Raw genomic sequence first — 72,089 nt, 5'->3', positions numbered from 1 at the left:
AGGCTATGGTTAATGACGGCCATGAGGTGCATGCAATACACCGTAAAAACAGCAAGTCAGGCACATGGAGAGGCAATAGCAGGCCGAACGAAAGCCCGAAAACACAAAACAAAGCCTGTGGTGCATGCGGGGGACACCATGACAAGCTAACCGAATGTCCAGCAAAAGGAAAGCAGTGCTTAAAGTGCCTAAAATTTAACCACTTCGCAAGAGCATGCAGATCAAAGTCCCATACACCAAACAAAGCAAAACACGGAGATGTTCACGCCATTGAGAGACAAGATGAGGATTTTGGCTCAGAGCTGTTTGTGGACACTGTTACAGCAGAGAGTGACGATGAGGAAAGTGCTTATGCAGACATTGAACTGGAATCACAGAATGAAAAGTTGACATTCAAACTGGACACTGGAGCTCAAACCAGCATGATACCAGTAAGAGACTTTGCCACACTCATGCCCAGCACACCACTACTAACTGCTAAACGCAAGCTATTTGGCTATGGAGGGCATCCGCTGAAAGTAAAGGGTTGCTGCAACCTGGAAGTGAGATACAAAAACAAGTCAACTCCTGAAACGTTTCACATCGTAGACTGCAACGGCCCACCCATTCTTGGCTACAAACCATGTAAAAAGCTGGGACTCATCAAGGCAGTTTATGCAGTCATGGACACCAAAGAGGAAAAGTGCAACGCTCAGCCAGCTGATATACTGAGTGAGTACGCAGATGTTTTCAAAGGCATTGGTGAATTCAAAGGGGAATGCACCTTCAAGGATCGACCCCGGTGTTGCACCTGTAGTTTGTCCACCATGGAGGGTACCATTCACCCTAAAAGACCGTTTAAAAGCAGAACTGGACAATATGGAGAAGGATGGTATAATCTGCAAGGTGACTGAGCCCACCCAGTGGGTCAACGCCATGGTAACGTGTGAAAAACCAAAAACACACAAGCTCAGAGTATGCCTGGATCCACGGCCTTGAACAAAGCAATATTGAGGCCACATTACCCCCTGCCCACACTGGAAGATGTGACGTCCAAACTGACCGGCGCAGGATACTTCAGCATCCTAGATGCAAGATCAGGATACTGGGCTATCAAGCTCAGTGAGGAGTCATCTCTGCTCACCACGTTTAACACCACATTTGGCAGATATCGTTTTCTCAGACTCCCCTTTGGTATTGTGTCTACCCAGGACGAGTTCCAGAGGAGGACGGATGAGACATACGAGGGCCTTGAAGGAGTGGCCTGCATCGTAGACGATATTATAGTGTTCAGAAAGACAAAGAAGGAGCACAACAACAATCTCAGAGCCATGCTCAGCCGAACCAGAGGAAAAGGATTGAGGCTGAACCCAGACAAATGCCGCATTTGTGTATCGGAAGTGAGCTACTTTGGCCATGTACTCACAGCCAATGGCCTGAAACCAGACCCCTTTAAGATAAAAGCCATCAGAGACATGCCACCACCAGAAGATGAGGCAGAGCTAGAGACCTTCCTTGGCATGGTGAATTATCTTGCCAGATTCGCCCCCAACCTGGCTGAGGTAACTGCACCACTCAGACACTTGCTGAGACGCGACACAGAATTCAAATGGGATACAGTGCATGAAAAGGCGTTCCACCAGGTTAAAGAGACTATCACAGCTGAGCCGGGGCCAGTGTTGGCCTACTTTGACCCTGAAAAGGAAGTGACACTTCAAGTTGACTCATCCAAAAATGGCCTGGGTGCAACCGTCATGCAGGAGGGCCGACTAGTTGCATACGCATCAAAGCTGCTCAGCGACACCGAAAAGAACTATGCCTAGATCGAGAAGGAGCTTTATGCAGTCCTATATGGGTGTAAAAGATTCCACGAATACATCTACGGGCGACACATAACTGTGGAATCAGACCACAAGCCACTAGAGACTATACTCCGCAAACCACTAGCTGCTGCACCACCCCGTTTACAGCGCATGATGCTCGCTCTGCAGAAATACAGCATCACTCTCATCCACAGACCAGGAGAAGAGATCCCTGTAGCTGACACACTGTCGCGAAAATCTCTGAATGATGAGGACAGTTCCCTATCTGAGGCTATGGAGACTCAGGTACACACCATCATCAGCGCAGCCCCAGTGAGTGCAGACAGGCTAGATGACATCAAGGCAGCCACAGCTCAGGACGAGCAGCTGTCCACCCTCAGACAAGTCATACGGTCAGGCTGGCCAGAAAAAAGAAAACAATGCCACCCACACACAAGTGAATACTGGAACCACCGTGACGAGATCACAGAGGCGGATGGACTCCTTCTGAAAGGTGAGAAGATAATCATTTCAGAAAGTCTCAGAGCATACATGCTACAGTGCATACACGCAGGAGACTTTGGGGTGGAGAAGAGCAAACATAGAGCCAGGGACATAATGTTTTGGCCAGGCATGAGTCGACAAATAGAGGAAACTGTAATGAAATGTGACATATGCCAAACACATCGCAGCGCCAACACAAAAGAACCCATGCTCTCACAGACTATCCCAGAGCACCCATGGCAAACTGTAGCAACAGATTTATTCTCGTGGAACTCAGAGAACTACATCGTCATCTGTGACTACCTCAGCAGGTATTTTGAAATCGCACGCCTGCACAACATTACCACAACTACTGTCATCCACAAAATGAAGGAAGTGTTTGCTAGGCATGGCATACCGAAGAAAGTGATCAGCGACAATGGGCCATGCTACAACTCTCATGAATTTCAGCAGTTTGCAAAGTCATGGGGTTTCCTGCACATCACTTCAAGTCCGCATTACCCACAGAGCAACGGTCTGGCTGAAAGAACTGTCCAGACAGCAAAGCGGATCCTCACCAAGGCCAGAGAGGACAAAAAATACCCATATCTCAGCCTGCTAGAGTATAGGAACACACCAGTTGATGGTTTCAAATCTCCAGCACAAATCCTGATGAGCCGCAGATTGCGCTCCATCTTACCCACCACAACACTGCAGTTAAAACCTCAGGTAACCTCTCAGAGCACAGTGCAAGCAAGGAGAGAAAAATGTCAGCAGCGCCAAAGACAGCACTACGACAGGTCTGCTAAACCCTTGCCAGTGCTGCACATCAGAGCACCCATCCATTTACAGCAGGATGATGGCAAGTGGAAACCTGCAACTGTCATCAGACCCGCAGAGATTCCACGAAGCTACCACATCGAAACCAGCAACGGACAGATCTTCAGGCGTAACCGTCGGCACCTGCTCAGCACCTGTGCTGACCAGCACACACCCACCACACACCAGCCTGAAATCAGTGAGGACAATCTCAGTTCTGAAAGAGAGGAACAGCAACCTTCCCAGAGTTCAGAGTGTGAACCGGACAATTCTGAGCCTTGTCTCCGCACAAGGTATGGCCGCACTATCAAGCAGAGGCGAGTCATGGACTTATAACTGAGATGTAAGTATGCATAAAGAATGTAAAAAAATACAAAAACAACAACAACAACAACAACTTGTAATTGTTGCATTTACCTGTTTTCTGGTTTATGCTGACTGGATATGAGGCATTCACACAAGCTAGTGTTATGTGGAAACATATAGAGGGAAATATATACATTTTGTTTGTTTAACACTTCAGATGCCAAAAGAAGAAGAAGAAAAAAAAAACAAACAAGTTAGAACGTTTGTACCAGAAGGGAAACTTTCGAATCACACTGTTGTTTTGTCTTGCACTATGAGATAATGTTCAGTTATTGTGTTTTGCATACTTAGTCACTGCATGTCTGTGGTCTGACACAGAGTACTCAGTAAGTCCCTTTTACATGTGTGGTCGTTGCCTTGCTGTATTTTTGTTAAAGGGAGATGTAATGTTTTATACTGTTTTATTTTGAAATGCTCAGACACCAGAAATGATATAGCTGCAGAAAGTAACTTGACATGCTAGAAAACGGTAATAAAGAGCAGACCCGAGATCCCTGGAACTGTGTGTACCTTACATTTATTTGGGATTAGACAGACAGTCACAACACTGGGCTAGTGTGGTTACACGTGGTCTATGGTTGTGAGGCTGGTTGGATGTACTGCCAAATTCTCTGAAACGCCATTGGAGACGGCTTATGGTAGAGAAATGAACATTCAATATACCAGCAACAGCTCTGGTTGACATTCCTGCTGTCAGCATGCCAATTGCACACTCCCTCAAATCTTGCCACATCTGTGGCATTGTGCTGTGTGATAAAACTGCACATTTCAGAGTGTCCTTTTATTGTGGGCAGTCTAAGGCACACCTGTGCACTAATCATGGTGTCTCATCAGCATCTTGATATGGCACACCTGTGAGGTGGGATGGATTATCTTAGCAAAGGAGAAGTGCTCACTGTCACAGATTTAGACAAATTTGTGAACAATATTTGAGAGAAATGTGATATTGTGTATGTGGAAAAACTTTTAGATCTTTGAGTTCATCTCATAAAAAATGGGAGCAAAAACAAAAGTGGTGCGTTTATATTTTTGTTGAGTGTATTTGGACATATCTGTCAGTGGCTTAAAAAGTTAATTTCACTTCCTGGCACACAAGTGTTCACACACACGCTCACAGCTTGTCACGTCAATTGACAAGAACAGCACTGAGAGAGCACAGTCCTCCACCAAGACTGTTTATTACCTGACCTTGTGCTGAACACGGTGTGTGTTCTGCATGTGTACAGTACATACCGAATCGCGTTACCTGAATATGTAGCAGGTGACGGGAATTGATGGGAACAGAAACACCCCCACAATTTAATCAACTGTTCTATGTGTCATTTACGATATGTCCACAGTGGTAGATTTGTTGTAGGATCACAATCATGTGATCGTCAGCAGGCCTCTGAGGTAGCGTTCACTTGTTGCCATGGTTACCGTGCCGCTATCAGACACCATGCCGCTATGAATCCTTAACAAATCTGTGGATCCAAACTTTAAGCCATATCACTGCCTAAGTCTAAAAGCTGGAAAAATCTACCAAATTTCAAGAATTTTCAATGAAATCTGCCCTAAATTGATGCCTTAAATGACCATTTTCAAAATTTGAAGGCAGTTGTTACACTTAGAGACATCTAGAAGTCTTTATACTGCAAAGTATGTGTATATTAGAAGTACTACTTACAATATCGATACATACGTGTTAACATCAATTGCCCAAGGTCCACACAGGGGAACTTAGACCTTCTTCAGTAAAATTTGATCTGTGAGAGTTGCCATAAGCCAGATTTTCTGACACTTGTATTTTTCAACACCTGACATCCTATTCTTTCAGAAAATATATACTTTCCCATATCTGGCTTATGGCAAGTGAAAATATTCTGGGTGGTACATGAAAATAGTCTCAGAAAAAAAAGTGAAAATTTACTATATTTTTTTCAAACTTTGCAGAAATCTTCTAAATTTAAGCAATTAAGAAAATTTGGAGCAGGTAAACCTGAATATTGTTAAAATCTCAGGTAAAAATTATTAATTTCTCAAAAAGAAATAGAAAGAAAAGCTAATTGGATGCCTGTGGAATGTGTCATTTCCTGAGATTCAAACTGGCCTAACTTTTTAAAGAATAGACCGTTTGACTTGATTTTTTTTTTTTTGTTGAACTGGATTTTTATTCTACTATAAGAAAAACAAAAATAAAAGCAATTTGGAGGGGGTCAAATTTTCTAGATTTCCAGGTCCCAGCCCACTGTGAGCTGATTGGTGGAACTCACGGGAGGCAGGCCAAAATTGCAGGAATGTTGCGGTGATTGGACAAAATTGCAAGGTCGTGCAAAATTCGCAGAGATTGGTTGATTTCACGTGAATTCGCGCGATCGCAACATCGCGAATTCCTGGAGGGACTGATCTTGGTACAGAAACAGCAGTGGTGAAAGTCACCAATGATCTTTTTATAGCCTCAGACAGTGGACTAGTTTCTGTACTTGTATGCTGGATCTCAGTGTTGCATTTGATGCAGTTGATCACAGTATTTATTACAGAGATTGAAATGTGTTCTTGGTCTTTTAAAAAAAACTGCACTGAACTGGTTTAAATTATTTTCATCAGACACATTCCAGTTTGTTCCAATTAGTGAAAATTCTTCTGCTCACAGAGTTAGTTATGGAGTTCTACAGAGTTCTGTGTTAGGACCAATATTATTTACTTCCTACATGTTCCACTTAAGTAGTATTATTAAGAAACACTGCTTAAATTTTCATTGTTATGCATATGACACCCAGCTATATTTGTCTACGAAGCCAAAAGGAATCTATTAGTTAGTCAAACTCCAGGTCTGAAGGACATAAAAACCTGGATGACTTGCAACTTTCTTCATTTCAATTCAAACAAACAAAAAAAAAAAAATCAAACAAAACTGAGGTGATTGTATTTTACCCTAAGGACCTCAGAAACACACTATCTAACCAGATAGTTACTCTAGATGGCATTGTCTTGGTCTCCAGTTCTACTGTAAAGAACCTTGGAGTTATTTTTAACAGGATGTGTCATTCATCATACATCTGAAGTCTGTAGAACGGCTTTCTTTCATATACATAATATTGTAAAAATCAGGAACATCATGTCTGAAAATGATGTTGAAAACTAATTCATGCATTTATAACTTCTAAGCTGGACAATTGTAATCCCTTATTATCAGAATGTCCCAAAAAAAATGTAAAACCCTCCAGTTGACACAAAATGCTGCAGCCAGTTTTGACAGGAACCAGTAAGAGAGATCATTTCTCCTGTATTAGCTTCTCTTCACTGGCTCCCTGTAAAATCCAGAGTTGAATTTAAAATCTTGCTTCTGACATATAAAACTCTTGATGAGCAGCTCCACTTATCTTAAAGACCTTGTTCTACCATATCATCCTAACAGAACACTTCACTCTCAGACTGCAGATTTACTTGTGGTTCCCAGAGTTTCCAGAAGCAGAAAGGAAGGCAGAACCTTCAGTGATCAGCTCCTCTGCTGTGGAATCAGCTTCCAGTGTGGGTTGAGGAGGTAGATATTCTCTCTAGTTTCTCTAACCCAACCCCATCACCCTCACATCTTTTTCTTCAAAACCGTCCCTGACCACTTGCTCATAGAGAAACCAAACACAACTTTGAATCATTGGGTTCTCTTCTCTTTCTCTGAAATTTGTAAGGTTTTCATCTTTATATGTTAAGCGCATATAAAGACAACACATTGCATATGTTGCGAACTGGTGGTTTGTAAATAGAATTGAATTGAAACTGAATGTTCACCGGGACACACACGGTGATGGGAATGGCTGAGGCCGGGTCTTTCTTGAGGTCAACAATCATCTCCACTGTCTTTAGAGCACTGAACTCCAAGTTGTTCTACATGCACCATGTCACCAGATGGTCAGTCCCACATCTGTAGGCAGACCCAACCCTACCAGAGATGAGTCTGTTTTTGAAGTACCATGTATATCTGAGAACACGAGCATATACATAAAATAATGACAAAAATAATACTTTTGAAGCATATGGGATAAAAGCCATTCTTTGGTTTTTATGAATGTGACAGAGAGAAGGGCAGTGTTTGGGTGTCTGTTGTGAGTGTATGTGTGGACCCTCAGATTCCATGGTGTTTTCTTTGATGTTTACAATGCATCTTGGATTATTGAGTCAAATTTGGGACATCACTCTTGTGATATTAGAGCTCCTACATTTTTACTTTTAAAACTGTAATTAATTTTATTTGTATACATGTTGTAATTCTTAGGTGGTGAAGTGGGTCAGGAGGTTGCCACAAAGGATGCCTTGCCTTCTTCGCTCAAGAGGTGTTGATAGTCTTAGAACTGATAGTCTAACATCTTTGTCAGTTTCTTTGGAAGGTAGTCTCCAAGTGGGCAGTAAATTTTCTCTTCACTGTAAACATCTGACAGGTTTGCTGCCTGGTGCAGATGTTTTGGCTGAACTGAAGTCTTAAGTGCCTTCTCAAATGGTCTGGAATTACGTGCTTGGTTCTGAGGTGCTTCATAAAATAAACCCGTACTTCAACATTGGTGGACCAAGTGTATTGAAATTAAAATGCTACAAAACTACATTGAAAGATATTGCCAGAACAATTCGTCTCCTGTGACCTTTTTTGGTCAGGCTGAGAACTTTTGAAAGCACCATCGCAGGTCCCTTGGAGCCCCATTGATAAGCATCTGTTTGCAATTACATCCCTGTAACCACTAGTGACACAGAGGTGCCCTGGCACAGAATCACTGCCAGCTAGTGCCTCTACCTTAATGTTTACACCCCTTCACAGCTCTCAGCCCCAACCCCTGTGCCGAAAATAGTTTAATGAGGAGCTTTTTAATGCTCTTATAATGGCAGAAACTGGCACCATATACCAAAGCCTTATGCCAAGGCAATCCCACTTTAACTTTCTAACTAACCGCCAGAGGTAATGTGGTGTGACTGCCCTGCCCTTAGAATTTGGGAACTTTTAAAGCTTGTGTTGTCATTTTCATTTTAATATGCCAATCCTTAACAACACACTCCTACAGGCACCCACCCTCATTTATCTTGTTTGCACACAAAAAAACACGCACACTTACATATACAGCTGTGCAATCAAGCAACCTCGGGGGCAGTGATTTACTACCTGGGACTATTTTATTAATTTAATTACACATTTACAATCATTCTTCTCAGAGGAAAACAGGGAGAAAAGTGCTGCCTGTGTGCTTTTTTGCAGAGGCAGCCAATCTTGTTTTATTTTATGGGCAAGAGAGAAAGATGTTGTTTTATTTTACAAGTGGCCTTGAGTTTTCCTTAATGTGTTAGGAACACAAAGCCTGTGTCCTATCAAACAGGCATTCTTAATGCTGTTTTTTGTTTGTTTGGTTTCTACTCTTTAAATTTCCTTCAGCCCAATGAGGAAAACAATCACACTGTGTAAAACAAATAGGGAAGCATTTTTTTTTTCTATTTATTGTTCTAAACTCAAGCTGTCTGTCTTCATGGTGAACTAGTTGAGGATCTGCTTTTTGTACATTTTCCCCCTTTCTGTCATTTTTTTTTAAACTAGATCGAACTGGACCATTAGTTTGTGTCACACAGCTTCCCACATGACAGGGAAAAATGGGTTTGGGTCACAGCAGGCTGAGAGATGAAACTTGCAAGTTTCATCCCTGAAGGGAAAAATGTGTCTGAGCATTTTCACCAGACTAGGATGTGAACAGCAAGACAAACAATGAAATAACACAGCAACACAGACGAGCTGTTTACCAATGCAACCATAGTAACTTTGGGGAAATTTCTCACATAAAATATTTACTTAGTCTTCTGTATCATTTTGTAATTAATCATCCTCCTAAATAGTATTAACAGGAAAATTAGAATGCTGCAGGTTCAGAAGATGCTGAAAGTCAACCTGAAATATGCGAAAGTCAGAATCTTAATGATAAATCGAAAACTGGGGAAAAGTTTGTGTAAGAGGTTTCAAAATCCAGCCATTTTTCTTCAATTTATAATTTTCAGAAACACTACTGTACTCTCTCAAACCTTTTAACTTTTCATTTCTTTCTACTTATACACCATTCCAAATCACTCATGGCACATTAACGTATTTTAATATCAAACCTGGGTTTGGCAAACTGACATTGTTGGAGAAGTTCAGACACGAAACTCATATATATACAAAAAGAGGAATAAGGAAAATAAAATGTGTTGATAAATTTGCGGTACATGTTGCCTGTCCTACAGATGTAGTCTCACAATACCAGATCAAATAGATTCTTCTCAGCTACAGGTCATGACCTGTAGCTGAGAAGTAAGTGGTCGTATCATGCCAATCATCTCATCACCTTTCTCTGTAGAGGCCATGCAGATGTATCGGCATTTGCATGCATGGATATGTTCTTTAGCATGCGGCCATCAGCTCTCAGGGAGGTTTGTCTGTGGTGGAAAACATCAGTTGGCCGCCAGCGTCTGACAGAGCTCATTATTCACGTTACCGGCTGATGATGGCAAGGAGCCTTGGCTTCAAGTCAAGACATCCAGCATTGCCTGTTATTTGGGCCCTTTAAGTGATGGGGCAGAACACACACAGACAGAGCTAAACACAGCCAGCGTAGCCACCAGGAATGTGCTTTTGTCTTATTTCTGTTGATGTGTAAGGGAAGCAGGGGAGACGCATCTGTCTTCGTTTTCCTTGAAACTCTATATATGCAGAACAAGCCTTAATGCTGTCATTACATGTACTGTCTTATTGCAGCAAATCAAATCCATGGTCACAGAACTGGTAATAGATATGGCTGAAAATCACTGTGTGCCTATGTGCGTGCTTGAAGAGGTGTATGTAATCTTCCAAAGGATCAGAGGCAAAAATGGAGATGGGGCACCTCTTTACACTAAGCATACCTTCACTCAGGGTGAAGGTATGCTTAGTGTAAAGATTCATTTTTCCTCTAAGGTTGTACAAGAGTGCCACAAGTGAGGATCAGAAGAATGTGAGGGGATGACTCAGCGGGACTTTGGATAAAGATATGGACAGTTGGTCAGACCAATAAGAGTGGCATTTGAGGACACTTCATCAAAGTTTGGGTCACATTAGCATCCTTCTATTTGGCTACATTAGTGGCCCATATAGAGAAAAGAAGGGCATGTGGGATATCTGAAGAGAAACTTGGACCAAGGGAAATTTTGGCCAACCACAATGGCATGTATTCATGTCGTACATGCGAGGGGCATTTAGTTCCATCCAAGAGGCACGAGAGCAACTACAGTATGCAGACAGACTGGGATTATTCAGAAGGGCACTGGGCAAGTCTTATGGGTATTTGGTCCACCCAGATTGAATACAGGTGCATTTGTTCCAATCATGTGATCAAATGGACTGATATTTGGGACAAATGAAACACTTAGAAGGAAGTTTCGCTTAGCTATGATACTAGGGACACAAAAAAGTCCCATTAGAGTAAAGACATATCATGGCTTATTAAACATAAAGCAGTTTTCCAAAGTGCTTCTTCAGCAAACAAGCTATGATCGGAATATTGCTACCCTTAACATAGAAAAACAAATACATATGCACACAAATCACAAATACAGGCACAGAAGGCCTCTGCAAAGTCTTCTATGATGAAAATAATGATTACACCAAACTATGACACCTGTTAACGTTCATGTCTGTTCTGTGTGCACATGGCCTGAATTGTGGTAGAAAAACAAAATATTCCCACCATCACTGCCTCCATCGCTGGGCTTTGTGCAATAAGTTGACTAACTTCTGGCCTGCAGAAGGCAGATTGTTACAAGAATTTAGCTTAATAAAAACAGACACACACACATTAAGCCATCACATAAGGAATGACTTGAAAAGGAGATTACAGCATCCTCCATGAGTCAAATGTGTGACTTGCTTTATGAGGACAAGAGAAAATAAAAACATATGGACCCACTTTGATTTTGGAAATTGAGACTCTGTTGACTTAATGGTGTCCAAGGTCATGACACACACATGCACGCACGCACGCACGCACACACGCACGCACGCATGCACACACACACAACACAAACACAAACATGCACTCTACACATGCACTCTACACATACACCAACTGTGAACTTAAAGTTAGATCAGAGTCTCATTTTCAGAGTCAAATATTTGGGTCGAAACAATTGCACACAAAGACATTTTCAGTATGAGAAAAGTGCAGGCAAGTGTGTGTCTGTGTGTGTGTCTGTGCATGTATTTTGAGGGTGAATGTGCTTGGTCATGGGGAGGGTTCCAAATTGCTTGTAATTGAAAATAAATCCACATTGTAGTTTCTGGGATTAATATTGAGGTTCAGTCTCAATTTGCTTCCTTTGCTTTGTCAGTCAGAGTGAGAAATCATGTGAGACGGAGACATGCAAGTCGCTGCCCTAAGCGTTGGCTGGTTTGCTGTCATGGGATAAAGCCAGCATCACACCTCATCCATCCATTTAACTGCTGGACCACTGCCACAAGTACACACACAAACATCTACAAATTCACCTATAAGAATGCTGTCATGCACAGGCCTGGCCCAAGCTATCTAGGGAATATGTCCACTCGACACCAAATCTGCAAAAATATTTAAAACCACAGGAAATTTGTACCTTTAAGATACGGTTCCTTGTCTTGTTTCTACAGAATTAATATATTTTGGCATTGCAAAAATTGTTATTCATGATGTACACCCAAATTTATTTTAGCACCCCTGAATCTCAAATTTAATTTTTTGTTATAGTTACCAAATGTGATCCCAAGTTTCATTACGGTACCTCCAAATTTGTTGACACATATTCAACTGAAGTGCTCCGGAAATCCCAAAAATGGTATTTGTTGTAATATTGCTAAAATCCCCAATCCTTAAACCTTTTCAGCTTCTTTGAGCACCTTGATGGCATGTTCTTCTTTTATCCAGGCCAACTCTGCTGTTGCACAAGTACGTACACGAAGTACCTGTATGTATATAGACTAACTAACTTGTACTCTTCATGAGTGGATTTAGCTTGATGCGCCTGAACAGAATGCATTGTTGTTTGTGCACATTTGAACATGTATGTGTGTGTGCACTGTCTGTTAGTCTAAGTCAAACCATAGCACCACTGGAGGGGAGCTGTTCCTTGCCACGTCTCAGCTGTGGTGGTGGATCTTCAGTTGTGTGATATTAAATCCTGACTTGGTTCATTATCATGAGAAACCTACAATGTCTGGCAACCTTGTAAAGCAGTGCCCCCTTATTTTAACAGAACAAAAGCTTTGAGCTGTCAAAAAGCACCCATCTGGAGCCAAAGAAAGAGGCTTCATTGTTCTCCCTCCCTCCACCACGACCCCATCTTCCTGCTGTGTTGGCTTGGCGGCGGGAAGTGGATTTTTATTTTGGTTTCTCTGCTGGAGGTCAAAGTTCCCTGGGATGTGGAATCAGAGGAGATGTTGCCATGTTTCCCCCTCATTCATTTTTCAACCTTCCCAGCAGCCCCTCTGGGATAGCAAGCAGCACATTTCATCTTCCATGAGAAACAGCAGTAAGCTGCTCAGTTGAGGCAATGCTGATCTGCGTGATTGCACAGCTTTCAGACGTCTGTACGAGCATGCAATCCCATGTAAGATGTATATATGAGCATGTGAGGGAGCATATGTGCTTCTGCAGATGATTTCACACACATCTATTTGGTAATTCTAGCTACTACATCTATTGGTTATGGAAGCATTTTATTCATCAGCTTCAGAACAAAGAAACAAGAATGCTTTATCAACAAGTTTGAGCCTGCAGGGGAATGCCAGGAACAAGACTAATTTGATCAATGGCAGCTTTAGCCCTGTTATTGGAACAAGCTGACTTCATTAGATGCTTGTTAGGACGACTTTGCAAAATCATTGTCCATTACAGTTGAGCACTGCATTTCTAGACCATGATAAATAGCACTAACTTACGTGTACATGTTATTCTGATGATGTGGCACAGCACTATGAATTCTCTAAAGCTGTGTTCATGTGACTGTACAATTAAAATTGCTGTGTAAAATGCCATCATAACCACTAAGAATAAAATTTAGAACAACAGAAAAGAACTGTAAAAAGAGTCTCTGGGTGTGTGATGGAGCTCTTTGAGGGCCCAGACCAATTACCTCATTATCTTTGTCTAAGCTGACTGAGGAGAGGCCTTTAGACCTTTCACCTAAATATAATTTGACAAACAGGAAAAGTCCCCTTTCTGCACTCTTTCCACTTCTTTTTCTACTGTCTTTACTTCTTGGCTCACAGCAGAGATATTTTGATGACACAACTCCATATGATGCCAGGTAAACATCTGACACAGTCGTGAGTTGGCTGCAGATGTGTCTATGAGCAGAAACAGTGGCAGCTGAAGCCACAGTGTTCTTGTGTTTCTGGCCGACAATCAGACAGCAGAGATGACTCTCCCTAATTGCTGGGCAGCAGAATGATGAGTCATTATGTGTTTTTAGGAGTCTTTTTTAGATGTCTGCTTTCCTCCCTGCCCTCCCGCCTGCCTGGTTCAAGCTGACTGTTCATTGCAAGTTAGGGGGGTTTAATATTTTCCATGCAGTGTGTCCAGGACATTTACAGTTGGCGTCAGGGTACGCTGTTGGTCTGAAGGGAGGCACTTTGAAGTGTTTGCGGTTTCACCACATCTGCAGGCAAGATGTGCATTTGGGGCTGGGGGTATGGGGGATGGAGGTGGGTGTAAAGAGGAGGCGGGGAGTTTCTATCAGCGCACTTAATGTCATGTGACAATGAACAACATCCATTAACTCTTTCCCAGGATCACTTGGTAGATCAGAGTAGCCTGTCATGGTGCAGTTGTTAAATTCTCATTTCTCATTGGGTAATGTGTAAACTGTACATGTTTTCTATTGGGAATCAATGTGGCAGGCATTATGTGTTTGTGTACACATACAGACAGCAATCCTGTCCTCAGGAAGAGGAGGATTATGAGGCTGAACGGAGAGAGGGACTTTCCCAACATGTGCTTTTTATGTTGGGAGGGGAGGTGTCTCTGCTATAATGTTGATTAATGCCCCACATTACGACAGCAGTTATGCTCCAAACAAAAGAACAAGCTGACTTCATTAGATGCTTGTTAGGACGACTTTGCAAAATCATTATTTTTACTTTGTTTCGCAATTTCTAAATATAGTCAAAAAAGTTATTAAAACAAAATCCAAACATCAACAATGTGGTTGTAAAACTCAATTCACAGTTCCGGAGTGAAGACAGGGTGGTGCCACAATGCCCCATTAAACTGCACCATTGCGCCGATTCAACCTCTTGTCACACACTGGTTGACTCAGTTGGATCGTCCTCTTCAAGGCTTCACTCTGTAAGCCACTAAAGGAAAGTGGAGCTTCTATACACCAATATAGGGACACTGATTTAATCATCAGTTTATGGAGCTGTATTTTGCTGAGCCCATGGTTGCCGCACCCACAAGTATTTTCACATTTCATTAGTTCAGAGGCTTTGCCAGGGTTGCGGCAGAAACAGAGGGAGGTGGCGGTGAGCTGGTGTTGATCCCAGTGTAGGAATTTTGACTTCTTTATTTTCCACACTATTATTCCTGCCATATCCTTCTACTTTCCAAGCCCCCAGACGCCGGTGCAGCCATTTGCAACCATTATTAAAGTCATATTTCACAGCTTAGTTCATAAAATTACCCAACATGCTTCAAATTAGTAGGATTGCTCTGCTGCCACCCCCACCTTCACTCCACCTCCACCCTCTGTTACCTCTTGGCTCCCACTGCAGAAATCAGAGAGAATGATGGGTTAGTTGTGGATTTCTCACAGTTTTTGAACTGAGTTGCCATCTCAGGTCAGGATCGTTCAACTCACATCAGGTTCAGGTGTAAGTCTAACTCTTGTACACATGGCAGCAAATTTCCTCACACCATAAATACTGTGATGATTGAGACTGTAAGCATAACAGAGTCTCTGCCCGCACAGATACAGACCTACAGTCCAAGGTTTTACTAACCTGCCCCAAGCTTGAAAATGTATCCGCATGATTTTCACATGCATGTTGAGTCATTTTTACTGAACATGTTATATGTGAGATGACTGAAAAGTTGAGGAAAGAGCATTGCTGCAGACCTTTGACCAACTTGATTTCCTACTCTTCATTGAAGCCTCTAGGAATTTCCGTACAAGGATAAACACTTTTGCTTTAAAGTAAAATGATGTCAGCACACTAGAAAATAAGCAACCTATTTATTGGAACAAATGTATCAAATAAATTGGCTTTTAACATTGCCCTGATATTTTTGGACATTTTCACCATCATTGTTGCATCATGAGTATAAGCTGTACACAATCAGACTGACATTCAAATCAGACTGATTACTCAGATCAGTTACACATTTTAGCCTCTGAGCCTTTAATCTGCTTTATTAAAAATGTTGACTGGTTTATTATATTATTCATTATCATTAGGATCAGCATTTTAGTTTGCTAAATTAAAGCAATGATAGTAAGACAGTGCTCCTTTGTAGTATTTAACAGTGGGCTAAAGTGGCCAAAGCCAGAGGAAGATGTTTGGGTGATATGCAGTCCAGTCTTTTGGCTGTAGCAAGTGCTGTTCTCACATAAAAGCAATATGCACAACCAAACTCTCAGATTAACTTAGGTGGATGGGTTGTATTTTCCAGTAGTGTTATTCACAGCACTGTAAAAACCTGTAATTGCAAATAAATTATTTTCCCTACAGTTTGTTGGCAATGATAGTTGGGATGGACCAGTACAAGATATTTTATGGCCAATGCGCTGACATTCTGCAGTATGTATTGTTTATTATGCAAATGGCAATATTTAGGAGCAATTTGACGCTATAGTCCTTTTAATATATCAGCAGGTGACTTTGTTCACCTTTTCTGGGCTTTGGCCTGGCAGTGAAAAAACCTTATCAAAATGGAAGAACTCTTACCTGTGGAAAGTTCCTGGATAATACATCTAACAAATTAGCCTTTCTGGAACCCACAGAGAACACAGCAGTGTGATAGTTAACACTGCCGCTACACAGAAAGAAGGCTCTGGGCTCGCTTTTGTTAATTGGTTATTTAAAGTGGCTGTAGGTGTGTGTGTGTGCGCATATGTGGCTATCTTCTTCAGGGTGTACCCTGCCTCTTTCCCAGTGTCAGTGGGGATAACTTCAAGCCCTCTGCCACTCTTTACAGTATCAAGCAAGTGTAACTAATGGATAGATGGATACACTTCTCCTCAACTTACCTAATTCTTGCTGCTCTCATAGATATTGTTTTCAGAAGCAACAGGCTGATATTTTCATCAAACTAAATGACTTGCCATCTTAACAGATGAGGTAACTAACTTCTTTTGAAGGTGCTTCATCCCTCATCCAAGAGACTTCCTCAGTTCTAACTGACAGGTTGGGAGTCTCAGGTATATATTCTCACCCAAAACTACCATAGTTCAAGCTTGTTAACGACCTGAGACCCACAGGACTCAAGGTGTGAACAGTGGTGAAACGGCCTGGGGAGGGATGACTCAAGGTGTTAATGGTGCCGAAACTGACTGGGGAGGGATAATGAGTACCTGATAAATGTAGTTGAAAACATCTTCCCCTATTTATAGATACCTAGAAATGTGTTTTACTTTTTAAAATATGTTATGATCTTATCACAGACTGGCAATTAAAAAGTGATTTGTAATTGTCTTCACATTTTTACACATATTGCCTTTAAGGTGAAACAGATTTGTCATCAACAAATTAGGTGCAACTGCAGTTCTGCGCTACCTGTAGGTAATCAATATTGACAAATTCATCTTTTTGTTGAGTTTTTAAATATGCCTTCTTAGGTGTAGTTCTTCCATGTTTTGTATGTCTATATTTATTACCACTTAATGTTTCATGAGGCGGTTATGATTCTCATTCACATTCATTTCACAACAATGGAATTTTTAAAAAGTGAGGGGTTTAAGGAGTATACATGCTGAATGCTAAAGAAAGGCTTTCTGTCATCATCAATCAAAATAGTTAATGTTAACTGTGAAGCAAGCATGTTTTTCCTTACTCATTAGCTTCACAATTAGTGCTGCTAATATCTTAGTTATACTTAAATTACTTCTTAACTATCCTCCATCCCTGGAACATTTTTCCCGTAAAGGGGCAATTTATTATTAGGTTTGACTAAAAATGCAGCCCATATGAGTCCAATAAATTTCCCTCTCACATCTTAATTGCTGGGGTGTTTCAATGTTCACCATGTATACAAGGCAAGGAACATGCCTGAACAATGTGCCCCTCCATCATAAACTGTTTTAGTGTGGTCTTTAAAGTTCACATCCTGTTTTCCTCAAAATAAAAACACTCTGGCTGAGTTTGAAAAGGGAATAAAAGCACACAAGAAACAAAAAGATCCTGCTCCCCTTTCCTGTGTGGTAGGAAGAGTCTTTTGCTCAGTCCCTTGAGTAACTGATTACTTTAGGAACATCAACACTGTTGTCACCAAAAAAACAACAGCACTACTCATGACCTAACAACCAGTGTTTATGTTTATCTGACAAGCGTCCCCTTGTGGCCATATGAATTATAACCTCAGTATAGAACGAAGTAGTGTGATGTCACTTTAACCGACTACTGCTCATGTTTCTTTACTAGCAACTCTGAAGATAGTTATGATAACCTTAATTAAAAGGGTTTTTAGCGATGACAAGAAAGATCCCTTACCCATGTAGCTCATGTATACCTCGCCATACTTCAGCTACCTTCACCATAAAGGTGCCAGATCAGCAATAGTTATATGAATCATGTCTAGCAAAGGTAAAAGGGTGATTCACAATGGTGTCATGAAAATAGAAGCATCATTATTTTGGTCATTTGAGATAAAATAGTCAAATGCCTATCCAAATGTAAAATGAAAATTCAACTGAATATTCACAAAATTGGCAAATGAAAACATGCATCAATAAGCTTTTCTAACCACTACTATTATCCAAATATTGGAAGTTTCAAAGCTAATTATTTACTTAGGTACCATGAAGCCCTTGCACAACAAGGTAACATTATTCATGCATCATGATTCAATGTTCAGACCAAACAAAACAATGCAAAAATCATGGTGGAATTATGACATATCTGTTTGTTTTATGCATTAATCTGAAGAAAGCCACAGTCTCCTCATTTCTCAGAAATGATGCTTTTGCTTGCTTGATTGAATTACATTGGTGCTAATACAACAAGAGACTGTTCATTTATGTATTTGGAAAAGTGGTAGAAATGTTGAAGCTGAATTTTATTGCAGTACAATATTCACTCATGACAACAGCATTATTAAACTTTGTATGGTTTTGTTTAGACACCAGCAACACTTGCTTAAAATGAGAAACAGATACGAAGAAAAAAAGGCAACAATTTTGATGAAGTTGTAGAATGATATACATACCTCAGTTCTTGTAGACATGGTTGTCAGAGGAGCAGAAGCTTCAGTGGTTTCTCATTTATTTGCTAAGTCTGTTTCTAATTGACATTCTGCTTTATTTGATAGGCCACTATTTTCTAATGTTTCCACTTAGTCTTTTTCAAATGCAAATTCCAAATATGCATAAAAACAGGTCGATGGAAACTCAGGCTTCACTGACTGGCTTTTTTCCCTGTAACTTTCAACTATATTAAATCACAACTACGTCTTTAGAAATCCACAAATGAAGAGTTTTAAACTGCAATCTCCAATTTCCATAACAAACTTCTGAGCCAATATGAAGTCCTAGAGATTAACTCATAGCAGCTAGTGCTTACCTGCCAACGGATCCATCTCCATGACAGAACCACCTTCTTCCTGTGAAACAGTTGAAGGCTCCAGAATAAATAACATTACTGAGTGGACAAAAGGCATCAAATTGCTTTGTTACTGCTATTATCCTATGAAATGCACTGTTGCAGATCAAGCCATCCAAGAGTACATTAAGTATTAAAAATGGCTAGTTCACCCAGAGTTATGCAGTTCTTCAGATATACTGATTTCTACCTCCACCCCAATTAAATTGTTATGGTCAATGCTTGGGTGGCAGGGTGTGTTGTCCACAAATTGCTGTCAGTTAGATCCTCAGCCCCTCCTCATGCCAAAGTATCCTTGGGCAACATATTGAACCTGAGGTTGCTCCTGATTGCATGCAAGTTCCTTTCATCCCATCTCTGCCGCCATTGGCGTGTGAATGGGTGAATGAAAAACACATTGTAAAGCGCTTGTAGAACCTTTGTAGAACCTAGCTAAGGTTAAAAGTCACAAATAAGTGAGGACCTTTTGCCATTTAGGCGAGCAATATTTTTTGAGACTCAAAGGCAACACTCATACAAGCTTAAGCAACATTAAGAAAAACAGTTTTTTGTCGAAAGGCAGATTGATTGGATGAGGACAGGATTAATGGAGCGGAAGCATGGTATGTGAGGTTAGGTGTGCAAGGATATAGCAAGGCAGGTGACTAGAATACAAGTAGAAGTGAAGCATAGTTGTAAGGACGGGTAGGCAGTGTGGCGTGATTGGCCAGGAGAGCAGAGAGAAGGCTCAGATGTGTGGAGGGTAGCCAGTAGTGGTGACTCTGAATGGTGCATGCTGACAGGTACCCACAAGCAGGTAAGGATCCTTGGCACAGCAAAACACAGAATTAAGCAATGCTGAGGAATCACAAGCAATAACAGATAGCTTTATTGTAAACAGTCATATGTTTAATCCTACTTCAGACAGCCCTTCTGAATTGGCCAGATGTTATTAACATCAGAGAAGACTTTCTCATGGTGGTCCCTTACCGGCTTTCACAATACTGTTTTAGTATTCGTTACATGTTACATGGTGTGTATTTGTGATAATAAAGGAAACTGAACCAAACAGCTCGTCTTGGATCCATTATTGCAACAGCAGATGAGCATAGGTCTTGTAATGCTTGACAGTGATCATTTGTGTGTAATTCTGAAGTTAAAAGTGAGGACAAGACATAGATCATTGTTACCTTGGAATTACAGAGTAAGAACAAGAGAACAGTGTATACATGCACGCATCCTTAACAGCGCCTTGTAAGTACAGGATAAGATATGCAGAACAGGATGGGTTTTTTATGAGTGTCATCAAAAATCGTATTGTTTTAGTGTGATTAAAGAATGGAAATAAATACTATGTTTCTCTGCAGTTATTTAACTTTAAGTTTTGCTATCTTGGTCCACCACAGGGCATTATCAGACTGCTGTGTTCTGTTAGTTTTTTGAGTTGCTGGTGGGTGAACAAAGGACCATTTGCCACATTGGATCATGTGCACCAGCTGAATGACTGTGTTTTCAAAGTGTTCAGTAAAGAAAAAAAATGTTTTACTTGTCGTTATTCCATATCATAGCTTGAAGTGGAAGACAGGTAAATCCCTGGTGAGTGGGTGTAGCTTGTCAGCCAAAGGTCCAACCTGTCAAAAATGATTATCACAGCTGACATAATACGATAATAATAATAATATAACAATATTTTTAGACAATATAAGACAAGAGAATTTGTTATATTGTTTAATTTCACTTTGGCTATTAAACTACAACTGAAAAATTCATTATAGAATAATTACTTATGAGCTACAGCTAGATATCGTGATCAGCTGTTCACCTCCATTTACTTGTGCTATGACCTATAGGTACTACTCTTATTGCTTGTTGTTGTGCACCGTCCAGTGGAAGCTATTATATTTTCATCATGCCATGTATGATGACAATAAAACCATTCTATTCTATTCTAGTCCAGTCAGGACTCAGAGTATAATTTTCATCACCTTATCTTTAAAATACCACGGTTATTCCCTTATTTCACTCGACCAATGTTTAAATACCAGATGGGTCAAGTAAATGTTTTATATGAACTGATTCATACAATGTAATGCCATGTGTTTAGAGGAATGCACAGGAAAAGCCGAGAAAACACATTATTAACTGATGGATTGGTAGAGTACTGAGGAGCAGAACAATCCAGAGCAACACACAGAGAATCCAGAGACCCTTTCTCAGAGCTGAAAATTTAGTAATAAACCATTTCAGAAGATAGCTAACTCAAAACTCACATACAATGGAGCATCTGCTGATCAAATGTTTACTTCAAAATGACCACTCATGGTTCTCTTGGAGACAACAGGACGTGTCTTACCTCCACCAGAATCTGATAAGGGTCATAAAGTGAGGAAAACCACACCTCTGGAGAAGAGGATTTGCATCCTTCATGGTGACTTTCTGAAAATCCTGCCTAACACAAAGAACTTGCTATGCAGGAATGAATTCAGCAGCTTAAATTACAACATCAGTGAAATGCAGCATCACCGGAGTAATGATTTTTACTCAGACTCTGATATCAGATTGATCAGGACCAGTATGGAAGAAGAACACCTCAAACCTGAAGAAGAATGAATGATACCAACAGCCCTTCTCTCTGTCACAGACCACAGTCATAAGGGCAGAGAGACAGTTTTTACTCTAAGCACATATACTTCCTAGGTCTTATTTTTCTTCTTTTTGAGTGTATATGCTTGTGTTTCAGCTAGTCATAAATTTACTTTTATGTAACTTAAAGTTTACAATCTGTAAGTTTATTCTTATGCTTACACATTTCATTACTACCTCAGGAACCATATGAGGAAAATTATATTGTGTTTGGTGTCATTCTAATGACTTATTCTGTGTTATTTCAGATCTGTGATCATCATAAATCTTGAACAAATTGATTTGTTTGTTTAAGGAATGAGCTAAAAGAAAGTTCTAAAGGTATATGGCCACTGACCTCTCTTGGACAGTGAAGCTCAACACCACCCCTCTGGAGGAACACATCCATGATTGGTTAGATGCTGATTTGAATTTGGTTCCAAAACTTTCTATATTGAGGAAAGTCACTGGAACACAAGGAGGGAAAAAGGGTTTCTGAAACATGAAAACTTAAACTAAAACTTGCCTTAAAGCTGGATTATTTTATGATGGCTTCAAGAATGGTGTGGCTTAACTTTAAACTAGGACTTTGTTTTAATGCTTTCTACTTCCAGGGTGATTCTAAATTCATCACCTTCATACCAGCTGCTTCCAGTGATGATCACAGTTCATTAGTTTATCTGCATTTATTCATTTATTCACTGTCTGTTGTTGTTTATTGTTTGTTTGTAGGATTAGTTAATAAATGTTTGTTTATAATCATCATCGGTTCTACCATGTATTTCTTTGTTTTGGGAACTGGAGGTTAATAAAATCAGAGTTTGCACGACTTTTGATTAAGACACAGATCAATACAAGCAGATTTGATTAATGATTATTGAACCTGACATATTCTTGATAAAGGTCTCTTAGATGGACTAGATATAAAAACCAAAGTGGTGTCCCTGATAAACGAGTGCAATTTTAAGCACAAAGTGTAGTTTCTACAATTATGTGGTGCGGTTGCATGAGCCTACACATTTTTGCTACATATAATTATATTTCTACCTACGAGGCTATTTCCGCTACATCTACAATGTAATGTTACCAAAGTAAGAACAAAATTTTAGGAGATTATCTAGTTGGATTATAAATTTGGTATTGTAGAGTCACTGTTTTGTAAATGTAGTGGTGTATAAAGTATATTTACCTCAAACGTAGTGGAGGAAAGGTAGAAAGTATTCAAATGAAAATATCAAGTTGCAGAGACCGAACTGCTTTCTACCTTGACACACACACACACTGAGGACACACACACAAACACACACACACACACACACACACACACACACACACACACACACACACACACACACACACACACACACTGAGGACACACACACACACACACACACACACACACACACACACACACACACCCTGAAGACACACAACATACGCCAAACCTCTGACATTCCTGGCTCTCTGCTCGGATTCACTAAGGAAAAAAGATTTAATCATGGGAGTAAATTGGTTCTGTGGAAAAATGATTCGTCTGGGCATAATATGCACGTGCGAGCCATTTCGACCCATTATGCCTTGATCTTAAAGGCTGTGGAATTGAAACCAGCATGTGAGACGGACCTTTGCAGGGCACTGAGAGTGCTGGGCAATATGCTGTGACAGATAGACATTAGGGAGGTGGCCAAATGTATTGTGGGTAAATCTAATTGGCTTTTAAACCTTGCTCAGAGCAATGAAATGAGGTGTTTGTTGTACCAAGTTACTCTGAATTAATGCATATACTTGCAATTACTACACACATGTATACACATACATAGACACACAGACACAGACACACACACACACACACACACACACACACACACACACACACACTGTGTTTTTCTATCATTGTGGGGACATACCATTGATTCCCATTCATACCTAACCCTAACCCTTACCCTAACCCTAACCTTAACCCAGACCAAAACAATGGCTAACCCTAAAGAAACGTTTTTGCACTTATACTTTTTACACACACACACACACACACACACACACACACACACACACACACACACACACACACACACACACACACACACACACACACACACACACACACACACACACACACACAACCTCTCAAAAGTTTTAGAACACCCCAATTTTTCTAGTCTTTATTGAAAATTATGCACTTATTGCACCTTGAAATGAAAGCATAGAACAAATAAACAAAGGAATTAAAAAGAAAGTCAATTCAAAAACCAAAATATATTCCAAATTTTTAACTCATCAAAGTAGCCACCTTCAGCAGATATAACAGCTGAACACACTCGTGGCATTCTTTCCACAATGGAAATCAAATATTCTCCAGAAAGTTCTTCCCAACTCTGTTGCAGAAGTTCCCATAAATGTGTGGTTCTTGTAGGTTGCTTTACTTTCACTCTTCTGTCCAGTTCATCCCAAACCAGCTCCATGGGGTTTAAGTCTGGAAACTGTGCTGCCACTCCATCCATCCATCCATCCATCCATCCATCCATCCATCCATCCATTCATCCATTCTCTATACACCGGTTTATCCTCACTAGGGTCGCGGGGGTGCTGGATCCTATCCCAGCTGACTCAGGTGAAGGCAGGGGACACCCTGGACAGGTCGCCAGTCTGTCGCAGGGTTCTGCCACTCCATGTTTCTAAACTTACCATCTTATTCTTTTTTCCTAAGGTAGTTCTGCATAGCTTGGACTTCTGTTTTGGGTCACTATCTTGCTGAACCTCTCACTCTGTACAAGTCACCGACCCTGGATACTTCCTCCTCCATGTTTGACAGTTGATGTCCCACACCGAGGAACCATTCTTTCTCCCACTCGACGGCCTACAGAAATCCTGTGTGATGAACCAAAGATTTAAAATTTGGAGAAATATATATATATATATATATATATATATAGTCAAAACACACATTATGACTTTCATGCTATTGCCAGATTGGAAGAGTTCATACTTTTTTCTTGTTTTGAGCAATGCTTTCCATCAAACCCTATATGGCATGCCTTTAGAGTTCAAATCCCCAACAGCCTGCCAAAGATAAAGCTGACTAAAAATCTTCAGGCCTGTTTTTTTTCAGTGACTTGATTTACTATGAGAACTGGAGATGAAAAGAAAGCACATTCCTCCAGCTTAAATTCTCTCAAGGAAAAGAGGTTAGACTTACCCTTCTCTCTGTCTTGTTGAAACCATCCTAGCTAGATGTTGGGGTACAATAAAGTTTGCTGAGAGGGTTGTGCGAGAGGAAAGGTTCAATAAATCTACAAATTCTTATACATGTCACCAACGCAAGACTGTGTTTTTTTTTTTTTTTAATGATATACTTGCACTAGTGCTGCCTTTATAAACTGATAAAAGTGGATATGACAGTTCTGGGGATTCAAAGCAAAAGCAGATGAAATAGTTGTGCTATTAGAGGACACTACTCACTTATTATAATTTCCAACATTTAGATTTTTTATTTTTTGGTACTGTTACAGTTCCGGGTTTGAGCCGAACCATTCTCAATAGTATGCTGCCCTGAACATAGTACTGGCAACTACATCTGATTTTGCTCTTTGTCTTTCTTCTGTCACTGATACTCTGAATCTGGACTCAAGCTAAACTGCTCAGCACTGCTGACATGACTGGACAAATTAGTGTTACTCTAGCTAATGTATTCAAACTTTTGCCGAGCAGCTGCAGTGGACATTGAGCAGGATTAGAAATGATAGCTTTGACTGTCAGCGATGCTAACCACTCCTGAAAAGGTGACAGCACATTTGGCTGCTATTTGCTGGGGGAGAGGAAAAAAAATACCTACAAGTTGAACTTTGGGGCATTTTGATCTTTAATTCATTTGGGATGTGGAAAATGTGTTTGGTCTATTCACATCTTAATATAGTGATTTTGATGAGAGAAACATGCTGCAGAGTCCATCTTACACCATCACACCTTTAATGCTTGAAGGATTTTGTATTTTGTCATTGCCAGCCTACTCAGTTACAAGCTAATCTTTCATAAAAAGCTCTGGGAGAAACAACTCAACACCACTCCCACCAAGCACTGACGCACACAGTCCGAATATTTGAGCAACTCCTGGATGTGTTTTATGCAGACAACATCTGAAATGCCAAAATTGAAACCAGAACAGATAAGAAAAGAGGCACTGTCTGTCAAAACCGGGAAATAATCAACCCCCACCTTCATGTCAGGGGCCCAGCTAACTCCCTAACCTGAAACAAGGTGCTGCTTCTACTGCGAGTCTGGGGAAAAAGAAAAACAGTAATAATACTTAGGACAATTACCAACTGATTTGAGAGAATCTCTAATATCTCTTGCATTGTGAGCCAGCTCTCTAGAAGATTGCAGGCTGGCCAAGGGGTATGGATGGGCTGCACTGTAGGAATATTTAGAGAAAATTGGTCAGCATTTATGTTCCAGTCTTGACTGTAATAGCCAGCGATGATTTCCCATCTTTAATCCTATTAGCTTTTGTTTTGAACATGGGATGAAAAATAATATATAAGAAAAGAGCTTTACAAAAAATCATCAAAATACAACGATATGCTCCTGAGTTTGATGTTTTTCTTTTTAGGGAGTACAAGTACTAACGCTGTTCTATAAAATGGAATTTAACCTAATAACACGGTTCCAATCTAAATTTAAGCACTACACTGATGCAAATGTAAAAACTGGATTTCTCTTAAACTGCAATATTACAAGCAAAAGTATAAAACACATACTTACACAAAATCAAAAATATTTACAACTGACCAAACTCTACTAAACACCTCAAACACACAAATGAGCAACAGTAATACATGCGATATTGAAGGGTGGCATTAATACTTCTTGTCCAATTGTTCTGAACATCTCAATCTGTATCTGTATCTGGATATCTTATCTTACTGAGAAAAATGCTCATAGTATGCATTATAATCACATTTTAATCAGTTCAGACAGATCACATCTGGTTCTGGTGGAATTGCAATCTGTGGCCATATTCTAAGGTAACAGTCATTGCCAACAGGTTGACTTGACTCTTCCTGTTCAAGATGCTTTTTTAAAAAGGAACTACAGTCTGAACTTGAGTGTCTAAGCTCTATCCCCTTACACTGCTCATACCTAAGATACCCCAAGATCACAATGTGGGCAGAATCAGTTGCGCTAAAATTTCATTATTTTGTTCCAGGTGTAATTTTAAAGCTCTGTGATAAGATGCCACTATCCAGATAACATATCCAGATATGATTTATTGTTTCTAAATCCAATATAAAATTACACATTATTGTTTTTTATATGCAACATTGAAAATATAATATGTTTCAAAAACCCTCGGAGAAGCAACTAAACAGGCAGTCAAAATCCAGTTCCGGTTCTGACACTAACATATTCCCCACTGAAAATTGAGGCACTAATCACAGACACCGTCTTGATACAATATCTGAAAGTGGATGACTAACAGTGAACTACAGTCTGGCAATGTGGACACAGGGCCTGCTGCTGTAGAAGTTAATTGTCCCGGTGAACCTTTATTTCCTTTAATTACAGAGCAAAAGAAAAAAAACATTTCTATCTCCATAAAACAGGCCTCATGCCGTCAACACTGCTGTTTCAGGATTTATCTATGGATGACATTGTGAAAATTTATTGTGATGTTGTTGTAGTTTCTTAGAGACATGATCACAAATTATGAAAAATGGAATAAGCTAATTTAGCTTTCGGTTGGATTTTCGTTTTTGCATTTTTCAAAGGAAGCAACAATCTCAAATTATGCAAAGAAATGTCATTTCTACTTCATAGCGATCATCCAGACAGGCATGATGACTTCAGGAAAGCCTTCCTGCCTCTCGACAGCCAGGACCTCGAGGCCAGCCTTGCTGATGATGATTTTCATGATGTCCAGGTGGCGGCTGATGCTGCTGTCGATAGGGTCCAGCTTGCAGCCCTGCCGCGCCATATTGTCTTTCATTATGATGACACCATTTGGACAAAGACTCTTCTTACAGCGAATCAGGAAGTTCATCAGGTCCTTGTCTGTTAGATGACCTGAAGAGAAAAACAGAGACAAAACAGCCAACCACAAAAGAGATATAATTTTCTTGATCTTTGTTTTTATTCATTTTTCTGCTTCTATATGCCAAAACGTGGCCAGGTTGATGACAGAAACAGCACTTGATACAAAAACAGTTTACATTATGTAACCTAATATGTTATCTAGTTGTCAAGACAGACAAACATGAAAAATTGGAAGATGATCTTCCTCAACCTGCCATCTATCCATGCATCTAGGCCAGCAAGGCCAGAGGACTGGACTAAGAAGTGAGATCAGAGTTTTCAGTATCATGAAAGAGCCAGCCTGGCCTGGAGCAGGTTCTGTTCAGAGTCTCAGATTTAAACTGGCTGGAAGTACTGCCTCCCTTTAACCAAAATGTTTCCTGACTATTCTCTCTGAGTGATACAGATTCTCAGCTCAGGAAATATGTTATATTTGTAAACCTGTTGAACTGTATGTTATTAATTCCACTAAATGAAGCTGTGTAGTTACAGCATCACACTCTATGCATTGCGTTTCCATTGGAACGTGGCATGTATTCAGCTGGTGATGTAGAAATCATATAAATATCTTTTTCTGTTTGGTCTTGATTGGCTGCCATGACCGTTTACACTGCTTTTACTGCATCTCACGGAGCAGAGCTTTTAAAATGTATTATTCTACTGACATTTATTACAGACAATATTCAATCAGTATCGTTAATTTCAATTAGATTTGGCCAAAAATGTAAGTGATTTCCTGCATTGGGACAGTGTCAGACCTACATGTGTCAGACCTACATTTATTTCAGTAGGGTCATTCCGTGTAGTTTCACCAGATGGTGGTTGCCGCACCATCTTCAAATTAGTGCTGAATTTGCATGCCATTAGATAGTCACAAAAGTACTTTCTATGCAAAATTGTAGGCCTGTAGCTCAAATAGTTTCTGAGCTGTGGGGGTCTGAAATTTTCAGAATTTGGGCTATAAAAAGCCTTGCCAGCGTTTTTTGCATCTTTAAGTGGTTATTTCTCAGCCTCTAGACATACCAGAGACCTTTGAGTTGGTAAACAAGGCCTCTGCATGTAGCTAGTGCCCCACAAACATCCCCAGGTGTTTCCCTACACTCTGCAGGCCATGGGGGCTTGCTAAAAATGCTAAAAAATTAAGAGATACCTACTCACAAGTGGAGTTTGGGACCTTAAAAGTACTAGAAATACTGCACAGAAGTGTTCTGACACCCCTGGGTTCCATTCTACACAAACTTGTGTAATAACTTAGCAAACTGGAGCTTTCTAGGTACCTCAGTTTGGAAAATATGAGCTCCCAAAGTTGGACGAGATTTTAAATTGGCTATTTTGGGGGGCAAAAATCTCAATGTGGGACAGGTACCAGAGACCCCAAATTTTACTGCAAGACAGTTCCATCTGTCTTCTATCACTGTACAAAAAAGCAGCAGGGTTATAATTGTAGTTACTGAGATATTCTTACTCAAAATGGCATGGGTGATGTCAAAATCCCTTTTTGCTTCTCAGTACTTTAAATTGGGATACAAGTATTAGTAGTCATTCCAATGGTAGTATTATGTATGTTTTGTTCTTTTTGAAATGTTAGTTGTTAAAGGTGAATACCTTCAAAAAGTGTAATGGTATAACTTAAGTATACCTAAGTTATAACTTAGTTATAGGTTCTTTTGCTTGTAACATGACATTGTACAATTAAATTTAACATGTTTAATCCCACTGCACTGATACTGTAAAATTCAACATTATTGTTGTTATTTTTAAATTAATCAACCATGAACTACGACAGAGCTCCCTGAATTCAAGTTAGTACATGTAATTTGTATGTGTATGTTGTAATTACATGTATGCATTGCAAATGGGTGTCAACATGTCATTACACTTTTTGAAGGTAGTCACCTTTAACAACTACACACGTGGACAAAATTGTTGGTACCCCTCAGTTAAAGAAGGAAAAACCCACAATTCTCACTGAAATCACTTGAAACTCACAAAAGTAACAATAAATAAAAATGTATTGAAAATTAAATAATCAAAAACAGCCATTACTTTTGAATTGTTGATTAACATAATTATTTAAAAAAACAAACTAATGAAACAGGCCTGGACAAAAATGATGGTACCTCTATAAAAGATTGAAAACTATTTGACCAGAGTGACATGATTAACTCAGGTGTGTCATTTAATTGACATCACAGGTGTTTCCAAACTCATAATCAGTCAGTCTGCCTATTTAAAGGGAGACAAGTAGTCACCCTGCTGTTTGGTGAAAAGGTGTGTACCACACTGAACATGGACAACAGAAAGCGAAGGAGAGAATTGTCCCAGGACATCCGAAAAAAAAATTATAGACAAACATCTTAAAGGTAAAGGCTATACGACCATCTCTAAACAGCTTGAAGTTCCTGTGACAACAGTGGCTCATATTATTCAGAAGTTCAAGACCCACGGGACAGTAGCCAACCTCCCTGGACGTGGCCGCAAGAGGAAAATTGATGACAAATTGAAGAGACGGATCGTTCGAATTGTATCCAAAGAGCCCAGAGCAACCTCCAAAGAAATTAAAGGTGAACTCCAAGGCCAAGGTACGTCAGTGTCAGATGGCACCATTCGTCATTGTTTGAGCCAAAGTGGACTTCGTGGGAGACGACCAAGGAGGACACCACTGCTGAAAAAAACTCATAAAAAAGCCAGACTGGAATTTGCAAAAATGCATGTTGACAAGCCACAAAGCTTCTGGGAGAATGTCCTTTGGACAGATGAGACCAAACTGGAGCTTTTTGGTAAGGCACATCAACTCTATGTTCATAGACTCAAAAAGCAAGCATACGAAGAAAAGAACACTGTCCCTACGGTGAAACATGGAGGAGGCTCAGTAATGTTTTGGGGCTGCTTTGCTGCATCTGGCACAGGGTGTCTTGAAAGTGTGCAAGGTACGATGAAATCTGAAGACTATCAAGGCATTCTGGAGAGAAATGTGCTGCCTAGTGTCAGAAAGCTTGGTCTCAGTCGCAGGTCATGGGTCTTCCAACAGGACAACCATCCAAAACACACAGCCAAAAACACCCAAGAATGGCTGAGAGAAAAGCGTTGGACTATTCTAAAGTGGCCTTCTATGAGCCCAGATCTGAATCCCATTGAACATATGTGGAAGGAGCTGAAACATGCCATTTGGAGAAGACACCCATCAAACCTGAGACAACTGGAGCTGTTTGCTCATGAGGAGTGGGCCAAAATACCTGTTGACAGCTGCAGAACGCTCATTGACAAATACAGAAATCGTTTAATTGCAGTGATTGCCTCAAAAGGTTGTGCAACAAAATATTAAGTTATGGGTACCATCATTTTTGTCCAGCCCTATTTCATTAGTTTGTTTTTTTAAATAATTATGTTAATCAACAATTCAAAAGTGATGGCTGATTTTGATTATTTAATTTTCAATAAATTTTTATCTATTGTTACTTTTGTGAGTTTCAAGTGATTTCAGTGAGAATTGTGGGTTTTTCCTTCTTTAACTGAGGGGTACCAACAATTTTGTCCACGTGTGTAACATTTCAAAATGAACAAAACATACATAATGCTACCATTGGAATAACTACTAATACTTGTATCCCAATTTAAAGTACTGAAAAGCAAAAAACGATTTTGACATTACCCATGCCATTTTGAGTAAGAATATCTCAGTAACTACACATATAACCCTGCTGATTTTTTTGTACAGTGATAGAAGACAGATGGAACTGTCTTGTAGAAAAATTTGGGGGCTCTGGTACCTGTCCCACATTGAGATTTTTGCCCCCCAAAATAGCCAATTTAAAATCTCGTCCAACTTTGGGAGCTCATATTTTCCAAACTGAGGTACCTAGAAAGCTTCAGTTAGCTAAGTTATCACACAAGTTTGTGTAGAATAGAACCCAGGGGTGTTAGAACACTTCTGTGCAGTATTTCTAGTACTTTTAAGGTCCCAAACTCCACTTGTGAGTAGGTATCTCTTAATTTTTAGCATTTTTAGCAAGCCCCCATGGCCTGCAGAGTGTAGGGAAACACCTGGGGATGTTTGTGGGGCACTAGCTACATGCAGAGGCCTTGTTTACCAACTTACAGCTCTCTGGTATGTCTCGAGGCTGAGAAATAACCACTTAAAGATGCAAAAAACGCTGGCGAGGCTTTTTATAGCCCAAATTCTGAAAATTTCAGACCCCCACAACTCAGAAACTATTTGAGCTACAGGCCTATAATTTTGCATAGAAAGTACTTTTGTGACTATCTAATGGCATGCAAATTTAGGACTAATTTGAAGATGGTGTAGCAACACCCCCAAGGAATATCTGGTCATTTCACCTGGAATGACCCAGTACAATATGTTTAAATATATGACGTTTAAAGTTAAAAAGCTCTGTCAGTTAGAAATAAGCAGAAGATACATTTACCAACGGACATTTACCAGTTTTCTACCAGCATTCCTGTATTGCACCATTTGCAGTAGCAGTGCTTTTTAATATCATATATTCCTTGTTGTTCTCTATTAAAACAACCTGTTTACTGAGGTACGCGAGACACCATTGTTTCATTCTGTGGAGGAAAAGAGTCACATGATGCATTAACCGCCTCCTGTGAACGTCTGAAGCAGACAGTTTGAGTTAAAGAAAGTTGACAACCATCTTCACGATACCTGTTCTCTCTGACGGAGGTTTTAGTTTTTTTGTTGAACACAATGAAAGGCTGACTATGTCAAACTTGATTCATAGTTCAGCCCCCAACAATCTCTCTACACACTTTTAAGTTGTTTCTAGGCCCAAATGTGTCTGTCCATTGTTTGCTGCTATCTTTCTATAATTTCCATAAAGAGAGTTTCACATTCATTTGATAATTTCTCTCTGGTTCATTATGATCATAACCACTTTTATTCACAATGGCCACTTTAACAAATTATATTTAATATAAACTGGCTTTGCTGAATTATTGAAACTTATTTTTTCTATCTGGCTTCAATTTCTCTATTAATTCACCATTGAATCATTCTTCAGGTCTACAAAAGCACAACTTCAGTCATGACAATATCGCATCTTCTAATCTCATTACAGCTAATCTCTGAGCAGACTATGACAGAAATGCCCCCACATACTTACATGCCACCCACTGCATCCAGATGACATCATACTTGTTTTTTGGAGGTGTGAACTCTTGCAGGTTGTAGCAGTAGTAAGTCTCAATGCGGTCAGCATCATCACCCAGATACTCCTCGTGTGCATGGAGCAGGAAGTGCTCCATCATGTCTGCCATCTCCATTTTCATAAACACAGGAAGGAGGACACCTTTTGTCACACGGCCAATCCCAGACCCACAATCCAAAGCACAGTGTGTGCCAGCCTTACCTGGACCCTGTTGATGAAAAAAGGAGAAGACTTTATGTAGATAATGGTGACAAAATGCAAACATTAGTGGTTTATTTTGAGACAAATTTAGTAAAATACTCAAGTTGAAGACAATGGTGCAATGGTCTGTAATAAATCACAAAACCTTCGACTTTTACTTTAACAGAAAACCAAAAGAGACAATTAAAACACATTTTTCTGTGACAGATTTTCGCTATATCCATGAGTCCAGGGGTATTCAACTAAAATTCAAAGACATCCAGTCAGAGAAAATGTATTAAAGCAAAGGTCTGGAACATCATAATGTCTAACTTGAATTAGTGTGATATATGTTATGTAACCTAGTAGTTTCACTAGCATGAACATGTAATCAATAACTGACCGTCAAATCAAATATATTCAGTACAGTTCAAAAACATTTAGACATTTATTAAAAAATAACTTTCAATATAACTGTGTATCTTAAAATAAAGTGCAGAACTTGAAAAAAATAATGACTTAACAACCTGAACCAACTTATATATATATTTATAATAATACCTAAATCTCCCAAAAATTAAACAATTGAACACTTTTAAATTTTTATCCTGTCTTATATCACTCCTCGTATACACCCTACTGCTTAAAGGCATTAGAGGAGATTTAATTACCTACGACTTTGAATGTAGCATGTGCATGTGCACATACAACCTCTCCCTCACCCCCCTCTAACCTCCCCCCTCTTAACATTTACGAAGAAACGCCCCCCTCCAGAAACTTGCGTAGGACTCGTAAAGTTGCCTACAGCCGCAGTATAATACAATAATACATTTTACCTGTCCAGAAGGAATTTAGCAACCAAGGCATCTGTCTTTAGGTCCATTTGTTGCTTGAGCTGACGCCATCGCCCAAATGACTCGCCAATAATCACTTTTGTTTTTGCATTCTCGCGGTCCAGTTGTCTTTTATTTTCCCTGACCTCAAAAAATGACTTTCTTTTACGGCTGAGTCCCCCTGGATCTTTATCTGCCATTATGTAAAAAAAGATGAGCAAAACAAGTCGCCAGCTAACTACGAAGCTATACCAAAGCAACACATACACAAAACACGTAAGTCCAAGGCGTACGTAATGTACGTAACTAGGCCTGAAGCGGAAGATTTTTGATTGACAGGAAAGGGAGCAAAGCAAACGTCTCGGTCCGAGCGCATTGATTGGCTGATGTTTTTCAGGTCCTGCCATGTCCACAGTTTTTTTTTTGTTTTTTTTGTTTTTTTTAGAAACCATACATACAAGTCCGCTAAAGGTCAGTATATTCATTTTATGTGAATCAGCCAAATTAAAACAACAAAAACATCCTCCATAATGCCTTTAATGGGAGAACTGAGCTGCAGCTTGTCCTGCCAGTATTTTGAATCGTGGTCTTGTCAGGGTCGTTCTCAAACACATTTGGAGCTCATTGGTGAGTCTGGAATGATATTTAGTTTGGATTATGTTCATAGGTGACAAAGTTGTCCCGCAGCAGTATGTTGAGCCAAACATGGTCAGCATGTGCAGGGCTACTTTCCTCTCGTTGCTTTATTTGTCTTTCTTCTTTGCCTGTCCTCCTCTTGTCTGTCCCTCGTCTCTCAACTGTTTTCTGAACGCCGAGCTGCGATGTTTAGCACCTGCAATGTCAACGGTCTCACGGGGATTCGTGAAACTGTCACGTCAGTTTTTGTTTCGGTTTCGTGCGCACCAACACGATGTCGTCATGTTTTTCGTGCCGCTCACCACGAGCGAAACCCGCTGTGGTAATCACATCTGAAAGTGGTTTATACCGGCGGATTCATGACGATCTAAGCTGTCCATCGGCGTTTGTGGCTGCTGCTGCGGCCGCCGCTGCGGCCGCCGGACATTCTTTGAATTCCTATGCAAATTCGGCGGATTCATGACGATCTAAGCTGTCCATTGGCGTTTGCGGCCGCCGCCGCGGCCACTGCTGTGGCCGGATGTCTGGCGGCCGCAATGGCGGCCGCAAACGCCGATGGACAGCTTAGATCGTCATGAATCCGCCGGTATAAACCACTTTCAGATGTGATTACCACAGCGGGTTTCGCTCGTGGTGAGCGGCACGAAAAACATGACAACATCGTGTTGGTGCGCACGAAACCGAAACAAAAACTGACGTGACAGTTTCACGAATCCCCGTGAGACCGGGCTGGCAATGTAGAGACTTCATTGGCTGAACTCGTACGTAACTGGTCGTAATTGGAGTGTTTCCTGAGCTAATAATCAATGCCGTAAACACTGGAAAAGCTGCGACCAGTCAAATTTAATATCCCATTACAATTAACTGATTACAGGTCGAGTTGCGACGGTGTCTGTGTCTGATTTGGACCACGGTCCACCAGTTAGTTACCCCTGCATTAGTCACAGAGAGATCTATACCGTGCTATAGGGGATGATTCATGTCAGGAACACCTAGGAGCTGACGAAGGCAAACTTTTTGATTTTTTTACTTTATCATTAAGGGTCTTCAGATGAGGAATTAGTAATTTTCTGAAAACTAGAATAAAATAAACACAAAAACAAACATTTAAATCTGTAATGTTAATTTAAGAATCATTTATTTCTGGGCCATTAAATACAGTTTTTTAAGATTTTCAGTTTTACATGACTCCGAAAAAACGTGTATCACACAAGAAAAAGGTGTTGGCAATTGAAATTTTTTAGAAACTTGATTCTACAATGCTGTGCAGCATTCCAAAAGATCACATCAGTGGAGAGGTATTCTGTCACACCTACATAGATACTTACATGAGACTTATTGAAAATATAGCAACTATTTCAATAATGTAACACAGAACATAAGTCTGCCATCCACATCACGAAGCTCTTCCAAACTATTTGTGACTTCATTTACACAATGTTTGGCCTGGTTATCATCAAGTTAGGAAAAAAGCTTTTGTGCCCTTTATTATATATTTGGTTGTTTAACATTTTCTGTGGCCTGGTTCACTTATGGATGTAATGTGCTACACCGAGCAATTTACGATAGTGGTATATGCATAGCTGAGGAATTAACAGGTTAACAGATAAACTGTAGCCACTAAGAGTCTCACTGTAGACAGAAGCACCCACCCTTCCTTTCAAGCATTCAATCTTTGCAGAGTGTCTGCAAGATGATTGTCTAAATAACTCTGGATCAAACCAACTTAGCACTTAGACGAGCTAGCATCACACACACACACACACACACACACACACACACACACACACACACACACACACACACATGTTTGTACTTCTATCTTAGTGAGGACATCCATAGGCGTAATGCATTTCCTAGAGCCTTACCCTAACCTTAACCATCACAACTGATTGCCTAACCCTAATCCTTACCCTAACCCTAACCAAACCTCAATTCATACCTGTTCTCTAAAAACAAGTCTTCACCCTCAAACATGGCTGTTTCAAAGTGAGGACCGGCCAAAATGTCCTCACTTTGTAAAAATGTCCTCACTTTGATAGTTAAATGCAGAAAATGGTACTCACCATGTAGCAAGTACAAGAACACACACACACACACACACACACACACACACACACACACACACACACACACACACACACACACACACACACACACACACACACACATATATGTATAGCCTACAGTCACATGTAGGCTACAACATATACAAGCACGTGTGCTATCAATATTCAGATATACATACAGTCATGGAAAAAATTGTTACTGTCAGGGCCTCCTCTTCACCCCTGCCCCACCTGGCATCCAAATCGCTTTTTCCTTTTTTTTTTTTGTCTGCATTTATTCTCATTGTTTAACTCCATGGAAGGGGTGTCAACACTTTATGAGATTAATGCATATTTTAGTCTTGCAGTCAAATATTTTATTATTTAGTGCATGTGTGTGACCATCACCAGCCCTCCCTGAAAGCTAAGCTGACACTCTTTATTACATTTCCCTGTTAAGAGCCAGGGAGGGCAGTGCTACACCTCAGTGGTGACGTGAAGGGAAACAAAGGGTGGACAGGATGAGAAAGGACGGACAGGGACAGGGACTAGCAAGTGGTGCTATTGCATCTGAAGAATATCAGGTGTTGTGTTATTCCCAACTAATAATTACCCATCAATGAGACAAACAAACAAACACATACACAAGAGAACAGAAAATCAAACAAACAACAAGTAAATAAATAAATGAATGAATAATTAGCCAGACAGTACTGAACACCATAGTTGTGGGTGTCATGTTAGTATAGAGTGGAATAGGCCAGAAGAAGATACTAGAGAAAAGGAGAGTGGGTTTAGTGTGAGATTAGATTCTGGAGAGAGTCTCAGCACATTCTGGCGGGTCCCATCACTGCTCAATAGCGGAACTCGACAGGAGCTGGTGGGACCTGAGCAAACATGCACATGCAATTGTGAAAGACCCCAAAGCCCAGAACAGCCATCACAGCAATGCAGTGCCAAGCCGACAGGGCACCCCCCCCCACAGGCCGAGGAGCCACGGGGCAGCGCCCCCAGAGAGCAACCGGGGCCACCGTGTACCACACGGACCCCGAAGACAAGAGGGAGCAGCCACCGACACCCCCAGCACGCCAGAACCGACCCAGGCAGCCCGGGGCAAGAGGATCCACCCACCACCCAAACCTCAACCCTGCCCGCCCCAGCCCCCACCAGCACCCCAAACTCGACTACTCAGTCAGTTTCTCTCTAGCCACTAGATTCTCTCTGTGCATTTGATCGCTTCTAATGTTGTTCTCTTCTGCTTCACCCAGAGACCTGCTGCCTGGATTCCCTTCAGCCCTGTCTACCTCTGATCCCCTCCTTGGACCCCACCTGCACCGTGCTCCCCTCCGGATTCCCTTCTCGGCTCCCCTCCCGCGTCCCTGGATCCATCTGCCGTCTCCGGCTTCATCTGCCACACCGGCGCCCCCGGATCACCGACACCTGGCTCCTTCCCATCCCCGGCTTCCTCCCACCTCCGGCATCCACCCTTCTTCTGGCTCCTCGTCACCCGCCATCCTCCCTCTGCCAGGGTTCCATCCGCTCACCAACCGCTGCACTCTGGTCCCCCCAGAACCACCCGCGACTGCCGATCCCCGGCCCCAGACCCCCAAACCCAGACTCACTCCACAGCTCCCTCCCGAACACACGCCTGGTTCCTCTCATCGCCACCACCACCCCTTCCCTGCAATGAACTCCTTTTCTACCCATTTGTGCCTCGGTAGCGTGGTTCTGTGCTCGGGTTCTGATTCGAAATCCGTGACAGTTCCACCTTTGTTTTCTTCAATTTCTTGTCTATTTTAATGCCTGGTACAACTAAAGGTACACTTTTTGGATAAATATAATGATAACAACAAAAATAGCTCATAAGAGTTGAATTTAAGAGCTGATATCAAGACATTTTCCGTGGTTTTCTTGATAATAATCAAAATCACTTAAGTTCTTACATCATTATCTATGGCATTGCACTGCTAAAACCAATGCTTTTAGGCTTTCCATGTTTTCTTTCTGTCTGTCTTAGTCACATGATACACACGGGAGTTAGTACTTGATTGCATAACTATTGTTTCTGATGACTGCAGTAATTCATCTTGGTATGTTCTCCACCAGCTTCTATCATTGTTCTGTTGTCACAACAGCCCACTCCTGTTGCACAAATTCAGAAATGGATGAGTGCATGGTCATCTGGTGGGATAGAAAGACATTTCCTGCCACGACCAGCTAGCAATTTGGATAGTACCATGTTCAGCCTGTTTTTTTCTTGGTGTAATGAACAGCTGTCTTGGAGATCTTCAGTTTTTTGTTACCTGTCTCTCACTCATACCAATTTCCAGCAGTGCCAAGATGGCTGCTTTTGTGACTCCACATAATTCTTTTGTGTTAGGCATTAAGTGAGAGCTGATGACATCTGAGTTGTGCTATGGCTTGAATGCAACCACTCTGGGCCTTTGCATGTACACTGCTGCTTATGACATGAAATGGCCTCCTATATACTCTGTGATTACAATTAAGCTTAAACATGTCCAACAGGACATAAAGTATTATGTAATCAGCTGCATTTTTTGTCGTGTTCATTGTATTCTTCAGGTAATATACCTTTAGTGGTACCAGGCATTAAAATGAACAAGAAATTGAAGAAATCAAAGATGGTCTAAAAAAATTTTTCCATGACTGTGTATGAGACTCATGTATTGAGATGATGCATCCCCTTTGGACAATGATAAACCATACTGAAATGTATTAAACCAGAGATATTTCAAAACAGATTTTTAAAAATGCCTTTCTTCCTGAATGTAAACAAATTAGTGCTTGTTAAACACTTACCACAGTACAAACTGATTAGCTTTTGGCTTTACGTACACTTTGTGGGTGTTTATGGGCGCAGCGTTAAATCTGTTCTACTAGTAGAAATTATACTGAGCCATCCACCCACATGAAACCAGATGGAATTGTTTTTTGTACAGTCAGGATTACAGATTCCTCACCTAAATAGATTCTGACATGTATTCAGCAGTAATTGTACCAGTGCAAATTGGTAAATGATGGTGAAACAGCAAAGCATCTCAAATTTGACTTAGCTGTTGAAGTCAGTATCTTGTGACTCACCACAAACCTCTTCAGAAACTGGCGGGAACCTTCCAGATCAACATTGGATATCTCAACAAAATCTCCCATCATGCCCTCCTCCGAGGCAGGAACGTCCTCATAGAACTGCTGGGCTCTGTAGTAGAACTGCTTTTCTCCTTTGATGTACTCACAGGTGACCGGAAACAGCTTCACTGTCGGGACACAGACAGGCTTGAAGATAGCCCCACTTTGATGATATACACTGCAACTTTTTTTTCTCAAATTTTACAAGCCAACATTGTAAGCGAATTGTTTTAACAGGTTGCAAACTTCGGACCATGACCTTTAAACAGACGATGATAGGTGTTGTTGAAAATCAACATAGAGGAAGTCTAAGTGTATTTGCATTTCTACAGGACAACCAAACCCCACAGAAGATTCAGCAAATTAGTCCATTGGCATGTCAAAAGTGCAGCAGTGTTGAATTTGCCCTGAATGTCTGCAAAAATGGACAAATAAACATGAACTTCGTTATCCATCCAGTGGGCATAAAATATCTTGGGCTGTACCATCCTCATTATTATCATCTGCAAAATCCAAGCAAGAAAACCTGTTTGCAGTTATGAGGTTTGAAAATCCCACTGTAAAAGACCAATATAGCAAAAAGCTGCAGGCACCATTCCATCAGTTCCTAAATCTTTGAACAGCACTAATTCCAGGCGTGGACATATTTTGTGGAAAGGCTATCTAACTGATGTTTAATTCACACACTGGTTCCTCTGGTAATGCAGGTTGGGAACTGAGTTATCCAAAAGGTTTCCATAAGTTAGGTCAAGTTCCTGCGGTGCAGATTTGTAAAACTGGTGGTGCTCAATTTTCCAAAAATGTGTCTTTTCACTGTAACTGGAGGTCAAGTCCATGCAGATTTCAGTTTGATCATGTTAATGATGATTCATTAACATGATTGAACTGACATCTGTTTGGTAAATATGATTTAATCCAGTTTAGTGCAGTTCCTTCAATACCAATAACATGCTCCAGTCTCTGTAATAAATATTGTGATCAGCTGTATCAAATCTGCACAGTGGTGTAGGGGTTAGCACTTTCGCCTTGCAGCAAGAAGATCCCTGGTTCAAATCCCAATCAGGGCCTGGGATCTTTCTGCATGGAGTTTGCATGTTCTCCCTGTGCATGCGTGGGTTTTCTCTGGGCACTCCGGCTTCCTCCCACAGTCCAAAAATATGCTGAGGTTAATTGATTACTCTAAATTGCCCGTAGGTGTGAATGTGAGTGTGATTGTTTGTCTGTATATGTAGCCCTGCGACAGACTGGCGACCTCCCAGCACCCCCTGCGACCCTAGTGAGGATAAAGCGGTGTACAGAGAATGGATGGATTTCTATTTTATAAACATTTCTCTTAAAATGCTAGGTCAAAAATTGGGGAGAATGTAGATGTCAGGGGCCTCATTTATAAAACATTGCGTAGGATCCATACTAAAAGTTTGCGTACGCCGAAAATCTGAAATGGTCGTATGCCCTTCACCCCTGATTTATAAAACTGTGCGTAAGCACAGCTGCACGCAATTTCTTTATGAATCACACACCAGCTGGAAGATGCACAGGTGGATCCACCTCACATTCCGCCCACAACACACCCACATTTTACCATGAATGGTCAATGCAAAGTAACTCATGAATGTATCTGTATATAAATAAGCTGCGGGATCCACGGCATTTTACGCAGCGCCGGAGGGCTGAGCGTGGTTGTGGTGTGACGCATGTGGGCCTGAGTGCCTGCGTGCCTGTACAGGGCTGATTAATGGTTGGACGCTCATTCCATTCGGTCGCATATGGATAAATAAATAAAATTACTTACTTGTTTTTGCCTTTTTTTGTGATCAACTTTTTATTTATTTTCAATTTAACAACATGTAAATATAAAAACATTTGAAAAATATGAGGGGCAAGAGAGTCTGAGTACCGTGGATATGTGTAAAACTTTACAGCTGTTTACCAAAGAACAAGTACAGAAGATCACAGTTGGACACCAGAACGTGTGCAAAAGGCCACAGCCGGTTGTCTTTGAATACTGGAACAAGGTAGCAAACAGTCAATAAATGTCCATAAATACTTGCCCATCAATAAGCATTTATAAATAAATATATATAGAAAAAAAGAACAAAAACAAAAAGGAACCGAACAAACAGACATCCAGGCCCCTAGTTACCAACAACCTTTAAAAAAAATAATCATTCATTCAAGCATTTTTGAAGGTCAATTATTACTTTAGACCACATTTCAATGACAGAGTTCTTTGCATTATGGATACGGGCAATGGAAATCTCTAAGTAAGCTATATCTAAATAACCCAGATACCAAGCCCGAACAGACAATCAGTGAGGGGGTTTCCAACGGGTAGCCACCAGCTTTTTTGCCGCCGTGAGTCTGGCCAGTAAAGCCCGTCGTTTACAAATCGCCAGATCTGGTCATTTAATAAGAGAGCTGCAGGAGAGCAAGGTAATACCATACCGCATAATGAGGAGAGATTAAAAGCAACTCAGCGCCAAAAAGCTGCTACAGGGGGACAATCCCAAAACATATGCATAAAGGAGCCAACAGACTTCAAAGAACAAAAGAACCACAAAGGGTTAGCAATTAACTTCATTTTGTGTAATTTCCTGGGTGTTAAATATAACCTATGTATAAAGTTGAAATGAATTTGTTGATGGTCTGGGTTCCTTGAGGCAAGGCTAACGTTAAGTCAGACTTTATCCCAATCAAGGGTACAGCTCATATCAGAGACATCTGCTCTCCAAACAGATTCTTGATGGAGGAGTCTATAAGCAAGTTGTAACAAAAAGACATAAATTCTAGAAACAGATATAATTTTATATAGAGGGTGTGATGGAAGTGAAACATGTAATGGGATCTTGTTGGCAAACACGGCTGATCTTAGCTGTAGAAAGAAAAAAAGGTTTTGCAGGGTATATTATATTTGTCACATAAATTCTGAAAAGAAAAGAAGCCCTCTTCACCAAAAATATCCCCAAGTGTAGCTATGCCCTTGGTCTCCCAGAAAGAAAAACAAATGGGTTTGTCATTAATTAGTAACCTGTCATTATTAAACAAAGGATTTTGTGAGTACCATGAAGAGAGGCAGCCACTAAGTTTTTCTGCATTTTTCCACACTGACAGCAAATGCGAAATGATAGGGCCGAACCCACGGCAACATACATTAGCAGAAATACCTGAGAACAAAAAACTTTTAAGGGAATGACAGCCAGCAGGTTTCTCCTCTAATGGCCACCATGACACCTCAATATTTGGTTGGAGCCAGTTTAACAAGGGTCTAAGAGTGAATGCCCAGTTGTAATATTCAAAATTAGGAAGAGAAAGGCCGCCAGCTTGTCTTTGACGCTGCATTGTTGAGAGTTTAATCCGGGAATGTTTGCCGTTGCAGATATATTTTGTTATAGCCGACTGTAATTTATGCCAATACTGTGAGGGTAGAGAAAGAGGTAAGATAAGGCTGATGAAATTTACCCTTGGCAAGATGTTCATCTTCACTGTGGCTATCCGGCCCCTAACTGAGCTTTGTAACTTGGACCATCTTTCACAATCTGAAATAATCTTATTGAGCATACCATTAAAGTTGTGTTTAATAATTGATTGTATAGAGGAAAAGATTTCAATACCCAAGTAAGTAAGGTGTGAGACAACAGGGATGGAGGGAGGGACGGGGGTGCAACTCATCGCCTGGTTCAGAGGGAGCAAAGCTGATTTCTGCCAATTTATCTTGAAACCAGAGACCTTGCCATATTGTTCAAATACTGACAGGATGTTTGGAATACATTGAGATGAGTTGCTAATGTATAATAAAACATCATCGGCATATAAAACTATATGGTGATGTGTGCCCTTAATAGATATAGGTGAGATCATAGGAGAGCTACGAATTAATTGCGCAAGAGGCTCCATAGAGAGCGCAAACAACAGAGGACTCAATGGACATCCTTGTCTCGAGCCCCTTGAAACAGACAAGGGGAAGAGCTATGTCTGCCAGTAAGAACCACAGCTGAAGGATTTTTATATAACGTTTTAACCATATTTATAAACTGAGGGCCAAACCCCATTGCTTCAAGTATCGACCACAAGAAGGGCCATTCCAAGCGGTCAAAGGCCTTCATAGCATCCAAAGAAAGAATTGCTAATGGGGAGTTTAAATCTTGAGCCTGATCAATGACATGTAGCAGCCTCCTAACGTTGTCGGAGGCAAGCCTTGATTTAATAAAACCTGTTTGGTCACAATGCACTAGGCTGGGCATGAAGCTTTGCAATCTGTGGGCTAAAATCTTTGCAAATATCTTCAAATCGGCATTTAAGAGAGAAATGGGCCTGTAGCTTGAACACTCTACTGGGTCTGTACCTTTTTTAAGAAGCAGTGAAATCAAGGCCGAGTTTACATCCCTAGAAAAAGAACCAACTTTAACCGAGAACTGAAACATGTCAATTAATAAAGGGCTTAATAAGGACCAAAAAGTTAAATAAAACTCCGGAGGGATCCCATCTGGGCCTGGCGATTTACCTTTTGGCATACTTCTTATGGCAGATTCACATTCCGGAATCCCTGTGCATGCGTGGGTTTTCTCCGGGTACTCCATCTTCCTCCCACAGTCCGAAAATATGCTGAGGTTAATTGATTACTCTACATTGCCCGTAGGTGTGAATGTGAGTGTGATTGTTTGTCTGTATATGTAGCCCTGCGACAGACTGGCGACCTGTCCAGGGTGTCCCCTGCCTTCACCCGAGTCAGCTGGGATAGGCTCCAGCACCCCCCGCGACCCTAGTGAGGATAAAGCGGAGTATAGAGAATGGATGGATGGATGTATCAAATGGAACATTGAGATTCAGTAGAACTAGTATAGAAATTAGTTCTCTGTTAGAAGCTGTAAGAAGACTATTGGTGACTTTCACCAGTGTTGTCGTTGTATTATGATGTATACTAAATACTGAATGAAACAAACAAAAAAAAACAAACAAAAAGCAACCCCCCAATATATTATTTGTATATATATATATATATATATATATATATATATATATATATATATATATGTACAACAATAGTTATTTACAAGTTCTGCAACCGAAAAAGAAATAGACAGAAGCTGAAGCTTATTTTGCCTATCCTGTACAATCCCGAGAATCACCCAACGTTACAGTAATACCTGAAATAAAAGACACAAAGAAAAAACAAAACAAGATTTTACTCAACATTAGCCTTCTTAGTCATTTCACGTCATTTTACAGTCATTTTACATTGTACTCTTTTATTATTTTGCCTTTCATATGAAGGTAAATTTGTTTCTTTATTCTTTAATCGATAAAAAGTTGCTCCAATCGCAATACATGTTTTCAATCAGAAAAAACTTCACTTCAATCAAAAAAAAACGTTTTCAATCAAAGAAAACTCTTGTTCAAACGCAAAAAAATATTTGAGACCCAAAAAATTGCATATAAACACGTTTTTTCTTTGATAGAAATTTTTTTTGTTGTTGTTGAAAATACATTTTTTGATTGAAGTCATATTTTTGGATTTGAGCCATATTATGGGTAGGACATTTGTTTCTTTATTACTCGATGAAAACAAAAGCATCCTCAATCTCAAAAAATGTTTTCAATAAAAAAAGGTCACTTCAATAATAATAAAAAAAATTCAATCAAAGAAAAAAACGTTTTCCCAATAGAAAAAATATTACTAAAAGTTTGCTTACGCCGAAAATCTGAAATGGGCGTATCGCCCCTGATTTATAAAACTGTGCGTAAGCACAGCTGCACACAATTTCTTTATGAATCACACACCAGCTGGAAGATTGCACAGGTGGATCCACCTCACATTCTGCCCACAACACACCCACATTTTACCATGAATGGTCAATGCAAAGTAACTCATGAATGTATCTGTATATAAATAAGCTGCGGGATCCACGGCATTTTACGCAGTGCCGGAGGGCTGAGCGTGGTTGTGGTGTGACGTCTGCGTGTCTGCGTGTCTGCGTGTCTGCGTGTCCGCGTGTCCGCGTGTCCGTCCGCCTGTCCGCCTGTCCGCCTGCCCGCCTGTCCGCCTGCCCGCCTGCGTGCCTGTACAGGGCTAATTAATGATTGTACGCTCATCCCATTCGGCCGCATATGGATAAATAAATAAAATTATTTTTTTTGCCTTTTTACTGTGATAGTTGCAGTGAAGAGTGACAGGAAATAGGGAGAAGACATGCATAAAATGGCCACAGACAGGAATCAAACCCAGGCCACTGCGTCAGAGACCAGCCCCTGCAAATGGGTCACCTCCTTTAACCAATGAGCTATACGAGCGCTGGGCGATCAGTAAACAAAATTATTTAATAAAGATCAACGGACCGGTCCTTCGGTCAAATGACCGAATGAAATAACGTTCAATCCGCCCCTGTTTATATATGAACATAGTTCTGCAAGTACAGTCGTAGGCCGAATGGCGCACTATATGAACATCTACAACAATGAGGGTTTATGATTATCCGGCTCTACAAGTCTAATATGTCATAACAATAAAGGTTAGAGATCAATCTGGTTTCAATTCACCACTTCACCTTCCGGCACTGCCGTTCCCTCTGTCTCCAAAATGTGCGTAAGCAAGCATCAAAGTTGGCGCACCGGTGCGCACATTCTCACGCCAAGTTTGTTTTTATAAATCTCAACGTACGCCACTTTCTACGCAAAGGTTGTGATTTAAGCCACTTTCTAGCCCTGTTTTGTGCGTACGCAAGCATCAAGCATCAAGGTTGGCGCACATTCTCACGCCAAATTTGTTTTTATAAATCACAACCTTTGCGTAGAAAGTGGCGTACGCCACTTTCTAGCCCAGTTTTGTGCATACGCAAGCTTTATAAATGAGGCCCCTGGGGGCTGGTGCGCTGGTCTTTATTAAATAATTTTGTTTACCGACCACTTGGCGCCCGTATAGCTCATTGGGTAAAGCAGGTGACCCATGTACAGGGGCTGGTCTCTGACGCAGCGGTTCGGGTTCGAGTCCTGCCCGTGGCCATTTTATGCATGTCTTCCCCCTACTCTTCTCCCCATTTCCTGTCACTCTTCACTGCAACTATCACAGTAAAAAGGCAAAAAAAAGGGGGGGTCACGTGATGACACTGAGCAAGATGGCTGCTTAAGTTTGAGGCTCGGCTTCCGCCGCTTTTAATTGTCTGTTTACTGCCAGCGTCCGTGGTTCCACTGGCTTATTCCTTGTTCTTGCCAGGTTCAGTTCCTCTGTGCTTCTGGTCGACATGCCAAATTCTTGGAAAACAGTCAATACCTCGCCTCAGCAACAGACAAGCGGCAAGGCTAATGCTAACTCGAAAGCTAGCAACAGAGCTAATCCAGCGTCGGCTTCTGAGGATATTAGCAGGGCTGGTATGAAGCAGATGTCTAACGCCATGATTCTGCAACTGCTCCAAAAGGTGTCAGACGACCAAAGTAAGTTTGGTCGATGATATCCGGAAAGAACTGTCCGATACGAGAAGAGCGGTGACGGCGGTTGAAGCGAAGCTTGCTGACATGCTAACGCGGCTAACTGAGGCTGAGGCCCGAATAGATATGCTGGAGGAGGCTGAAAGGCAGCACTGTGATTCTTCGTCAGCGCTAGCCTCTGAGGTGGAAAAGCTGAGCTCCAGATTGTCGGAGTATGAGGACAGAGACAGACGGGTGAACCTTTGCATCTATGGTTTTCCTGAACACGCAGAGAATAAGGATGCCATGTCCTTCTTGAGGAAGGTTTTGCCGGAGGTTCTGGAGACAGACTTTGGTGGCGGCCTGGCTCTCTCGAGAGCGCACCGGTCTCCCCTGCCGATCAAGCCTGGAGGACCACCGAGGCCGTTCATAGTTTGCTTTTTGAGATTTCAGCAGAAGGAGCTGGTGAGACAACGCGTCAGGGAAATCGGTGACGTGTACTGGAACAACCACAAGATAAGCTTCTACCAGGACTTTTCCAGAGCTACACAGGCACGACGGCATGCGTTCCTGGAGTGCAAGCGTCTGCTGCATGCGGCCAAGATCCAGTTCGGGCTCGGATATCCGGCAGTGCTGTCTTTTACAACTCCTGCGGGGATCAAACATTGCTTCGAGGACCCGAAGAAAGCTCTTCAGTGCATCAAAAACTTATAACTGACGCCAGTGTGCTTCTCCCCCCACTCCTTCTCATCTCAAACTCGGTTATATGTCAGCAAGGTGATTATATTTACTTCCGTATTAAGAGACATTTTTGGAGTAAACGGTTTAAGTTTAGATATGTTTAAACAGGAGTATTTGTTCGTGTTCTGAGCGTAGTACTTTCAACAACATAAGTAATATACCTCCAGGACTAGGTTATCCATGTTACTCTGTTCTTTCTTTTAATATTTTGATAACTGAGTCCTTTCTTTGGTATATGTACATGCTTAAGTTTTTATTCTGGCATGCTCTGCCATACAGGGGTGTGCTAATATCTCAGGTTCGTTCCAGAAACTCTTACCTTTAACTGTTATAATGACGAGGTTTACAATTTGGATGCTGTTAGTAACTTTGCACAGCTTAAAGCTCTTGGTGGAGTCGTCTCGGTTAGGTGGCCGGACAGCCCTAAGTTATTTTTCTTTAGTCTGACTTATGATACAGGGATGTTGGGTAGGATTTGGCCTCCTCACATCTCTTTTTTGTTTATAATGCTTTGTTTAGTTCTTAGGTTTATTTTTTTATGTTGGGGTTCATTGGTATTATTTAGAATCCAGGCCTTTACCTCGTTTACATGGAGGTTGTTTTTTCTGTAAAATAACCTATGACAGGTCTTAACTTCATTTCCATTAATTTGAGGGGTCTTAATATTCCGCATAAAAGGCCCACCATACTGGAATTTTTAAGGAGGAAAGATGTGGACGTGGCAATGATTCAGGAATCTCATCTATTACTAAAGGATATTAATCGATTTTCCAATAAGTTCTACCATTGCATCGCTTCGTCATCTGCTGTGACAAAATCCAAAGGTGTTATGGTTATATGTAAACGTAACTTAAGGTGTGATCTGATTGGATCTTGGGCGGACACTGAGGGACGGGTGGCCATCGCAAAAACTAGAATAGCAGGTAAAAATATTGCTTTTGTTTCAGTTTATGCTCCTAACACATACGACAATACCTTTTACAACACACTAACAACTTCGCTACTTGAGCTTTCTGACTTTAGTTTTGTGGTGGGGGCAGACTTTAATGCAGTTTGGGACAGTGGCCTGGATCGTTCGGGTGGGCTCGAGAGCAGAGACCAGTTCTTGGCTTCAGGGGCTTTGCGTCAGTGGGCATCTGATATTGGTGTTATTGATATATGGCGTTTTATAAACCCATCCCAGAAAGATTTTTCTTTCTTCTCTGCAAGACATAAATCCTTTGCAAGACTGGACTTTATTTTTGCTTCCAAAGAGCTGTTCGGTAACGTACACATCTCTCATTATATACCAATTACATGGACCGATCACAAACTCATCTTTTGCTCAGCTACTATTTGTGAGATTTCAACTAAGGCACCGAGGTGGCGCTTCAGTACTTCCTTATTACTGGATGAGTCCTTTATTCTTCAATTTAAAGTAAACCTGGAGGAGTTTCTAAGGTTTAATGTAGGATCGGTGTCTGACCCCAGAATTTTGTGGGAGGCTATAAAGGGATTTATAAGAGGCAACTCTACTCTGTATGCCTCTACACAGAAGAAAAAGCGAGCTGCTAAATTACATGCTTTGGAATCTAAGTACGCAGTGTTAGATGCCTCACTTCAACAAAATTTCTCTGAAGCTACTGCACTTCAGAAAGAAATCATAAAAAAAGAGACGCCGATCGGAATTTTTAATGCATAAAACGAGACAAACTTATTACTTCAGCTCCTCGAGACCCAGTCGTCTGCTTGCTATGAAACTTAGGGCTGATGAGCATTTTGCAGACATCTTTTGCGTTAGAGATGCTGATGGCGTTGTGCAATCAGACCCCAAATGTGTAAATGCTACTTTTGCCAGCTTTTACCAAACACTATATAAAACAGAAGCCATTTGCAACGAATTGTCCTGCAAGACTTTTCTAGATCAGGTGCAATTAAGTCACTTGTCTGTGAATGAATCTAAATCTTTGGACAGTCCCATAACTATTCAGGAATGTGAATCTGCCATAAGAAGTATGCCAAAAGGTAAATCGCCAGGCCCAGATGGGATCCCTCCGGAGTTTTATTTAACTTTTTGGTCCTTATTAAGCCCTTTATTAATTGACATGTTTCAGTTCTCGGTAAAAGTTGGTTCTTTTTCTAGGGATGTAAACTCGGCCTTGATTTCACTGCTTCTTAAAAAAGGTACAGACCCAGTAGAGTGTTCAAGCTACAGGCCCATTTCTCTCTTAAATGCCGATTTGAAGATATTTGCAAAGATTTTAGCCCACAGATTGCAAAGCTTCATGCCCAGCCTAGTGCATTGTGACCAAACAGGTTTTATTAAATCAAGGCTTGCCTCCGACAACGTTAGGAGGCTGCTACATGTCATTGATCAGGCTCAAGATTTAAACTCCCCATTAGCAATTCTTTCTTTGGATGCTATGAAGGCCTTTGACCGCTTGGAATGGCCCTTCTTGTGGTCGATACTTGAAGCAATGGGGTTTGGCCCTCAGTTTATAAATATGGTTAAAACGTTATATAAAAATCCTTCAGCTGTGGTTCTTACTGGCAGACATAGCTCTTCCCCTTGTCTGTTTCAAGGGGCTCGAGACAAGGATGTCCATTGAGTCCTCTGTTGTTTGCGCTCTCTATGGAGCCTCTTGCGCAATTAATTCGTAGCTCTCCTATGATCTCACCTATATCTATTAAGGGCACACATCACCATATAGTTTTATATGCCGATGATGTTTTATTATACATTAGCAACTCATCTCAATGTATTCCAAACATCCTGTCAGTATTTGAACAATATGGCAAGGTCTCTGGTTTCAAGATAAATTGGCAGAAATCAGCTTTGCTCCCTCTGAACCAGGCGATGAGTTGCACCCCCGTCCCTCCCTCCATCCCTGTTGTCTCACACCTTACTTACTTGGGTATTGAAATCTTTTCCTCTATACAATCAATTATTAAACACAACTTTAATGGTATGCTCAATAAGATTATTTCAGATTGTGAAAGATGGTCCAAGTTACAAAGCTCAGTTAGGGGCCGGATAGCCACAGTGAAGATGAACATCTTGCCAAGGGTAAATTTCATCAGCCTTATCTTACCTCTTTCTCTACCCTCACAGTATTGGCATAAATTACAGTCGGCTATAACAAAATATATCTGCAACGGCAAACATTCCCGGATTAAACTCTCAACAATGCAGCGTCAAAGACAAGCTGGCGGCCTTTCTCTTCCTAATTTTGAATATTACAACTGGGCATTCACTCTTAGACCCTTGTTAAACTGGCTCCAACCAAATATTGAGGTGTCATGGTGGCCATTAGAGGAGAAACCTGCTGGCTGTCATTCCCTTAAAAGTTTTTTGTTCTCAGGTATTTCTGCTAATGTATGTTGCCGTGGGTTCGGCCCTATCATTTCGCATTTGCTGTCAGTGTGGAAAAATGCAGAAAAACTTAGTGGCTGCCTCTCTTCATGGTACTCACAAAATCCTTTGTTTAATAATGACAGGTTACTAATTAATGACAAACCCATTTGTTTTTCTTTCTGGGAGACCAAGGGCATAGCTACACTTGGGGATATTTTTGGTGAAGAGGGCTTCTTTTCTTTTCAGAATTTATGTGACAAATATAATATACCCTGCAAAACCTTTTTTTCTTTCTACAGCTAAGATCAGCCGTGTTTGCCAACAAGATCCCATTACATGTTTCACTTCCATCACACCCTCTATATAAAATTATATCTGTTTCTAGAATTTATGTCTTTTTGTTACAACTTGCTTATAGACCCCTCCATCAAGAATCTGTTTGGAGAGCAGATGTCTCTGATATGAGCTGTACCCTTGATTGGGATAAAGTCTGACTTAACGTTAGCCTTGCCTCAAGGAACCCAGACCATCAACAAATTCATTTCAACTTTATACATAGGTTATATTTAACACCCAGGAAATTACACAAAATGAAGTTAATTGCTAACCCTTTGTGGTTCTTTTGTTCTTTGAAGTCTGTTGGCTCCTTTATGCATATGTTTTGGGATTGTCCCCCTGTAGCAGCTTTTTGGCGCTGAGTTGCTTTTAATCTCTCCTCATTATGCGGTATGGTATTACCTTGCTCTCCTGCAGCTCTCTTATTAAATGACCAGATCTGGCGATTTGTAAACGACGGGCTTTACTGGCCAGACTCACGGCGGCAAAAAAGCTGGTGGCTACCCGTTGGAAACCCCCTCACTGATTGTCTGTTCGGGCTTGGTATCTGGGTTATTTAGATATAGCTTACTTAGAGATTTCCATTGCCCGTATCCATAATGCAAAGAACTCTGTCATTGAAATGTGGTCTAAAGTAATAATTGACCTTCAAAAATGCTTGAATGAATGATTATTTTTTTTAAAGGTTGTTGGTAACTAGGGGCCTGGATGTCTGTTTGTTCGGTTCCTTTTTGTTTTTGTTCTTTTTTTCTATATATATTTATTTATAAATGCTTATTGATGGGCAAGTATTTATGGACATTTATTGACTGTTTGCTACCTTGTTCCAGTATTCAAAGACAACCGGCTGTGGCCTTTTGCACACGTTCTGGTGTCCAACTGTGATCTTCTGTACTTGTTCTTTGGTAAACAGCTGTAAAGTTTTACACATATCCACGGTACTCAGACTCTCTTGCCCCTCATATTTTTCAAATGTTTTTTATATTTACATGTTGTTAAATTGAAAATAAATAAAAAGTTGATCACAAAAAAAGGCAAAAACAAGTAAGTAATTTTATTTATTTATCCATATGCGACCGAATGGAATGAGCGTCCAACCATTAATCAGCCCTGTACAGGCACGCAGGCACTCAGGCCCACATGCGTCACACCACAACCACGCTCAGCCCTCCGGCGCTGCGTAAAATGCCGTGGATCCCGCAGCTTATTTATATACAGATACATTCATGAGTTACTTTGCATTGACCATTCATGGTAAAATGTGGGTGTGTTGTGGGCGGAATGTGAGGTGGATCCACCTGTGCAATCTTCCAGCTGGTGTGTGATTCATAAAGAAATTGCGTGCAGCTGTGCTTACGCACAGTTTTATAAATCAGGGGTGAAGGGCATACGACCATTTCAGATTTTCGGCGTACGCAAACTTTTAGTATGGATCCTACGCAATGTTTTATAAATGAGGCCCCTGACATCTACATTCTCCCCAATTTTTGACCTAGCATTTTAAGAGAAATGTTTATAAAATAGAAATCCATCCATTCTCTGTACACCGCTTTATCCTCACTAGGGTCGCAGGGGGTGCTGGGAGGTCGCCAGTCTGTCGCAGGGCTACATATACAGACAAACAATCACACTCACATTCACACCTACGGGCAATTTAGAGTAATCAATTAACCTCAGCATATTTTTGGACTGTGGGAGGAAGCCGGAGTGCCCAGAGAAAACCCACACATGCACAGGGAGAACATGCAAACAGATCCCAGGCCCACCCCGGGATTTGAACCAGAAATCTTCTTGCTGCAAGGTGAAAGTGCTAACCCCTACACCACTGCAGCCCCTAAAATAGAAATGGTTCAAACATATCATTGACATCTCTAACACAATGTTTTTCTGTCTTTTGCCACTTGTTTATGCCATTTCCAGCCAGTATAAACCTACTGGTTAAGTAAAAACTCACTGTCAATCACAATTTGTCAGGTGCCTAACTGGAGGTTCGACAAAGCACTTTAACAGTGTGTTCCTAATTCACCCTTTCACACACTAATGGTGGCAGGGCTGTCTGCTATCAGGAGGAATTTAAAATTGGGATACTCTGGCATGTGGAGGGGCTGAGAATTGAACCACCACTAATCTTGTGTTAGGGCTTCACTGTCCGAACCACAGACATCCCTATATTTCATGTCAGTCTGGACATTTTAGTACATTATTAGTCAAGGTATCACAGCATTGTTTTGTTCGTTTATTTTAGTTGTTCAACATTATTTAACAGAATAAGAGTAAATATAATTACATTTTCATTTGAGGAAATCACATTACTGGTTGCTACACAAATGTCTAAATGCTCCAGAAGTCACAATTAAACCACAGATGACAAAAGTAACAAAATCTGATAACAGATAATTCTTTCTCCCTTCATGTGTTCCTGACCACTGAGCAGGTACAGGCTGTGTGACTGCTTAGACGGTCAGTACAAAGATGCAGATGGATGCTTAACAGCCTTGTTTGCAAGATATACTGATTTAACAGAATGAGTGTTGAGTGGAATGTTTCAAGATTGTCGGAGGAAAGTATAGGAGCATCAAGCAACACCAAAGAGACAAGACAGCATGGTTACAGACTTGTCTGCCAAGAAAGTGTCAATCCAGTACCATCAAGTCCACCTCTCTTACACCTTGAGGTTGGACCAGCTTCTTTAGAGATGACCTTTGATGTTCTATGTAACAGAATATGACATTGGATTAAATGGTACAGGATCTGAAGCTTACTCTTTATTTCAAATGCCCTAAGCCTGAGAGACACCCTCTCAGTATGTGTAGAATATATTTCTTTTAGGTGTACTCATCTTGCTTGTCATTTGCTGTTCATAAATAATCTGACCACGAGCCATGTATAGCTGTGACTGACATGAGTTAGTGCTTTCATGCTTGACATGCCAGACCATTAATGGGCCTTGTATCAAGTTAGTGGTAACAAAGTAAGATGTCTTTGAGCCAGAATGGCCAGCCGGGCAGGATCTCCTGTTTCTGCAGCTTGCAGTCTGATGATTGACAACTGCACACTCTTTAGAGAATTACCACATTTTGTTATTACTATTATGATAAATAACAACAACAGCAATAAAAATAATAATAACAATAAGAAGAAAAAGAATGGGCTACACAGTGGCATGGCTGTCACTTTGCAACTAGAAGATCTCTGGACCATGTCCTACCTTTCCTGGGATCTTTCTGCATGGAGTTTACATGTTCTCCCAGTGCATGCATGGGTTTTCTCTGGGTTCTCTGGCTTCCTCCAACAGGCCAATAACATGCTGAGGTTAATCAATGACTCTAAATTGTCCGTAGATGTGAATGTGAGCACGATTGTTTGTCTCTACATGTAGCCCTGTGATAGAGTGGTGACCTGTCCAGGGTGTCCCCTGCCTTCACCCTCAGTCAGCTGGGATAGATTCCAGCCCCCCACAACCCCAATGAGGATTCAGTGGTGGTATAATAATGTTTATTTGTGTTTCACTTTTATAAACAAAAAATGTTTACAAAGAGCACAGCAGGCAAAGCAAATGTAGGACACCCAGAATGCAATTTAACAACAGAAAGCCTGACAGTATGGCCACCCCTCTACCCCACAAACAAGGTCTGTTTACGGTAATTTACGGCATCAGCAAACTTGGAGTTCATAGCCTGTGAACTGGTGATAACTGCCGGGAACTTGGTAGGTTTTCGATAATTCATAAGGCCGATAATCTGGCTTTTCATGCAGTGAATAGAGTAGGGTAAAATTAGGATAAAGCTAAAACAAGAAGACAAAACAATATGACCATTTAAAATATACACAAATAAAGGCAATAGAAATAGCAATGAAATTATGACATCACAAAAAGAAAGTCTATAAATCTGGATTTTTAAAAGTGATTTTTATTATGCAGGCAGGTCAAACCAAAGCAGAAGGGCCTGATGGAAACGCCATGGTGACCTGAAGATTTAGATCTCAACCTCGGAACAGAACACTGAGGGCCTAAGGCTGCGAGGTGGTTCAAATGTGATCAACATTTTTGCAATGTAACTTTGGTACAGTGAAATCCTATCCTAAACTGAACAAGAGGTCAGTGAAGAGAAGTTTATGCAAGAAAAGAGGGAGTTCCAGAGACAAGTTTGGAAACGAAATACGCGTGAATGGTTTACAATGCGAAACCATAGCACTTGTTAGAAGGTCTGCCAAGACCCTCATTACCAAAACAAAACAAGAAATAAGCTCCACTTCTGGCTTTGATATTGTGTCTTATGAAATACTTCAGGAACCAACCATGAGTAAATACACTACTGTTCAAAAGTTTGGGGTCATCCAGGCAATTTTATTCATGTGCTGACATAATAGCACGAGGGTTTTCTAATCATCATTTAGCCTTTCAACACCATTAACACAATGTAGCATTAGAACACAGGAGTGGTGGTTGCTGGAAATGGGCCTCTGTACCCCTATGGAGATATTCCATTCAAAATCAGGCATTTCCAGCCAGAATAGTCATTTACCACATTAACAATATTTGGACTGGATTTCTAACTAACTAACTTCTTTATGAAAAGGTTAGTTTCCTCTGTGGATACACTTTACTGAACACAAGTTCCAAATGTTGTTAATTCCTTAGAAAATTTCCATAGAAAAGGCTCATTTCAGACTTTGAACAAGGTATGAGGGTGCATTCGCAATTTTACCTCCTAAACTCAATAATTAAAAGAAATCAAAAAGAACTTTATGAAATCTCCTTTTAATTGACCTGTAACAATTCAATTCCGATTACAGTTCTTTTGTTAAGTTTATTTTACTTACTTACTTATTCATTTTTGTGTTGTTACATCTATTAATGTCTCACACATCATGGTTGTTTATTAATCCCTTGACAACCAAATGAATCTGGCTGAGACATTAAGAACATCAGGGATGCCAATACTCAAGTAATTTGTCAGTGATAAAGCAGCCACGTCACAAACCTTACCTTCTTTATTTATCCTCTGTTTTACTCTAAATTGGACCACTATTTAGAAAATACACATCATTTTGTACTGTAAAAGATTTAAAAGTAAACTCATATTAAAAATGTTATTAAAGTGAGAAATCATGGGAGAAGTATGGTAGTCTTCTTATAGATTTTTTGGACTAATTTTTGCAGTCAGAGGAGTCTTAATCTGTTATTCATCAAGAAAGAATGTTCTTCCGTATTGGCTTCACTTTTCAAATGTGGAGGGTAAGTTCATCCTTTCTATGTACTCTGGTATGTATGGAGTGTAGCCAGTGGAGGGACTGGGCTCTTGCAAATACTTCCCAGCATATTTGATTTAACTTTAAGTGTAATGCAGGTTTCATGCTTAAAACGACTCGATCTTAAGCAGAAAACACACAGACTGTCCTTTCCTGCCTGATCAGGAGATTTGAAACCTTCCAGTTGTAAGTGAGGCTGCGAACCACTGCAGTATCAATCCGCTACTCTGCCCTGTCTCTCCCCCTGCAGCTCGGTGCCTGAGTGGAGTCTAGCTTCCCAGCTGACTCCACTCAGGCAACCAACCACCCCTACGGCTCCCGGACAGCTGACGATCATCACACTGATTACTCACCTCCACAATAAGAACCGGCTCATCCTTCCACTCCCTGCCAGATTGTTGAACAAAGACCACGCAACCTAGCTGCCCGGGATCCAGCCACCCAGAACCCTCGTCCATTTTCCCCAGCAACTCATAACCGGTTTCCTCCTGCCTGGACCCTCCGTTCCTACCTGGACCCCTCCTGTCCCTGCCTGGACCCCCCGTTCCTGGCCAAAACCCCCCACTACACCAGCCGCTCCTGCACTCTGGTTTCCCCATCCCGGCCATTATTCATCCCCGGCAATAAATCATTCTAAATTCCCTCTGGTCTTGGTAGTGTGGCTCTCTGCTTTGGTCCAGCCCTCCCTAGTTCGTGACAGATACAACTTCACCTGAGAAAAAAAAATGTATTAAGGACACCTGCCTATAAGGTAGAACTTTCAGTTTATTTAATGGAATTTTTCACTCCGACATGTAAACATCTCTAAAAATCATGAAACCATGTAACAGAACTTTTGCAAAGCCCGGTATGTAAAGCTGAGCTATTTTAGAGAGATCTGCTGTCTGCATGTTAAAGCTGTGGTAGGCGGCATTTTTTCCCTAATCATTGGCCATGTTATACTTTGTCCAAATGTTGGTACATGGGGGCCTGTAGGGTCCCCATGATGTAAATTTTATTGTCTGCCCAAGTCTGCAAGATTCCACATAGACCCCTCAGAGGCCATCCCTGTGCTGGCCAAAATTTGTATTTATGCAGCAACTACACTACAGGTTCAGTGGTGCACATACCTGGCAGTAGTGTGTATGCACAAAAAAATTGATGACGACCTTCTGTGCATATTTGGAATGGAGTTCTCCCAGTGAATTCCAAGCAGACTACCAAGTAGTATAGTAACAACAACTGACCATCCATGGTGTCTGCAACTGCATGTCTACATATCCACAACGGGGTATAATTAAAGCTGCTGTCCAGAGTTTCCGTTTGTTTTCAATTTATGTATCATTTTTTAACAAAGCTTAAATGTGTTAGTCTAGTTCGATACTATAATATAAAGTTAGTATGACGCGATATGAAAATTTATTCCTGAGCTCCGCCTTCCTCTCATAGACCCCCATGTTATTCCAAAAAGCGCCGGTCGCTGCCGACCAATCAAGTTCGAGCTTCAGCTTTGTCATGCTGTCAATCAACGGTTACGTGCACAGCAAGCAAGCCCATGCAGAGGTGGGCGAGCTACGCACTACGCAACCGCGCGCACATTTGTTTTGCTTGTGGAGGAGAGAGCATCAGGGCTCAGCAACTTCCAGAAAAGTTACCAATCCCACGGCTTGTCAGGCCAAGAGACTGCAGGACGTTTTTTGGCTCGGGGTGCTCGCGTCGCTCCCCGACCACGGCCTCCATAGCCCGCCTGACGGCTTCGTTTAGATGCCCGACCTCTGGAGGAAGATGTTGGGGCGTCTGGGACATACTCTTCGTCAGAGGAGTCATGCAATTCTGAACTCTAGATAGAAATAAATAAACAATGTAACACATATTCATGCGTAAATGCACTAAGTTTGATAAACAACGTCATCGAGAGGGATACAGGAGTGTAATCACATATTGAAACTTTACTAGTTCGTCCTAGCAGATTCATGTTATTTTGGTATTAGGACAAGTTAGACTCAATACAGAATTCTAATGTAATTCCTTTATTATTTACTAAATGTACTAAATGTAGAAGAGGGGAAAACAGCAAAACAGGCAAGATGCTGCAGCACTCCGGGCACTTCTCTCATGTACTGCGCGCGTGCACAAATAAAGGGGCAAAATCAGAGGGAGGGACCAACAGTGTTTTGGGAGACGCTGCGATTCAAACTCCGGACAGCAGCTTTAAGGTCTTGGAGGAATTCAGACTACAGCCTCTCTCTTGGCTCAATTTCAAGCTTTAGAAAATCCAGCATGTAACAGGAGACTTCAACCAATTAAATCCATGTGACTTTAACTAAAAATAAACAAAGGTAGGAGCTGGGATGCAGATTTCTAAAACTTTTAAGCTTTTCCTTTTTATGAATGACAGCCAGTGGCAATCGGAAAGGAACACAGTAGGAAATCATTTGTAAAACCTTTTTAAGTGTTTGTGAATTGGATAACTGATTCACAAAATGTGCAAAACCCCGGGTATGTTTTTTCAGGTTTACCCAGATAAAACAAACAAATCTTAATCTTTTGACAGAGTAAGACTGAACTTTTGTGTGACCCTTCTTACCCAGTGGAGTCTTCTCAAGCAGGTAGAGGTAGCTGGCAAAGAATTCACTCCTTAGTGTGTGGTGTAGATGAAAGGACATGCTGTGGCGGCACATGGTGTCATCTGTTCCTTTCCAGCGATCTCTAAAGGCCTGGTGAGCACCCTTGTATTCAAAATTGGGTGATGAGCTGCTATCATCTTCAAGTGTAATTTCCATTTCGACCTGTTTGTCCTGTTTTCCAGAAGGTGTTTGCCTAAGCAAAGGTAAGAGACTACTACACTGAATGGTATTTTGCCTGTTTGGGACACTGTCTCTGCAGTTGCTGCTATATCTGTCTAGCTGAGTGTTCAACACGTCTGTGTCAGTGTTCAAGTGATCAGCAGAGATCTTTTTCACAGGGCGGCACTCAGGAGATGCCAGATTTACAGATCACAAGCTTGGAACACCAGCTGTGGAGCAGTGAGGGAGGGGGGCTGGGGCATGGAAGGAGAATACTTCTGTCACTACCAACAAGCAGGCAATTGAAATTCAGGCTGCAAATGCCTGCAGCACATGCCTGTCCATACATCTGACCTCAAACTCTTGCCACCATTATATATAGTATAACATGGTTCTAAACACGGCTTTTTCTTCATCTGATTGTATACATGGTGCTTGTTTTGTGTGACACCATTTTTAGACATCAGAAACGACAGTAAAATTTAGCTCTACGTCATCTTGTGACCAGTTGTTTTAGGAAAATGCTGACCTTTAAAAAAAAATCTAAACTGTATTTGTCAGGTGTTGTTAAAGATTTACATCTTCAGTAGTATCCATTGAGTGGCTATCCTGATACCCACAGACATGAAGGGGCAGTCGAAAAGTGTTCAACACATTATCAGTTTGGCAACTTGGATTAGTTAACAATAGGATAATACAGAGTAACACCATATTTCTCTTTTAAAGTGTCAACCTGTGGAGGTTCCAACTTTGCCTGAATGTCTCTGTGGTACAGTGCCCCACCAGTGTGTTAGTCTGACCTCTTTAATTGACACCTTGGTCTTACAAAGAGCTACAGTCATTCAGTAACTTAACTAACTCATTCACAGCTGTGCAGATGACAACTTTAAACCACACAGCTGCAGATGTAGTGTTTGCTTTGTTGAGTAACTGAGTGCAAATCTTATACAGTCAAACCAGCGTTCCGCTCATGTTCTTGCAGCACGAGTATTTTCAACCTCTAACACAAATAATATTCCGTCACGAGCCACAGGCTAAATTTAGAGTGACATCAGCTGTAACACAGGAGGTGCTGAGACAAGCAAATGCTTTCTGGAGTGTAGATTTACTGTATCTATTCCACCAGTTGGTGGTTTGTTGATTTCTCACATATACAATTAAAGTCCTTAAATTCCTAATTTCTGCTAGTTATACATTTTAAAAATAATAAGAAGATCTGAGATTTTTCAAGAGTTATTTTTAATTTCTCTTAAATCTAGTGCTCTGATATGCCTTAGATCTCTATCTTCAATCTAGACAGTCTTTTCTGGTAAATTCTTAAAATAAATTCATGTTAATTTGTTGAAAGCCTGACATTTTTTGCAGTATCTTGCTCAAGATAAAATCACTTGGATGAGGAATGATGAAGACTTTTCTGCTTCTGCAACTTTTAAAGCAAAATCAAAAGTAGGCATGAACAAATATAACAACACAGTACATAAAAAATCCTTACAGTAGTTGATGTTAATCTGTAAGAGATGAAAAAAGGACAATAAAAAATCGTACATTTGAGGAGAATCAATTGTACACACGCATTAAAAATATTAAATCGCTACTTAGTTGCATAACAAGCTTTTTTGGACTTCAGGTCATGTTCAGTGTTACCTAACTCTCTCACCCTTTTGCCCTCTGTGGAGACATCCCTGTGTGGCCAGACCATTCATCACTCAGTCCTGCAGATAGATTCCAATCTTTAAAAAGGAACAGTTTTGCATTATTTTTACAGTAATACTCACAAGGAATTTCTGCACTTTGACAAAAATATCAGTTTCCCATTAGGCATTTTACAAAGGAGGATCATTTGATAGTATAAGGGTCTGCTTTTTAAAATTTCACTCTCATTCTTTCACAGTTAATGGGGCCAATTTCAGTCCTTGTTTTATTGTCCAGTTGCTTATATTCATAACCTGCTTGTATAATGCATCTAAAAAACTGTATCCAGAAAATTGGCTGCATCAGTGTCTTAAAAATTTCAAAGAAGATCTTCAGTATATTCACTGAGACAACAGGAAACGTGTCAGTGCACAAGCATTGAAGCACACTTATTGCTATTCCTTGGGCTTGTTTTGAAGGATTCTTTCAACATGATTTTCTGCACCTAACCCATCCTGCAGCTTTGAGAAAACTTATGCAAATTATATATCAAAATGCACAGCTTAATCAGAAATAGTTTGCTGTGGTATGGATTTAATGAAGTTTAAAATAAGCTGCCTTGAAAACCCTAATTAAAATGAATAGGAAGTCGACTGGGCAACTGCCAAAATCCCATCTTTGGAATCCTCTCGCTCTCGCATACTTTTACAGCTGAAACTTCAGTTCAGTTCAACGTTTAAATAGGTGACAAGACTTTGACTACTAGTTATCTAAATCTGAGCATTGATGTTTTGTTTTTTTTACCTTTTTTTACACAGTTGTAGTTTTATCAATTTCTGTAAAATACAGAATTTTCCTTTCATCTACATTTTGACCAAAACATTTCTAAAGTGCAGTTAATGTTGTCTCTTTCTCACAGTTTCTACTGTGCATAAACATTAAATATATATAAATAAGACATTTTTGTCCTATTTCACCCAGCTTTGGCCTCATTGCTGTAGGACTTTTTTCATAAATCGCCTCAGAGCACTCTCCCGGGTTCAAGACACCTCCTCTTCTTGTTTTTCCTGACCGCTCTTCCCTGATTGTTTTGACAGCTAAGTAGTTGGTTTTGTCTTGGTGCCAGTATCTGATTGTGTGAATATTTGCACTTTATGAAAGGCGTTGATGTTGCCAGAGCCATGAGGTCACCACCACATTAAAGTGCTGGTGTAGCTTGATTCTGCCGTGACCTGTTGCTGTGTCGTGTACATGTGTGTATATTGTGTGTATGATTTATTGTGCAATGAGTGCTTAGTTGCTCTTGTAAATCTGTAGTCAGGGTACCTTGCCTAGCCTGGTGTTACCTGGTCTTGGTTGGTCCCTGCATTGAAATAATTGTATCTAGCAATCAATTCTGAATTATTTTGTGCTTCACATTCTAGTACAGCCCCTCGTGGGCTTCCATAGATTCTCTGTGCTTCACCCTCTGCTTGTGTAATTCCCCTACCAGTCATTTAGTGTCAACTTTTCCCCACTTCCCCAAACATTTCTATTTGGGTGTACCCTGACTTTGTGTGAAAAAAGTGTTACATTTTTACTCTGTGTTCATTGTGTCTCTTTGTCTGCACCTGGGCCTCTGCACTTTCTGTAAAAGTACAGCCAGGCCATCATGAATCCAGCAAACAGTGAGACTAGCGCTGACCACACCACTCAGGTCTCAGCCTTCCAGCATACCATTACCCATCAGACAGCATTGCTGGGAGACCAAGAACAACTGCTGTGCAGTTTAGTTGATAACAATCACGCTTTTGCTAAATCAAGTGTAACAATGAACTAGCAAAGTTTCTAGTCTTTCTATTCAGGTCACTCAACTTGCTAACCCTGCTAAAACAGCCCAGGTACAGCTTTCTTTGTCCTCTTCTGCCAGTCTGGCAGTTTATAATTCCAGGTCAGCTACTGCTCAGCTTATGAGATAACCGTTTGCTGGTTCCACAGCATTACGAAGGAGATTTGAGCTGTTGTCAGGCTTTCTTAACCCAATTCTCCCTTGTTTTCAAGATGCAGCCCCTTTCTTGTTCCTCTGACCATTTTTGTATTGCATACTGACTCAGTTTGTCAAAAGGCACCACTAAGGATTGGGGACCTTGCAGATTGTGAGACTAAATCAGAGGTCTGTCGATCTTACAACGCCTTCACTTCTGAGATGACAAAGGTGTTTGGTCATCCAATGAAGGGCAAGGCTACTGGCAACTGACTCATCATCTACCAGGGAACCCAAACATAGCCAGGTATCCAAATGACGAGACCCTACAGAGAGCGTTCTGTGAAGGACTGAGCTAATCTATAAAGGATGAGCTGGCTGCCTGTGGTGTCTCCTGTTTGGGTCAGGTAGCCACTTTGACTATTTGAAACTTTCCTACTGGACCACAACTTTAAAACCCGAGTGTTTCCCATAACCCGCACTACTCTGGCACCACAAACAGTTTGTTTTGGTGTCAGTATCTGATCATTGGAATACTCGTGGTTTTTGTGACTCGATCTTGCTGTTTGATTCTGCTGTGTCTCACTGCCACACCTTGTCAGAAGATGGAGGAGGAATGTCGTTTCGTTCACCGGTCAAAACTCTGTGAGGTGGAGCAGCTACTCTTCTACCTGTAAAACAGCAAGCAGTATCAGTACTGAAAAGTTTGTGAGCACTACTTTAATGTTACTACAACTATTCCAAGGTCAAGTTATTCCTTTGTGAAAATTGGAAATAGTTTTTCATCTTCTCGTTTTGATGCTGAATCTTGCTTTTGACAGACAACCAGAAAAGGAAATGAATCTCACCTTGAGACTTTGCACTTTCTGAAGGAAGGAATGGTTTTAAGAGATGTAGCTAACAATTGTTTTCATTATTGTTACAGCACAATATTTACTGTTTGCCACACAAGTATGTGTGTATTTACTGTGCTACAGTCCTGACCCTGCTGAATTGTTGCATTTTCTTCCAGCTGGATGAGAAAACAAGTATCGGCAGCATTGACATATTCGTGGCGTTGCTCCATGAGGACATCCATGTGGACATAGGTGTCAGTTTAGGGGGGGACGGTAGGGACGTGTCCCCCCCACTTTTTGTCAGGGGTCATTTTGTCTCCAACACATTCAAATTCTTCACATGTAAGCCGTTGTAAACCCAGTTATTTTCAGTAGTATAGAAAATTCCGACGCTCCTGAACGCACTCGGCCGAGAGTTGCACAGACACGCAGCACACCTTCGTGAGGTTAAAAAAAACAAAAAAAAAAAAACGCGCAGATGCTAAATTTGCGCCTGTGCCAAGTGGAAGCTCCGACCAGAGGCGTGCAGGGGCAAAATTTCGGCCCGGGAGAATTAGTACTATAGCGGCCCACAGACCCATATACCCGCATGTACTGATAGCTCAATAGCTTGAGCCTCTGCCTTTCGTGTGGTGGTTGTGAGTTCGAGCCCAGCTTGTGACATTTTGCCGCCGTTCTTCAACATTTTCTCAAAGTGCTGTGGTCTCCATCCCCCCCACTTTTAAAAATAAACTGACGCCCTTGCATGTGGAGATAAGAGAAGCCACTCCTCTTTCAACTTACAACCTAGACAACTTATTGGAACTCAGAATCATGCCTTTCCTTAGGAATTTCTTCATTCATTGTGAAAGGCCAGGTTTATCAAAATACAATATAACATTTCCTTGTTTATCTCTTTGTGAATCTTTATTTACAAGTGCAGGAAAACTCTAAAAATCCAACATGTTTAAAACCCACACTAATGTGACTGCTGCTGATGTAGATATGCCTCTTTAATAATAAAGTAGCATTTTCCCATAAGGCTGAGCTTGTCAGATAAGTCCATATAGACCCTTTAATGACCCACGTCACGAATGACGTCACAGCTTTAGCTGGAGGCAAAAGAGGAAGCCCGTGGCCGTGACCGAAAGGCGAAAGACTGAGGGACTAGGCTCTATCAACTTTTCTAAAATGTCGTCCTGCTGTGTTTTTGGATGCCAGAATAGGAGGAATGACATTGGCGAACGCAAATTAAAGTTTTATAGGATTCCACCGAACACTCGTGCTCAGAGGGAACGAAGACAGTTGTGGTTAAATGCACTGAGGTGAAAAGACTGGACAGAGACGATCAGCTGCAGTCAATTCCAGCCATTTTCAGTACAAAAAATCGCTAATATTCTATTTGTAAATAAAAAAATATTCAATTCAATTCAATTCAGTTCAGCTTTATTCCAGACACTGGGTCCAAATACACACACCATAAGAACAAGGACACAACAAGACACAGAAAAAAATACAATAAAAAACAATAACCCGTTAAATATGACGAGAAATACAGGGAATATTGGACGCGCATCGCGAGGTGCATTTCCTTGAAAACGACCTATTCGTGGATTATATACCGACTTCAAGACATGTTTTGGACAAAATAGTTTACTGGCTTGTGTCGTCTGGATGTCCAAGGTTGGATTATGGCCGTTTTTTGTGGAATATTTTCATCTGTGTGTAATAATGAACCCGGAAATGTGAGTCGCGCTGTGTACGTTGAAGCCGCATACAGAGAAAGGATGGATGGATATTCGTTGTTTGTCGACAAATGTGTTTATATTACCCGCTGTGGTAATCACATCTGAAAGTGGTTTATACCGGCGGATTCATGAGAATCTAAGCTTTCCATCGGTGTATAGTGTTTGTATAATCGCGTTTGCAGCCTTCGGACATTCTTTAAATTCCTTTGCAAATTAGTAAGTGTACCGCCGGCGGTACACTGAAGTTTAACGAGTTAAAAATGCTCGAGTTTGCAGCGCAAACTCCCAGCGCAAACTATATACTCCCAGTCCCGCTTGACTTCTCGCTCCGCTTTTGCCTCCAGCATAAGCCCCGCCCACAAAAAATGTCACAATGTTTGTAAACAAATAAAGGGTCTATTAGATAAGTAAATATAATTTAGATTTATAAAAAATATTACGATCTCTTTGCTGTGCTTGAATTGAGATTGCATTTTAGCAGTTTTATTAAGAAAATAGTTGGTTGTAGGTTCTATTTCTTCTGTTAATGCGTCAGTGCAGCATTGGCTGGATGATGCCTGGCTTAGCTCTTAAAAAGCAGACAGTTAGCTTTTAAGGGGTAGATGTGGGACATGTGTGATTCAACCACCAAGTTGTGTTGATGACTTACCAGCTAGGTCAACAAAACATTGGCCAGATAATTGACTAACTTTTAAAATAATTGTCATGTTAATAATTTATAAATATATATATATATATATATATATTTATTATCTGCAGTCCTCTCATGTCTTAGGTCAAAGCAGTGGCGGTTTTTCACGGAGGCCAAGGGAAGCCTGGGCTCCCAAAAAAATATGCAAGAAAGGAAAAATATAAATAATCTTCACCACTATGTATTTTATGTTTTATATTTTTGTCATTCCTTGTTGTCAAAACACTACATCAGGCATTTCTGCTTTGTGAGGAGCAAAATAGCGCCCTTCTTGTCAAGCTCTTTTTGTCCATTACACTACGTCTCTCATGCCCTCTGCGCTGTCTGTCTGTTCAGAGGCCAGCTTCGCCTTGCCTCCCTTACAGAAAAAAACAGCCCGTATTAGCCAATCAGATTGAAGCAAGGCTCATCGCTTAATGGTCGATGCATCATTTAAAAAAACATAAGGGAGGCCAGATCAAATCTGGCTTCCAACCAATCACAAACTGTGATGAACAATACCCACACTAATGCAGCTGTCCCACCCGGCGCCAGCAAGCCCACACAGCAAGTATAGCCATCAAGCTAGCCAGAGAATGGATGGTGACAGGGACCTTGAGTTCTTGTAAAAAATGACTTTACAAAACTTCCTTTTGAAGTTCAATTACAAGTCAAAAGGGACAGTAGGCCAATCCCAAAGCTCAATCTAACTAAGTGTAGAGCTAATGGAAAAACTGGCTCTTTTTGTGAAGCTAACTATGCCAGAAATGAGTGGCTAACGGGAAGTACCAAGCTTAACCGGTTTTTCTGCTGGCCATGTCTCCTATTTGACCGGTCTACCGGCTCCCTGAACAACCCTGGAGCACTTAACCTCTTTTTTTTTCACTGAAATGAATGAGAAGTCGGTAAAATAAAGGTACTGTAACAGTAGGCTGATTTGTTTACATGAAAATAACAGTTAAAACACCGAATCTAATTTGTTGTTCACACCGGCTTCCTCGGTAATTTTGGTCACGGGCTGCCACTGGGTCAAAGACAGACTTCCTTGATCTTTCTTTGCTGTGATCAAGACACTACTACTTAGAAAGCTGATTTATTTAAAACCATGAATTTCCTCCATCAGTTCACATCTCAAAAAGTTTGAAACAATTCAAATGAATATTAGATTTGGATAAAGCTGAATGAGTTAAAATATTGTTCTCACTTACTGTGCTCTTTGAGTTGCTCAGAAATGCTGTTCAGCTCCAGTTCTTCTCCTGTCTGTGAACAACCAAGCTGTTTCTTCCACAATAACACAAAGCCGTCATCAGCAGCCTTCATGAGATGGTATGGCTTCATTTGTTTCTGTCATGAAGCATTGTCTGCTCACTCTTGTCATACCACATCAGTTGGTCCAATGTTGTTTAGAGCCCAGTGTTTTCATGTTCTCAAAGGCTTGGGGTCAGGTCTGAAATTGGAGGTTATTTGTGGGATGTCCATCCGTACATTGAAAGCTCACAGTTCAAAATCCCTAGTAGCTTCCAACCTGTCTGGATTCTTCAGTGCTCTTTAAATTAACCTTTAGCTGCACTCCTTTCTGCTCTGACTATCTCAGATTTTGACACATTGTTTTCCCTTCATTTCCTTTCTTATCTCTTTCTCCTCATTTCTGTCCCATGTATGTGTTTATTATGCGTGTCTTTGCTGATTTGTGTTTGCCTGTCTATGATTAGAAGCAGCAATCAGAAACCTGGCCAGAGTCCTGATAGAGGACTGGAAGCAGAGTGCAGACCTGGCATACAACTCTTAACTATGTCTTCTTCTGCTTCCCGTGTAAAGAAACAGACCCTTGGTTCAAATAAGTGCAGAAGGCCTCCAGTATTTTGTGTAGTTGTTGCAAAATGTCATTGCTGTACAGTATTAAATCAGGATCCCATATTTTGAAGCAGACATCAGCCTGCTATCCCGGTATTTGTTCTTAAATATGAAATGCTTTGTGCCTTGGATTCTAAGCAGAAAAAATACTCAGTTTTGGTAAAAATCCATGGTAATGATCCCTAATTATATCCTAAATTCCAGTGTTGTTTTTTATTAGTAAAGACTAATGTTGAAGAGTTTAACTCTGCCAGCTCATTATTAACAGTCGGAAATGCTATTAGTTACACTCAAGTTAGTCAAATGGTTAATATGCTCTCTCTAAGCCACAGACTGACCTTTGCCAAAGATTATTTGAGTGGAATATTGCATCACTCTGTAACATCTCTCTACCTGTGAACTGTTTTGTCTTTTTTTTCAATGCTCTATCTCTCTTCTTCCAGTAGTTATCCATCCTTGGCAGTTATACCTGAAGTTTCACTCTTCAGCTGAGATTGAAGACATTAAAATTAGCCTTCCCCAGAACATACATGAATGCCTGTCATAGCCTGATTTAGGCTGTGAAGGGATATGTAACAACTGAAAATTGATCACCATTCTTGGCTTGCCTCCATCTCTATATCATAGTGTTTGGATTGTGAAATGGTTTAAAGTTAGGGCACTATATTGTCAGTTGGACCAGGCAACACTGTCATGAACTGAATGTGTTTGATTTTTACAGTTTTACTTCATGAACATTTCAGCGGATGATTAGATTGCTGCATTTTAATGCAGCACCCAGCTGGGAATCCTAAATATGATTTTGGTTTGAGAATCCACTTTTGTATAAATAGAAGTGTTTTTCTCTCCCCATTTTAATTCTCTCTTTCAGTTTTGTACACTTGTTCCATGACCTGGTCACATATTTCAAGGGTGAACACTGTAGAGCCTGAAGCTGAAGCAGTATGACTCTGCAAGACGAGCTGCAGAGGAGAAAGAGCATGCATCCTTTTCTAGGAGTCATCCATTTAAAAATAAACGTCAATTTGAAAGGCAGTATTTCTTAATTAAATGGCTGATGTTCAATGGAAACTGTGTTATTTGTCTGTAACTCAGACATAGTGCTCAGTTTGATGACAGTGTACTTGATTCAGTATAAGACAACAGTTTATTTCAGGGTTATTTTTAAAATACGTTTGAGCTCCTTGACTGATGTTGCATGAAGACATCACTGACACCCAAAATCTGACCCAAATAATGAGCAACTTCTCAGAGGTAATGTTCTGTTTTGAAACTTTTCAGTCCACATGATTCAACATTTCATTTTACCTGCATTGTTAAAGGGCCTGACAGTACTGTACACTGGCGCCCGTGCTGCAGCTGCTGCAGATGTTTGTCTCAGCTGTCATTCTTGGTCTATTTTTGGAGACAAAGATGCTCTCATCCTTTCATGCTGTTATGAAATTCAGTGAAATGAAATTAAATGCAATGTTGGCAGAATGAAGAACGTGGGAAATGTGGCTGATTTATTTTTAGGCCCTGTTCATACCTGACGTTAATATGCGTTTGGATGATCTAATCACAAGTATCACAGGTATAAATGCACTGTGATACAAACACTAGGAAATACTTTTTTATTTGCAGACGGACCCTGACATAACACGTCCGTCCACACAGTCAGAGGTGTTTGAAAGATGGAAAATAGAACGAGCAAGGCTGGCGCGAAGAAAGCAAGAATTAAAAAGAGGAAAGCTCTGGAAACACATGCAGCCAAATGTGCTGAAATTGTAGACTTTTTCACTAAAACGAGCTCGCGGTTTGAAAACATCAAATGAGGACGATGAAACAGTACGACAAGATGTTGAACTTTCTATTTATTCTTTTAATTAATTTTTAAGGTTTGGATATCTGGGCTGGGTTAGTACTTTCACCTTGCAGCTAGAAGATTCCTGGTTCGCATCCCGGCCTTCCCAGGATCTTTCTCTATGGAGTTTGCATGTTCTCCCTGTGCATGCATGGGTTTTCTCTGGGCACTCCGGCTTCCTCCCACAGTCCAAAAATATGGTGAGGTTAATTGATAACTCTAAATTGCCCGTAGGCATGAATGTGAGTGTTATTGTTTGTCTGTATATGTAGCCCTGCGACAGACTAGCGACCTGTCCAGGGTGTCCCCTACCTTCGCCCAAGTCAGCTGGGATAGGCTCCAGCACCCCCTGCAACCCTAGTGAGGATAAAGCGGTGTATAAAGGATGGATGGATGGTTTGGATATCTGTGAACACTTATTTGAACGGAATATTGATTCTGATATTGTTGAAAAGTATGTCAATGATAATGTTGGAGATGTGCACTTATGTTGAAATAAATCCACATTGTGAAGCAACCCTTACTTCCACTGAATTGGAACTATTTTAGAAAAATACACTGAATTACAAGGTTATACAGAAAAGTGTGCTATTGTAGACTTAACATGTAAGGTTGAACTTGAGCCAACGTATACATCAAAATGTTGCAGGGCCAGCAACATGGCTAACGTCTCCTTCTCAATGGTGGAGTAGTTCAGCTGGTGACGTTTGAATTTGGTGGAGAAATAACTCACTGGATGGCACACATCTCCATCCCCATCTTGCAGCAGAACCGCACCAGCTCCAGTAGCACTAGCATTTACCTCCAGTTTGAAAGGCAAGGAGAAGTTAGGAGCGGTGAGCAGTGTTGGGCAAGCTACTTGGAAACTGTAATGAGCTAAGCTACCAGCTACTCTGTGTTAAATCAAGCTTCACTACACTGAAGCTATGACCCACAGAAATGTAGCAAGCTAAGCTACAGCAATATGGCCAAAGTAGCTTAATACATTCAAGTTGCTTTTTTTCTTACCAAAAAATTTCAGGGACTAATGAAGTCAGTCAAACGGAGACAAGAAAATGCTGACTTGTTTATTATTAAACCATCATTTTTGTTCTCAGTGCTCCAAACTTAGTAAGTTGATACAATGAGGAATATGTGGAGCTATATTTAAAATGAATCAACCTTTTTACATTAGAAATCATTGTTTTGATTTTCTTTTTAGTTTGTATTGCAGACATAATGTATCTGATAATTAAGTTGCAGTAGCTTATATTAACACACCACTTACATTGGAGGGTATAATAGGTTACATTTGATATAATTTCCATATAAAGTAAGCAATATTATAGTAAGACAATTTTATACATAATTTGGGTATTCATGTTGGGTATTAAATCAAGTTTTATTTCTTAAGTCTAATATCTATGTAAAATCATTCAATGCTTTCCCAAAGTGCTGTATCCACTACTACTTAACTCAATTTTGGTCTTGAGTGTAAGATTAAGATATTTAATCATTTATGCCATCACTTTTGTTACCCTTGCTGTTATTTTTTTCAGCCATTTGCTCATTAGTGTTAACAGTAATACTGAAGAAGACAGATTTTGGTTTTACTGTTACCTCGTTTTCTCCCATACCTCTTCCCTCCTACATGTATCAGTTTAATTATTTAATCCCCCAATTTATACATATTCACACACTGCCACCACAACCTTACGCTTAATTTAATTAATTTACTGCCACGCGAATTTTATATGTTGAAAAGTAGCTCGTTTGTGTGTGCATCTTATACTGCAGTTGACATGTGGTGGTTAGCTAACTG

The 72,089-nt window shown here is 40.7% G+C and overlaps 1 protein-coding gene across 1 annotated transcript; it reads right to left on the bottom strand.

The window, feature by feature from the left end:
• Positions 1-25,704: 25,704 nt before the first annotated feature.
• Positions 25,705-59,915, bottom strand: ntmt2 (N-terminal Xaa-Pro-Lys N-methyltransferase). The gene is made up of 4 exons (XM_022207553.2): positions 59,565-59,915; positions 39,892-40,064; positions 33,048-33,300; positions 25,705-27,912 (listed from the first exon to the last, which is right to left on the bottom strand). The coding sequence occupies exons 1-4, from the start codon at positions 59,758-59,760 to the stop codon at positions 27,656-27,658; spliced, it is 879 nt and encodes a 292-aa protein (XP_022063245.1). The 5' UTR covers positions 59,761-59,915; the 3' UTR covers positions 25,705-27,655.
• Between the last annotated feature and the right edge of the window lie 12,174 nt (positions 59,916-72,089).

This window comes from Acanthochromis polyacanthus, chromosome 4 (genome assembly GCF_021347895.1).
Source record: "Acanthochromis polyacanthus isolate Apoly-LR-REF ecotype Palm Island chromosome 4, KAUST_Apoly_ChrSc, whole genome shotgun sequence".
NCBI lineage: Eukaryota > Metazoa > Chordata > Actinopteri > Pomacentridae > Acanthochromis > Acanthochromis polyacanthus.
Note: the sequence above shows the minus strand (reverse complement) of the source record. Positions and strands in the feature narration are given on the sequence as shown.

Bases quoted from the DNA above. Each gene is read 5' to 3' on its own strand.
- ntmt2 (XM_022207553.2), bottom strand. From the start codon at position 59,760: ATGGAAATTACACTTGAAGATGATAGCAGCTCATCACCCAATTTTGAA. The intron at 33,301-39,891 runs GTGAGTCACAAG...TTTCATCAACAG, and splicing joins AGTTTCTGAAGAGGTTTGTG to GGTCCAGGTAAGGCTGGCAC. The intron at 27,913-33,047 runs GTAAGTATGTGG...TTTTCTCTTCAG, and splicing joins CTGGATGCAGTGGGTGGCAT to GTCATCTAACAGACAAGGAC.